This window comes from Saccostrea echinata, unplaced genomic scaffold (assembly GCF_033153115.1).
Source record: "Saccostrea echinata isolate AGI-Se365-2 ecotype Australia unplaced genomic scaffold, CSIRO_AGI_Sech_v1 ptg000028l, whole genome shotgun sequence".
NCBI classification, from domain to species: domain Eukaryota; kingdom Metazoa; phylum Mollusca; class Bivalvia; order Ostreida; family Ostreidae; genus Saccostrea; species Saccostrea echinata.
In genome coordinates, this window is record NW_026889777.1 from 11,364,439 (window position 1) to 11,425,386 (window position 60,948).

Consider the following 60,948-nt stretch of genomic DNA (forward strand, 5'->3'; position numbering starts at 1 on the left):
ACTTTATCTACTCCTGAACATCAAGCAGTCAAACTATTGTTCATGAGCTCTTTACCAAAACTGTCAAATCCATGGCCCAGGGTCAGGGGTTCTGGATTTAGGGTGAGCTCTATTGATAGTTTAGTGAAATTACAAAAATCCTTAAAAAGGATATTAAACAAAGAAATTAAATGCATAGTTATGATGAGCAAAGGTTCATCTAAAATTGTGAATATCAAGGCCCCTGGGTCATGGGTTCTGGTGTAAGGGGGGGCTCTATTGATTATATTGTGAAAATGCATTATTTCTTAAATATCTTCTTTGCTCCTGAGTATTTGGTAAAAATACCACATGCACGGTTATGATGAGCAAGGCTGTCTTGTCCGAAATTGTGAATATCATGGCCCCTATATCAAGGGTTCTGGTGTTAGGTTGGGTCTCTATTGATTGCACAGTGAAAATGCTTAATTTCTTTGAAAAATCTTCTTTTTTGCTTCTGTGTATTTTAAAGACATATTAAGTGCATGGTTAAGATGAGCAGGGGAGCCTCTTCCAAAATGTTGAATTTCATGGCCCCTGGGAAAGAGGTTCTGGAGTTGTGGGAGGGGACAGTTGATTATATAGTGAAGATGCATAAATTCTTTGAAAATCTTCTTATCTGCTCCTGTGTATTAAGCAAACAAACTAAATGCATACACTGTAAAAAATGTGTTTAGGATCTAAACACTTTTCTAAACACTATTTATGTAGACAGATTTTTAACATGTTTAAATCCTAAACACATTTAAATTCTAAACATGTTTTGAAATGTGTTTAATTTCTAAACATGTCATAAGGCTCATGTTTAGGACTTAAACATGTTGAGAATTACACATGTTTAGGGTTTAAACATGTTAAATACACAATCAATATTAAGGAACATATAATAAAAATAACGATCATATTATATGATCCTTGTGATATATAAATTTGTCCAGTGTCATTATCATGGTTATATAAATCACTAAGAATTTCAGAGATATTATATTTTATTATTGAGAAGTTTGATTTGAAAATTTAAGCTAAAAAAAATTGGTACAAATAGTCATGCATTCCATTTACTAACATGTACAAAACATTCATATTTTTTGGACACAATTTCTTTGAAACAGGTATATTTCAATAATAAAACTCATCTGTAAAAAAGAGCTACTGGTAGGTATATGTACTTTTAGAAAGAATAATGTCCAATATTGCCAAATTGACAAACATGTACGAAGATCCATATGGTATGTTACAAAGTCACTGAAAGGGTGTTTCAGTCATCAAATTCCTTTGTAAATTTGAGATAATTGAAACTTTTCGCAAATTTGTTCTCTTTGTCTCCTAAAATATAAAATTGTACAAAACCAAGAATTTGAAAATATTTGGGGTACGATAAGTCCCAAGCATAATAGCAGAACAATAGCTCTGTTAGAGCTTTCTTAAGATCAGGAGAGCATAAAATCTCTAATCCCCCTCCAATTATGAAACAGTTCATGATGTTGTTCCTCTCATCTTGAATAACCATCAACCTTGGTGGATCATCTCTCTTTGTTTTCAGTGACATGTCGTTTTTCTATTGAAAAAATAAAATACAATTCAATAAATTTTAAAATCTTCAAAATGTTTCAATCTTAAATTACATGAACTTGGGTAACAGTCTTATTTAAATACAAAAGAATTGTTAGATAATCAAGGGGTAAGCTGAATAAGATCTTTAATATGGTCTTTCACACACACACACACACCCTCACAAACATATATATGCATACATATAAATATATTTACCTTACACACAGTAATTAAAGGCTGTTTGGTCCCCTTCTTTTGTTGGCACTTAATCTTTTCTTCAAGGTTTTGAAGAAGGTCTAATATGTCAACCTCTCTATCGTTTTCCCTGTCGTCTGCCTTCAGTAAAGAAAATGATTCAATTTCTAAATCTGATATATGATGTTGAAACATTTCAAAAAATATATATGTATTACATGTTTATAGTGAACATCAAAGAATTTCTGAATGAAGCAGAAAGAAAATACATTTCATCATAATACATGACAATGTCTACCTCATCACTAGATCGCCCCAATAAATCATCCAGTTTCTGCAAAACATCAAGCCAACGATCTGCATAGTTCTGAAGGTCTGGTTTCATCATTTTGAACTCTTTTTCAATCTAAAAAAATCAGCATTCATTTTACTTGAAAAAGTTACAATTGATAAAGTAGTTTTCATATATGACATTTAATTTTAATAACAAATACTTACAAACTCCACAATACCCAAGAAAGGATACTTTTTGATCAGGTCCCCACAATTCCCGTTGTGTTTCCTTTCTATAAAGGTTCTCCTTGCATGAAATGTTGCTCGTTGAGCTTTTGCCACCAATGCCCGATCAATCAATTTCACTGGTTTCTTAAATTCTTGCAACAGTTTCTTTTCAGCCTCATCCACATTCATATCCTCTATAAAATACATGTTAACCATACCATTTAATATTGATGACAATGTGAAAAAAAGAGTTCAACAGTATAAATTTAATATTTTTTGTTTAGACATAAGTATTAAAATTCATACCATCCAACACTGTAGCTGGAACTCTCTTCATCTTTTTAGCATCAGTCACAGGAGGGGCCTTGCTCCTTGCATTCCACCTCCACCTAATATTTCTAACCTTTTGTGATAATTTCTGATTGAAAAAGGTCTACAAAGAAAATTAACAATTCTTTTTTATATCAAATGTAATCATACAGGAATTTAAAAACAAGGTGATTCTAGGCACATGTGTAAGTGTAATTTCATGAACTACAAACCCAGGGTTCTTTTAGTGACTTATGTCCGATGCATGGGTATTTAGTAGTCATCAGCCGTCCGAAGTCTGCATATAGTCCTCTAGACTCAAAATTGCCGACAGAAAGTACATGATAGGCTGTTTCCTCAATGAATTTGTCCCATTCTTTCATGATTTCTCCAGAATCAAGCAGAGAGACTATCACTGGTGAATAAGCTGGGACATACATCTCCACTGGTTGTGGTTCCTGACAATCACTCTTTGCCTTAAGATTTGAATGCTGGAAAATGTATAAAATGCATTAAAATATACGATGTTAATTTTAAAAACAAAAACAAAATAATACGACAATTTTTACTATGTTTACAGTACATGTTGTAATGATACAGGTACAAATAAAATTTCAGAAAAAAAAAAACTCACCGAAGTTTTGGAGGTTCCTGGTTCATCTAAGGGTATTTCATGATTAACGATTTGCCTTGGTGTTTCTTCATCAGTGGACAATTTTTGGTCTTCCTTAGTTTTACATGTACTTTGTATTTCTTTGACAAGAACTGTTATTTTTCTCGCTGGCCCAACTTTGGTTGGCAGCATTGCAAAGACATCTTTTTCCTCCATATGCAAGAGACTAAATCCATCAACTTCATTATCTGGAATTTAACAATGTACCTGGTTGAACATATTCAATCCCAGCAAAAGTCAACATTTGCAAGCATGATGAATATAGTTCCGTTTATGCTATGCATAATCTGTGGCCACTTGTACTTTAGGTCTTGAGTACATATGCAGACTGTTTCATTCTCACTAACTACTTTGCATGCAAAAGCATTTACACTTCTGTCATAAAACAAAATTTCAAGTCTAGAACACTCCAAGTATTTTTTGTTGTTAAAAATAAACATATGTTTAATAATTAAAAATGCTATGTCTCCTTCTGCATAATCTTCAATAAGCACACTTCCAGGTCGATATGTAATTCCTTTTATTTCAATTTGGTTTGATTGTAACACTTGCTGAGCTTCGAATTCTGGATTATGAATAAGAAGAGTGTTTCTGACTGTGTCTGAAAGCTGCTGTACATGCCATTCGACTCCATATGAAACTGAATCCCCAGTGTACAAGTACACCTCTGTCTTTCCATTTGATCCACACTGTTGCAAACACATCCATCGCTGATGATGAAGGGCAACTGATAATGGTAATTCTTTGAAGTTTTTCCACTTTTTATTCTTGAATAAACCATGCTTTGCTTCCATTCTCATACACCAGTGGTTTCTGGCTGGACCAAATTTCAATATCTGATCTGGAAAATGTATCAAATAATGAAGTTTTGGTGTAAACAGGACTTCAGGGTAGAGTTTTCTGAAGCTATAGTTGTGAGAATATATCAGTTGCCTAAGAGACATGATAGTGTTACTTGATGCAACTGGAGATATCACTAATAAAGTTATCTTCAAAAGTCGAATAAAATTTTTCCAATTTTCATCATCATCTTCAATTTCATTTCCTATCATAAATGGAAGAAGAGTCATAAAGTTTTTGGTTTCCACAGCAGACATAGGAAAATTTTTTTTTATATCAAGTGCTTTCTTTTCAAGTACTTGCGGTTTATCAGCTCCCTCTTCCACAGTATAAGAAAAGTTTTTTATCTTCCTATTTAAATCTCCTAAGGTAAAATATTTCTTCTTCTCTATAAATGAAGTAAGTAAAAGTTGCAATTCAAGTTTTACAATGCCTTCTAGAAGCACATGCATTGGGTCTTGTAAAATGCACTTTGTAACCTCAAATTCTGGAATATCTAGCAACTCACTTCGTCTGCTTACTCCATACTTCTTTGACCAGTACTGCAGAGTTTTTCCTTTTAATTCTTCAAGTATTCCACAACGGTCTCTATGTTCTTCTTCATTTCGTAATTTTGAGACCCTGTCTGAAAAACTGTAGTCTATATTTTCAAGTGATACTTCACACACTCTGCAAGGCTTTTCTGCATTTCCTACACCTTCTTTAAATCCTCCCAAGTACTGGGCAGCAGGTGTATCTCCAATAACACAGTATAATGTTCCATATACAGTTTGAATTTCACCATTAATAGTAAGGACTTTTCCTCTGTGGAGTTCCTGCATTGAATGAATAAAGTCTTCAAACAAGGCCTTCATTCCATATTTTTTCAGGTGAGTGGCTTTAGCTATTGCTAACAACTGAGTAGCTGCTGATTTATAGCGAAATTCAGGTGTGATATTTAATAAGGTCCAATAAAATATTGAAAGTTTATGTTTTTTCTTATGAGAGCCTATGGGGTTCACTATCTCAAAATCATCATAATATATGCAAAAGAGCAAAGCATTTCTGTGATCTTGGAAATATTGTTTTTGATAATATGATCCATCATAAAAGTCATTTATTTCAAAAGTGTTTTCTGTTTCTTTATTTAGTTCGTCTTTGATCTCTGGCATTTTTAGTAATTCAGCAAGTTGTTGAAACAATGGAATATAATAGCCATAATGCTCTTTTTCTACAAAACGGTATTTTTGTTTCAACCTTTTTTGGATAAATTCACTACCAAGTTTGACTGGTACAGGCTTAATATATCCTAATTTATCTCGAAAATACCTTTCTCTTAAGTGTTGGGTCTCCAAACCACAAAAGGATGCATCTCTGAATATTTGATTAAAATCCAATTGAAGGAAAATATTTTCAGGAATATTCTTTGACAACTCTAATTTTATCATATTGCTTTGCTCATTCAACATAAGTTTTGTCGAAGTTATTATATCTTCAATAGCTCTTTGAGATAAATTATGATCTGCAATCATTTTCAAAAGAAATTGAGCTTCTGATCTTTTTCTGTCTTGTTCAGGGGTTAATTCTTCATTACTTATATCTTCACATGTAAAAGACATCTCTTCAGTTGTTGCTTCTTCATCACTTTCAATTTCACTGAGTACATCAGAAGAATGTTTTCTGTATAAGTGTTGAGAGAAACTTCTAATTTTGTTAAATGAAGAACCACATCCTGGTTTACTACAGTGAACTTTAAATTTTGGCTCATTCTTATGACGTCGGACTAGGTGTTGCAGAATTTCTTCTTTTGTTTTTCCAAAATATGGACACATGCTGCAGTTGTACATGTATGTGGCACTCATTTTCCCCTGTTATGTGTATCCAGTCTGCATGCACATGCAAAATGCTAACCTACAAAGATTTTAGTAACTTTGTTAAATTAGAACTACTTCTAATTGACAGGAAATTTCATATGCAGATAAATTAACGATTACATGCAATTTAAAAAAAAATGATTGTTTACATACCTTTCAATATCTGACTTGTTTCTCTGCTTACACCTGCTTGAATTAGCCATTGATAAACTTCATCAATTGAGGATTTGTCTGTCAAAGCCATGCCTAAAAAAGACAGTGTCTTTGGGAAATATTCATATTATATATATATATATATGAATTTAGTGATAAAGTACAACATGAAAAAAAATGACTCAAAGATGAGATTAATGATAGAATAAATAATTAAATATTAATAATACAGAATTTTAAAAATGTGAAAGAATACCTTACTGAAATTAAAATATAAATCAAAGGGGCACCAGTTTGATTTGCTTTTAGAATAATTAAACTGAAAATTCATTATTATAATAAACATGAATGGTAAACATACTTGTACAAATATTATTTTCTTTTAATGAGGTCACAAAATTTACTGTGTCATGAAGCAAAGAAGACACATCCTCTTGATCCAAATTTCTGAGTTCTTTAAATGTCTGGACTAAATTTACTGCAAGATTATCTCTCTCCTCATCTGAATAGTCAACTATATTTGTATTTTCTTGATCTAATTGTGGAATGACATTATTTCTCTGTGCTCTTGGAAGAGGCTTAGTAACTTTGTGATTTTTAATAAAATCATGAATTTCTGAATGAAAATCCTGAACTTTTTGCACAAGTCCTTGGGTCTTCCCATCAAACTGTTAAAAAAATAATGAGGAAAAAATATTTTAATAGCTCCACGACCAGTTAGTAAAATCAGTATATTTCACTACATAGCTAGAATTACCTACCATAGCTTTATTTAGCTACTTCAATGCATTTTTTTTTTTTTTTTTTACAATTTTGCTTTTTATTTAAAAAAGACAAAAAATTCAGGTACTGTATACAATTACTAGTATTTAAACTCAGAATGAAAAAAAAAAAACAATCCAAAGTAGAGATATATAGTTTAAACATTGCTGCATCTCAACACTTTTTAGCAAAATAGTTATTTCTATTGCTTGAGCAATTGTCCACCACACTGAGTCATGGATATAAGTATGATTGCATCACAATGTGCTGAACAATTGCCAATCAATTATCATGTTAAGCAGAACTGGTCTTCTTTTTTATTTCATATGTCATTTCATTCAAGAAATAACTGTTTGGTCACAAATTAACCATTGTATTTAGTCAAAAAACTTTTAAAACTTTGATTGCAATTGCACAGAAAAAGACACATCTTCAAGAGTGATTTTTCATGATTTGTTTACAGATGAGTTCAACGTTAAAAATATTATCAATGATCAACATGATCAATGTGTAATTTTCTGTACATCCTGAGAAATATGCCAATTCAACAAATAATTTTGAATTAGTAGCTAAATGAAGCTACTTCAGGGAGGTAAATATAGCAATATACGTATTTAAACCATGTAGCTAAATCAGTAAATATAGTGATTGTACCAGACCTGTTTAAGTATGTTTGTAAACCTCGGAATCATCATACAAGCGATAGCTGTCCTATTTGATCGTGCAAGCCTCCTTCAAGGGGGGTTATACAGTTATCAATATTATATTTCTATTATTAACAAAGTGATTGAGGCGAAATCTTTGCCAAAATCGTCCCCCAATTCCAATCTCATGAATCTGCGAAGACATGATGTTGACATAATTTAAATTCTAACAATACCGAACCCGACTGATATTGGAACTCGAGCACGATTACAATTAAAATACCGAATCAATTTAAAAGTGAATACTCCGTCAATAATACAGTTTATGAATAGGCGATCCAAATGCATTCAAATTTTAAAAATAAAAATCTGACATAGCCACATATTTGGGGACTGGAACGCACTCATAAAACAGATACACAGATCGAAAACATGCTTAAACATCAAACAAATCAGCCTTAAAATTCAAATTTAAACATTTCTTGAGTTTTAACAGGCAATAAAGCAACAACAAAAACGATAAAAAAATATCTGTGATATACATGACTTAGTTTCCTTTACCTCCATTCACCACAGTCTTTGTATTACCACTGGCTGTTTGGTTCTTTGTGTTCATCTGGCGGGAATGAAAGAGCGCGCTATGGAAAAACACTATAACGGAAGTGACGAATATCTAAACGTGTTTAGTTTGTAAACGCGTTTAGAAAGTAATGCTTAGGTTACATTATGATGGAAGTGACGAAAATCTAAACACGTTTGGTTTTTAAACATGTTTTAAAAATGGTGTTTAAGGTTTCAACGCATAACTAAACACGTTAAGCCTGCAACATGTTCACCATACGTTTAAACTCTAAGCGCATTTTTTACAGTGTAGTTGTGATGAGTAAGCGTGCCTCATCTAAAATTTTGAATTTCATGGCCCCTAGGTCAGAGGTTCTCGTGTTACACTGGGGCTCTTATAACTAAATAAAGAAAATTCATAACTTTTGGAAAATCTTTGCATAAATCACTTAATGATAATGGATCCCCTTCCAAAGTGGCGGCCATTTTGGCAATTTTAAATCCCCGTAGACTTTGAATTTACCGCCGCGTCAATACACTGGTTGACCTCGAGGGTTCGTATAAATGCAGAAAGTTTGAAAAAATAATAAATCTACCGATCAAGCCTAGGTTGAAGGCCAAGGTATTTATATATTTTGATATATTTTGTGAAAAGTGGTGACATTCCGGTCGTGGGACAGGCTACAGTAAGGTTATTCTTGACAAAACCATTGGCAATATGGTTATATTTGCAATTAAACTAAAGGAATTAAAGGTCATATCTCACATTTCAATGTCACATCTCATATCTCAGGGTCACTGTCATATCTCAAAAATCAAGGTCACTGACATATCTTTACAAGGAGCACACGATGGCTGTTATCGGTCGGCAGGGGATGCTCACTCCTCCATGACACCTGATCCCAGCTCTAAATTTTGAGGTCCGTGTTTGCTGTTCTCCAAATTTGTATCGGTTCATTGGGCTTTCGATATTGAATACCGTTCGTTATCTTCATATTTCATTTTAAATCTCTAGGTCACTGTCACATCTCAACCTCATGGGCATTGTCACATCTCAATCTCAAAGTCACTACTATGTCTCTAATGTCCATCTTCCCAAGTCAAGAGTATCTGATCCACTCCGCTCCACATAAACTTTAATGTGGAGCGGAGTGTATCAGAAACCATTGACTTGGGAAGATGCAAATGTCAAGATCATCGGGACAAGACTTGTAGAAATCACGATTCAAATCTTTAATCGATAAACCGTCGATTTCTATCCTTAGTTGATCACATATTGTTTTCCAATATCATGTCTGAAGGTCAAATAGTAAGTTATGGCCAAGAGTATAATCTGAGAAGGTGAGATATCCATTTATTTTATTACAAGGGAAAAAGTATATCTATTCCAGAATTTAGTCTGGGCAAGTGAATATGAAAGTCAGAGTCGATTTATAAGCACTAGTATAATTCATATATAAAAAAAGAGAAGCTTGAATGAACAAGTGTACATGTAGTATACATGTACCAAAGAAGTGATTGACCTGAGCACGTGTACTCAATATATAATCTCTAGGATTTCGTAAAATGGGGACGTACTCCAGTCACTGACTCTGGTGGGTTCATTCTTAGGTGATGCTTCATCGTTAATAATCATATAAACATAATAAGCACCTCATTTTATATCGTCGCCATGTGATCTTGTAAGGTAGGAATAAGGTGAATGGTGGACTTTGTCTAAGTAACCACACTGATACTAGAGCTATTGAGATTCTGACGAGCTGTCAATTTAATAATGGTAATTCATCTGGTTCACTTAACATGGTCCGTACTTTTTAGATTTTTTTTCTTTTACTGAAACAAAATAATTCTAATTCAAGCTATAGATGATAAACAGTATATGTTAAAATATAACGTACACATTAGAACATTTCCATTCATTAATTTCATGTTTGAAATAAAAAAACCTAAAATGATCGCACGTACCAACGTACGTATGACAGAATTCACTAGATGACTACGCTCTTGTGTTAAATATATAAAACTTTTTTACACTCTTTTCGTATCCAACTTAATTTCTGTAAAGGATCAAGCATTGTTTTGACCCTATAGTTATTTATGTAGTTGTTCATGTCGCTGTACTACATTCAATTTGACGTTATTTGCATTTTCCTGATGAGCTCTCATGTTTTTAAATTTGTAATCATCTTTTTAGGTCATTATTTAAACACTGAATTGTCTACGTATTTTTCCGTTTGCCCGATCATGACATTATTCACATGGCAGGTGTGACCGTCTACTGGGGGATACTTACTCCTCCATGGCACCTGAACCCACCTCTTGTGTTTTTTAGAGGTCCGTGTTAGCTCTGTCCCAATTTGTATTGTTACAATGGAGTTTTGAGCTTGATTACTGTTCGTTGTCTCTATATTTCATTCACCATAGCTTTGCCCTAGAAGAAGAAAAAAAAAACTTGTCAGAAAAAGTTTTTTTTCTATCGAAACAGGCACGAAATAACGGACTGTAATTTTAAGAAAATTGCCAAATATTTATTTAATCTAAAATTTTATTTTAAATAAACATATGCCACTTTTAAAAATAGATTTCTTGTAAGTACATGTAGTTTTAACTTAAATGAAATCGAGTGATTTCTCATCTCCGCTAGCCAAGGGTTTTTGATCCGCTACTCTCCTCACAAACCCTTGGCATACGGTGCAGTCAAAAGTTGGGATTGTTTACGACATCTCCCAACATAGGCACAAATTGCGTCATCGACAAAAATAAAAGGCGCATTTGAAAATTTAAGTTTTTAAAGAATAATTAACAAGAAGATATCGAGCAATGTTTATTGCGTGGACCCTGAGGTCCACGCAGATAATATATAAACGGGGTTAAACCGGATGCCATGGGCTTACGTCAGGCTACGCATGCGCGAGAATGCTAGAGAGTTCGCCTCTAAGACAACTTGCCCTTAGAACAATTCGACCTTTTTGAATTAGAATGTGCCAATCATTGTCAAACCTCGCTCTAAAATCTGTACATCTTATAAATGTATTCTTTGGCGTAACCAACGTCCGGATTCCTCTTTTATACATATATCCGTATATTCAAACTAAAGTCTATGGTACAAGCATTTTAAATAAGTAGGAAGAGCTTAATATATAGATAGCTTAACAGCTTGAACATGTTTAATTAAAAACTTAATTCAACTACTAGGGTTTAAGAGATAGTCTTTGCCATGTTTACTGGCATTAGTTTTGTGCATCAAGGTTCGCAAAATAATTTGATAGACAGCAATCCAAATATAGCTTAATAAAGTCCTGTAGCAACGTTTTTCCATGTGGGGAAGAGGGAGAAACATAAAAACAAGCTAATTCAGAGAATTTGTGTTCCCCGCTTAGGGAAAAAAGAAGAGCAGATAGAAACTGTAATGTTAAATTAGAATCTAGTGTAGTATAGTTTTTCCTGAATCCCGCTTGATTTTCTTTCAATAAATCAACTTCATTTGCATAATTTTCCAATCTGCTATTTAGAATACATGTGAAGACTTTTCCTAGGCAGCTAAGTAATGTTATAGGACGATAATTATCAGGCTTTGTGGGATCGCCTTTGTTTTTATATATCGGCTTAATAATACCAATCAACCATTCTTCTGGAACGAGTCCACTTTCATATATCATGTTAAACAATTTTAAATAGACTGGCATAAATATAGATAATGTTGATGAAATATGTTCATTCAGAATACTATCAAATCCACTTTTTATTTTTTTGACAGCTTGTCTAGATCTTATTTCATCTTCACGGATTGCAGGGTTTAAAATCTCATCGGCTATATCATGAATCTCATATGCGACAGGTGTTGAATTATCATAAAAGGAAGTTTGCTGTTCACGTTCACTTTCATTGACGTCTTTCAGAAATGTGTACATATCATTAATATTAACAGCACATTTTTTTTCTTTATCAGAAGCATTTAAAATTTTCCAATAATCTTTCGAGTTTGTTGATCGTAATTTTTTTAGTTTATCTGATAGATCATTTCTATATTTTTGTATACATTTATCCATCGTCTTTTTATATTCTGTACTCGTTACAGTAAGATTCAGTTTATTTTCTGCTGAGTTGTGTCTATTGTGCATTCTTTTTGCTAAATGAAATTTTTTCCTAGCCGTTCTACAGTCTTTATTAAACGATTTTTTTTTTTTTTTTTTTTTGGTCTTATTGTTTAGTGTTTTTTTTCTTTTGCAATCCAAATGTTTCTTTAGCTACATTTGTAAAAACCTTACTTATATCATTTGCTACTTTAGAAATGTCAGCTCCGCTAATTGTGTCAATACGGGCAGATAATTCCTTCAAAAAATCTTCAATAGCCTCTACGCTTGACAATGCGATTTTACTACAATACTGATCTGCTTTGTCTGGACACCACAATTTTACACTTGACTGATTCTCACTTACGCATATATTTTCAGACCGTGTATCAAGACTGGAAATTGTAAAAGATAACGGCTTGTGTACATCAGAGAATAAATCACTCAAGCTCAATAAAATGGTGCAAATGATGTCGCTGGGGGTTAAGCGTAAAAAAATAATGAAATGTCAAAGAAAGTACTTTTTGAATGAATGCATGAATATGTAACCTTTAAGGCAAAAATACAAAAATGGAGTGAACAAATCATATTGAGATATTTTATTTGGCATATAGTGATTTTTTGAAACACGTTACTGTCGCCAACATCGAATAATTCCACTTAAATGGCTACTTTTTGTACAAATAACAGTTCAGTCTTAAATTAGATAGCATATGTCTTCAAAACATTTATTTGTAAAATGCTTTTAATAAATTATTGAGCATAATCACAAATATATTACCAAACTTTGATTTGATATCCCCATGTCGCCAGAAACAAAATAAAAACGGACTGTGACATTAAATATAGTATGAGTATTCGGTTTTGTATGCCTGTAAGATTGGAATACGTTTTATTTTGAAGGAAACTTCTTGAAAATTAAAAATAAATGGTACAAAGCCTTGTATATGTTACCAATTTTTTGAAATTACATTCTATCTTCGTATTTTACATGCGTATGGATAGGCATGAAACATTCGTTGTATTAGTTTAACAGATGACATAGAATGATATCATAGTTAAACATGTGATACTTTTTCTTCTATCCAACAACAGTATTCCATGCTCTAACCAATGAAAATGAAAATGAACAATGTCTTATTGTTAGCGTACTATTTAAGAGAAAATGATTAAATGAAATAACCGTTACCGAAACATTCGTTACCAAACCTCTTAAAAAAGAATGATTTATGAGTTCAAACATCTTAATTCTGCACATATACGTGGTCAAATATTTTGCGCCGTATTCAAATTTTGACACCCGGAGTACGGTACTGCCTTTTTATGACTTTTTTTCTTAAGTCTAGACAGTGTTGGTGAGTTTGTTTTCTAGAATGCAATAACAATGAATCAAATGGAATGAATTAGTATGTAACTGTTAATATTTATATAACGACCGACAACAACTACGCAACCAGTTTCAATCTACACCTGAATGTCCTAGATATTAGTCTTTTTAACAAATCATATATGAAAATTGCAACAATATTTACAGATTTTCTTTCATGACAAATTGTTCGAATGTAAACTTTATTGATTGATTTGTATCATTTTAAGCTTAAGTTGCATAAATTTTATTATAAACTGATTCTAGAGACGCATTATTGAACACACACATTAATTCTGTAGAAAAACATTAATTAAAATTATTTTGAAAGACATTTTTAGTTTGAATCAGATGATATTGATTAAACAAAGGCTTGAGTTTCTATTCTGAATCTACATCGGGGTTTTTTGTTTCTCTCTTATAATTTTGATACTGTTAAACTCGCATTTTATGTTAAGTAACGTACGTTTCAGCATTTTATTTTTGTTGAACTATGGCATTGACCCAAGCAGAAATACGAAGGAAGTTTCCATTGATGGTTAAATGATTTCAAGCTAAAAGTCATCATAAAAATTGTTATTTTCATTATTTTAGGTTCTGTTAAAACCTCTATACAGACAATTTTACACATATCTCTTATCCGTTTGTACATATAGTACAGTTCAAGGAAAATATGACACGATGATATATATAGTTCAAATCATAATTTCTTTTGACATTTTCAATACCATGGCACAAGTAGAGCAGAAATTACATCTCATGAATTGGTCCATTTTGTTGGAATTAATCTTAAAAACAGTAAATATTACTTCTCATGAAACATTCGTTACATACGAACGTTGTTGCATTTGAAAGTGTAAATAAGAACAAGATCTCAATTCATGAACAACATTTTATTGAACGTTTCTATAAATGGATCTTCTATTTATTTAGATTCCCCATTTGCGCTGGGCAGTTTTGATTTTTCTTGAGGCATATTTGAAATATAAAATTTTAGAGATACATGTATGTCAAATTCATTTGAAGAAAAAAATATAATTCAACAATTTGACTGCATCAATTCATAAAATACATTATGACAGTTGACCTTTTTTGTCTTATCACGAAAGTAAATAGACTGATTTGCTTTTGACATTGAGGATTTATCACAATCTATATATATGTTTATTCACCAATCAAGGGCCCTCAGGGGGCATATACAATTATTTCAGAATGATTACATATAAATAATATTAAAGTATATTGTAATATGAAAGAATATAAATCATATCTATCATGAGGGTACAAATGAAAGATGTACAATACTACGAGTACGATACTCATGAAAATGCAAGATTTGCAACATAATCACAATAGTCTGAAACTGGATCAAAAATATTGAGTATAGGAAGAAAACTGAAGGAAGATAAAGAAATTGACAATAATAGCAGTATGCTTAAATACATGTATATAGTGTGGCTTGAATACAGAGGGCACCAGGGGACGATGCCTCTGCATAGTCAATCTTATTGACACACCTGTACCCTAAGTATTCAAGACACTTGAAGACAATCTATATTATTTCATCCTAAAATCTTAAAGGAAAACTATTATATGATATACATGTACGTAACGCTGGTTTCTCAGCAAAAAATGATTAACAATACACCTTTATTTCAAATTGACGTAATTTCTTAACCAATGAACTTAACTTGAAAAATCTTTGGAAATACAAACTTGATATGTTGATCTATCCGAAAATGTTATTAGCAGATTGATAATCAAAAGTCGATTTTTGAAGAAAAAATATCTTGAATTGCACCAGTTTATTGAGTTTGGGTGAAATTACAAAAATCGTGTATATCAAAATCTTGTATAACTTCTAAAACATTTACACTAGCTAAGACATAATCAACAGTACTAGAATTTTTACATGTTTTTGTCGCTTCCTAGACGACTATTAACTATACAAATATCATTGTTTTTACAGAAATCTGCTAGTTTATATCCAAAATTATTATTATTCGAGTCTTGAACAATTCTTTGTAGAGGTATTGAATATTTCTCAAAAATAACAGTTCGTGCTTCAATTCCATTGTGAGTAGAATCATCACATATGTTTTCTTTTGACAAAAAACTATCAGAGATAAAATAATCAGGTAGCTGGCCAGATCTTGCATTGAAATCCCCCATTAAACAAACAAACCTATTATCATTTGCTAAAGTAATCAATTCTTGTTCTATTTCTAAAAAACAATCATTAGAAGAGGATTTACTTCCTTCGGGGGGGGGGGGGGGCTATAACAAACCCCGAATAGTACATCCTCACTTGTGTTAAAAAGAACTTTGTTGATTCTAAACCATAAAACATATTTACAATCAGTTTTGATAATTTGTACATATTCAACAATACTGTCCCTAATTGCGACTAGGATTCCACCAGATCTAGTTTTTCTAAACTTATGTCGATTTTTAACGTATGTAACATATCCAGGTATACATATATTGTCCGTGTCATCGGTTTTGGTCTCAGTGAATCCGATTACGTCGTATTTTAATATGCTATCTGTAAACTCGTTGTAATTAGGTCGCGTTTTTGTGCCGCACACATTGAGAGACAGGAATTTAAGAGCACTGTTCGTCTGTTCTCCTGCGTATCCCTACTTGTCTCGGGTGGAAACTGCTCGTTCACGTACACTTCGCTTCCCTTGAGTCTTTTTGCTGCATTCATTAGTATATGTAGTCCCTGTCCTTGAAAAATGAAAATTTGGCAACTATTTTTCTCGGGAACTCACTGAATTCATTAAACTTGCCCAATCTGTGAACTCTTTCGAAATCTAGTGGATATTCCAGTCTGTACTTTCTTCTTAGGAAGTCTTGCAGCACTTGTTCAGTGTTCTCCCATGCACGTTCTTGTATTCCTGTGAATACTAAATTATCACGCATTGACCGCGCCTTGAGGTCAATTACAGATTCTAGAAGACTGGTACTGATTTCCTTAGCATCCCTTAGATCTGACTCGGCAGACTTTTGAGCATGTTTACAGTGTTCAATATCTTTTCTGTCACTGATTATCATGTTTTTATTACATTTTGTCTCTTCCCTCACCGAGTCAAACAAATTTCCCAGGGAATTTACGTTTGATTCCAGATTTTGCAAATCTTTTTTAGTACTTTTCATTTCCTCTTCTACTTGTGAGGTGACACTTCATGGAATTAAGAGTACCCTGTATTTCATCTAATGAACACATTTTGTTTTCAATAGTAGTTAGTCTTGAATCAAGGGCGTTGTTCTTAATTTCAATATTTGAGAGTTTAGAGTTCATTTGAGTTAGAAGAGCATGTATGGATGAGAGTGTTATCTGACTCTCTGCGGGGTGCCTGTTTTGTTGTTCATGCTCTTGTTCATAGACAATCGCCCGAGTTTCCTCAAGTAGTTTTGTTGTTTCAGATACTGACATGTTTGTTATAAATTTGCACAGCCAATACACAGTCAATACACGAAACACACAAGGAACTAGGAACGACATTCACCTATTCCACATGGGTTAAATATATTGCAGTATAAACTGCGTGTATAGCACAATGGGCATGTTGGAAATACCAACTTTAAAGTTGGAAAAGCAAAGATTAAAGTTGGAATTACCAACTTTAAAGTTGGAAAAACCAACTTTAAAGTTGGAATTACCAATTTTAATGTTGGAAAAGCCAACTTTCATGTTGGAATTACCAACTTTAAAGTTGGAAAAGCAAAGATTAAAGTTGGAATTTCCAACTTAAAAAAAAATATTACGTGGCACTTATACGCTTCCGTACTCAACAGGAAAAGGGTCCCCAATTAGAAAAAAAAGCTAAGGGGTGGAGGGAGGGGGATATAATAATTCATATTATGACATACTTTATATTAAATACACGTATTCAATTGAAGCAACACGTCGATTTTACAATGATCGTTGAAACTGCTTTAATTTTTTTATTTTATTTTAAAAGGTACATTGTATTCTGTATATATAATCTACATGTATTGTTTCTAATAGATCAGTTACGCACAAACACATACGCTTTTGGATTGGTTTAGGATGAAAACGATAAGAATTTCATTGTAGAATTTGAGGAACTTTAGATACTTCTTTGTAAAGTTCGACTTAAATTTAGTCTTACAAGCAATAGCTCATGCACAATTTAAATCTCATTTTTTCGGTACATTGCAACCTCCCCCCCCCCCCACACACACACACATTTCTTGTACCTTAATAGTCACTTCACAATATGCCAAGTTTTATTATTATTATTATTTTTTTATCTCTAACTTGCAAGCATAAAGTGTTTCGAATTCGTTCTACATGTTCCATTATGGCGAAGTAAAGACTTGATCCTTACGTTGCCATGAATTCGAATCAACTAGCATGCGGACGAGAGACTGGTTCTCCGGATAAGACTATACATGTATGTAAAGTTATAAACCGAGAATGCATGGCCGTAGGACCAATAATATTGCCGATATATAGAATACTATACAAAATGTAGCTACTATATGCTTACAAGTGTCCCCCTCAATAATAACGTCTGATGACCTCTTTTTGGCTTGTCAAGGAATTTTTGGTAGTTGATAGTGCCCCCCTCCCCCAACTATAAAAGGAATGGTTGTGCTACTTCATAGTGAAATTGCTTCCTACGGGACTAGAATTTGCTTGCACGAGATTCCTCACTGCTCAATAGCCAGCATGGATCCCCCCAAATAACTAATAAAATATAAAGAGTCGTTATTTTCTCAAAAATATGTGATTTCTCCGTTAATTCTATATGTATGTCATTCTGTGCATTTTTTTTTTATTTACTTTTGTTAAGGTTTAAAAATTGGCCATATACGGTATAATAAAAATTTATACACCTGAAGCGTGGATCACCCCCCCCCCCCCAACTAACCAATAAAATATAAGGAGTCTTTATTTTCTCGAAAATATGACTTCTCCGTCAATTCTATCTGTATGCATTTAATTAACTGGTGATGTCTCGATCCCCACTTGAAAAAAAAAAATTGGAAGGGATGACATCATGTAAAGCAAACAACAAATTGCGGCAACAGTCCCATGATTGACCATATCGTAGTCTGTACACTTGGGCTGTCCTTTTTGAAATAATTTGGTCTCAGATGTCGTTTATCAAATGTGCTATTGTCTAACCATTGCATCAATATCAATTTATCTGACCCATTAAATTGCTGGCATATTTGTTCTTGTCTGTTTGCTTAATTAATAGTGCTATTTTCGAAATCTGAAGTCCTGCAACACGATGATTTCTAATTTGAATGTAGAACCTGTACTTCTTTTGATATTTTAATGCAGCTGAGAGGTAACGAGCAGATGATGACAATAATTATTATTGTCGTCTGATAAAAATGTCAAATCACTGCTAATCAATCGATTTGGTTACGTTGCTATGGACAACGGTGAAAACACCTGGCTGTCAATATTTTTCTGGCCAATCGATTATCACACTGGCATTCGCCTTGGTGCTGTGTTTCCGGAAATAGAAACAATTGACTTATCGAGTGACAGACACAGGTAAATTTTATCAAGCGTGAAAAGCCAACAAGTGTTTTGATATTTAAATGAGGTTGAGGATATCTTAAAGACGTTGGGATTTAAAACATTTTGGAAGAGGGAGATTTTAAATTTTGTGTTTAGGGAGAAAGAAATTGAAGCACGAGGAGTTACGCACGTGGTTAAACAGGTTTGTCTGAGTTACACAGGTAAACTATGACTAGACTGTTTACTTTTCTGGAGAGACGATAAGGAGTAAATATTATAGATTCACTGACGTTATTAGACCAATTTTCATTTTTCTGTTAATTTATTAAAAAAAAAAAAGACAAAAAAGAAAGACAAAATTTATGACGAAATATTACCACACGAAGGTGAAAGGACTGAGGTTGGGCAACATGCATTGTATTCTTTTAGTTTTGTTACATAGTGAAAGACGTACCAAGACACTCCCCTTTAGGGATTTAAGTTCATGGTTTAGGTTCATATTGTACACTTATTGAAATCACAGATCATTTGCAATATAATCATGATAAAGGATAGGATAATTTAAATTGACTGTGTAAATGAGTACCTCATGAAGAAAGTAGCTGCTAAGTGTAGCTCTCCAAAAAAAAATTGATGGATTGGAGAGCTGCAGTGCAACCCATTGAAAAAAAATGTATATTTACTGTGCACAAAAAGTTGCACTCCGTTCTTGCAGGTGATTTATTTCTCCAACAAAATTAATTGTTACTGCAACTGCACAAAATCTAAGGGCTGACCACAGGTGCTCGAGGACAGGACCCCCTGGCCTGTTCGACTTTTTTGTCATGAATTATATATGGATGACTCATTTATGATGTAGTCTCTATATAGTCAATTCGGAAAATTGACTTAAACAAACATTTTATAAAAATTACTACCCTACCCTATATATATAAATTAACAAGGTTGCCAACTTCGTCTGCAAACCGAGAGGGACTGCCGAGGATTTTTTGTTGAATTGTCTCTTAATTCTACACAAAGCCCTAAAATCAACAACTCATTTCGTAGGTTAAATATTCTTTTCATTAACCACCAACTCTCATAAAGGTTTAGGCACTTCAACAGTCGTTTCAGCCAATTTTCCACAAGGATGTTAGCGTTTTTAAACTGATCAAAGCTTATTCAACGGAAGTGATGAGGATACAACTTTCTACTCAAATACACAGTTTTGCAGAAAGTCTGAAACACTGTTTTGAAATAAGCATTTGAAGAAATTTGGTTGAGGTACACTTTAAAAATTTATTTTAAATGTATTGGAAGCATAGAGTTCTAAACCACTAATGTAAATGAAATGTTTCTAATTATTTTTCAACTACCTGATTTGCAGGTTTCGTTTTGAGAGTTATGCCCCTTTTAAAAATGCAATTTATTTAAATACCTTCTTTTCTCTAGATATTTCGCATAAAATCTAGAAAATGTTAGAAAAAATATTTATTTGAGTAAAAATTCGTACAAAAAAACAAGAATGTGTCCAGTGTTTATACCTTGCACTCATATTTGGTTATATGGAGGAAATGGGTAATAGTCCTCTCCTCATTACTTCCATTGAATAAGCTTTGACGAAGATGGCAACCTTGTTGATTTATAGCTCTACTGGTCAGAGACCAGAAGAGCTTATGCGATAGTAAGGTGTCCGTCGTCCGTCTGTCTGTCTGTCTATCCGTCCGTCTGTAAACAATTTTTCAAAACGCTACTCCTCCTACAGTTTTGGTCTGATTTCAATATAATTTGGCACATAAGTAGACTACACTAAGATACATAATTCTGTGTATCGGTTTTAGATTTCAATGAACGGTGTTGCCATGGTTACTAAAAATAGAAATTTCTGTGAAAAACATTCAAAACACTACTCCTCCTACAGTTTTGGTCTGATTTCAGTATAACTTGGCACACAAGTAGACTACACTAAGATACATAATTCTGTATATCGGTTTTTGATTTCAATGAATGATGTTGCCATGGTTACTAAAAATAGAAATTTCTGTGAAAAACTTTCAAAAGGCTACTCCTCCTACAGTTTTGGTCTGATTTCAGTATAACTTGGCACACAAGTAAAATACACTAAGATACATAATTCTATATATCGGTTTTTGATTTCAGTGAATGGTGTTGCCATGGTTACTAAAAATAGAAATTTCTGTGATAAACTTTCAAAATGCTACACCTCCTACAGTTTTGATCTGATTTCATTATAACTTGGCACACAAATAGACTATACTAAGATACATAATTCTGTATATCGGTTTTTGATTTCAATGAACGGAGTTGCCATGGTTACTAAAAATAGAAATTTCCTTGAAATACATTCAAAATGCTACTCCTCCTACATTTTTGATCTCATTTCATTATAACTTGGCATACAAGTAGACTATACAAAGATACATAATTCTGTATATCGGTTTTTGATTTCGATGAACGATGTTGCCATGGTTACTAAAACTAGAAATTTCCTTGAAATACTTTCAAAATGACTACTCCTCCTACAGTTTTGGTCTGATTTTAGTATAACTTGACATACAAGTAGACTACACTAAGATACATAATTCTCTATACCAGTTTTGGATTTTGATGAGAGGTTTTGCCATGGTTACTAAAAATAGAAATTTTTTGAAAAACTTTCAAAATGTACTCCTCCTACATGTTTTGTCTGATTTCATTGTAACTTGGCATACAAGTAGACTACACTAAGATACATAATTGTCATTATTGCTTTTTGATTTTGTTGAATGATGTTGCCATGGTTACTTAAATCGGAATTTCTGTAAAATTATTTTAAAAGACTACTCCTCCTACAGTTTTATTCTGATTGCAATAAATCTTGCCACAAAAACAGACTAAACCAAGGATCATTATTCTATTTATTGCTATTGCAAAGTTTCAAGTCCAAGTGCTACTTTTATCTTCCTTTATAAATACAACCAGTAGAGCTACAGTCTCGTCAGAGACTTCTGGTTATATAGAGAGTGGGGTAGATTTTATAAAATGTTTGTTTTAGGTAATTTTTCGAATTGTTGGTATAGATTATATCACAAATATGTCCATGAAAGATAATTTATGAGAGAAAAGTCGAAAAGGCCCGGGGGTCTATACCGATGGGGGGGGGGGGGGGGGGGGTTCCTGTCCTCAAGCACCTGTGGGGCTGACTTCATTTGTCACAAGCAGCGTACGCCAAATGGACAAGCGTAGAACAGCTAAAAGGCAAATGAAGTAAACCAGTGAAAATGAAAATTAATTTTACGCAATAATGATCAATTACTGTGGATTTATCACTTTTATAACTTTATGTCTTAGAGGGAAAAGGTTGAATAATTCAAAATTCAATGTATTTAAAGAAAAATCATGGACCTCATGCAGAATTTTTGGAAAATAACAACAAGAACAAGATTTTAATGTATATGAATGGACATTTGTTTCAGAAAGCAAACAATTAAAGAACATGCCGATTTGCTAAAAACTATCAGAATTTTAACACATTTTAAAAATCTTTCCGCCATATCTCTAATACTGGCAAATTCCTGGTCTTTTCAAATCGGCGAGATCGGTGTACACTGGCGAAATGAAATAACAAACTTAGTTACCGTATAAGGTCAGATGGTGTATTCAGCGTACGCTCAGATTTGACAAATTTACATTTGCACAAAGCAGCTAGTATAAAATTAGGCAACATTTTTGCTGGCTGAAATTTCAGGCCCAGGAGGGTTATTAACAATGGTTATAAGGAATGTTAATTTTGTTGTGGAAATAGTAAAAAAAATGTCAGGAACACATGGTAAGTAACATTTTGGATTGGCAATTTGAAAACACTGAGTAATAAACTGAGAAACACTCGCTCAGCAGCGCATTTTTTTGTGCGCAGTAAATATACACTTTTCAATGGGTGGCACTGTACATTATTTAAGCTCTCTGGTTGGCCATCCTTATTTTTCAGATCAGTGAGCTACAGATCTTAAGCTATGAAGAAAGTAATTAGGCATAGACCCATGACAAGGAGATGTAACCCCAAAAACGTATAAAAAAATATGGGAGTAATCTCATGTAAAAGGTGAAGATGCTGAACAGTGATCAGTCCATAAATCCAGTAAACAAAAAGAATCATGAACTAGGCCAAAAAAAAGAACCCTAAAAACCAGGGGTGGGATCAGGTGCTTAGGCATAGTCAGCATCCCCTGTTGATTGACTGATCAGGTAGATGGTCAGTACCATGTTAAGTCAACTTTAGTAGAAAAGCAATGACCTAACAAATGGTTGAAACATGTCAGACAAAATACAATTCAGCGATGGGTTATTTTTACAAACAAGGTCATTATAATGACCACAGAATTTATGAAAAGTTGACTTAAAAGAGGTTGTTGAAATCTTAGTAACCTCAACTTCTTTGAGTAGCTTCTGTTTAAAAATTGATCATCTTCTGAGCATTCTCTTGCATATCGAATCAGTTGGAAGACAGTTGAAATAATGAAACAGGTGCATTTAGAATTATTATATAAATCAAGAAGGATAGATGGATAGGAGGAGGGATCCCCTAAAATATACACTGAACACAACGGTCCTCTTTCCTCCCTTTTTAATACATGTTCTCCCTCAGTTTGAAAAGAAAAACACTAGAGACAGGCAATTTATTTATCATGTGCTTGGCTCTAAAATAGTGTAATTTTACCATTATTTGATATGATGTGAAGATTCATTTATTTGTTATAGATGTAAGTGTGATAACCTACTGTGCTTGAATAAGCTTTAAATTTCTGACTGCATGTGCCATTCTTCAAGGTTTTTTTTTAATACCTTTCCATTCATCTATCTTGTACAATTAACTAAAATTCATTTGCCAATATTAAGCCAAGGGTTTTTGATTAGATTTGTACTTAGAATAAAATTCTGATTAGAACAAAGGCCTTATTGGCTTGCAAAGATGTTCACAAACTAGCTTATGCTTGAATTCTAGCTTTAACATTAAAAATCACTATGCAATCATGGAAAATGGTGAATAATAGTAGTAACTCAATTAAGGACACTGGAAAATTATACTCTCCCAGATATACCCCAATATTTACATTTTTTAATTTCTTTGAGATAAAACTTAACAAACAATGACAAAAAGTAGAAATACTTGATTTCTACATAATCCTACTGGTTCATCAATACTCGTGATTTAATGAAATAAAGTGTGGGGTGGGAGACAGAGAGAAAGAAAGGCAGGTGGGGTTTAGAGCACGTAATTTTACAGAATCAAGAGCATGTCTGTGCAAATTATCACGCAGGCCATTTGCTTGATCACATCATAAAACCATAATATTAGACATATGCATGAGAGTTATATTGATGCATATATTTACAACGTGAGAGATGATGATTTTTTGTTATTATCCCAATGGTTACTTAGCCCCAGGATCATGAAAGAAACTTTGACTTAAGAATGAATAAGACAAATTTTTTCCTCCAAAATTCAAATATCTTTCTTAAGTGCCTCTCTCAGTGAAGAAGTGATATCTGTTTACTGTTTAGTTAATATAAACAACTTTATAATTTACCAAGCCATATAATTTGATGAAAAATGGAAAAATGTCATTTAATTTAATTTACAGTTCAAAATAATTTTGAAAAGTTTTACAAAAACGTAAAGTTTTGTTACAGAGTACATGTATAAAGTTTCTTGGAACATTTTTAAGAGTATATTTTTCTATTTTACATGTAAATAAATAAATTACAAGATACATGTAATATAGCACATTGGTGCTGGAAAATGTTTAATTTTTATAACCTTTCATCACAACATACAGATTTTGACTGAAGCTTAAGATGTTTCATGATCCCGGGACCTGATTTCTTAAAATCTGTTTGCAAGGAGAGAGCTTTTGGCAAAAATTATTTTTATAGAAAAAAAAATATGTTTGTTTGGTAGAAAGGACATATATATATTTACAACATAGACAATTAGGCATAAACCAGCCTTAGACATTGTAGTAAGAAACCAAGTTTGTTGAAATCATTTTAAAGATGGACTCTCCATCATTTAACCGTCACGGTAGCTCAGTCGGTAGAGTGCTCCCTCCATGATCGGAAGGTCATGAGTTCAAATCATGGCCACAAACTGACCTAAGTTGATAAAAATAGGTAGCAACTGTTACTTTGCCAAGTGCTCGGCACATTGAAGTGAAAGTTGCGGGTCCTTCGTATGTGACCTTAAAAACCAAGGCCCCATGTCATGACAGGCGTTTGCATGATAAAGATCCCTCACTGCTCAATAGCACTGAGTGCCAAGTAAAGGTCTAAATTTGAAGCCCTTTTCCGGTATATGGGGACGTCTCTATATGAGAGAAAAATTCTCAAATGAGACGTAAAACAACATACAATCAATCAATCATTAATTTTGGTTAAATATAGTAAGTCTTCTGAGATATAAGGTTCACTAACCCTCTGATAAGAGAGATAACTCTTACTGGGAATAATTACTAAATTATTATTCAGATCGAGATTCCCTTGGTGATCATGAAAAGGGGACTTATTTTAAATTTCACACTGCAAGGTAGTGTACGTGCTGAAATTGTTCACATTTTAATCATAATTAAGATTTCTTTTGGAAAATCATCTTCATCACTGCAAAATTGTTATTACGTGAGCGAGATCATAATGAACATTGGGATAATGAACCTTAACAATGAAATCAATGTCAAAAAATTTTCCAGACAAAGGAAACACTGATTCAGTTATAATGTATATAACTATGTTAATTGGTAGAGGAACACGTTGAATGTCCTTTCGCTATCAAATGTGTTTTACACATATCAAATTTGAAATAATTTAATACATGTCTGTATGAGGAAAAATCAATTTTCTCCTGTGCCGTTTATATAATCAATCACGTTGATGCCCAAGAGACATTACAGATGTGCATAACAAAAATTATTGGGGACAAAGAGCTCTATATAATAGGTTCACTTAAACAATAAAATACTTTCTTTGAGCGCAAGCAGGTTATGTTAATTAGTTCCCTACCGGTGAAACTGGAGGGGACTATACGTTTCCTCTGCATCTGTCCGTCCGTCTGTCTGTCTAACCTGTCCATTCATTTGTCTCTCTTTCAGTCTGTCCCACTTGGTTTTCCGCACTTTTTTCCAAAACGCTTGTGGTTATTGAGCTGATTTTTGGTATTTGAGTGTATCTTGATCAGTAACAGATCAAGTTTGCATTTCGTTTTGCTTCGAATTACGACCTTTTCAATTTTTAAGGGTTTTCGGCAATTTTTTTTCTAAACGCTTGGAGATACTGAGCTGATTTTAGGTATGTGACTTTACCTTGATTAGTTATAGATCAAGTTTGCATTTCGTTCCACTTCAATGATTTTCGACAGAACTACGGCATTTTCAATTTTGAATGGGAACCAGATTACACTTGCCAGTAGGGGACTAGTATTGCTAATGCAATACTCTCAGAATGCTTGTTAGGGCCCCGCTGTGCGGGTGCCCTATAGTGATCAGTCTCTCGTCCTTCCGTCCGTCAGAGATCTCTTGTACCAAAGCATATCTTCTCTCTCCTTGGTCCAATCTGACTCATACTTCACCCACAGAGTGTCCTTGGGTAAAGGGTGTGCAGTGACCTTGAACTATGTTTCCAGGTCTAAGGTTAAGGTCATAGCAGAATTATACGAAAAATCCTTGTACGGAGCATATCTTCTCTCCCCTTGGTCCAATGTGGCTCATACTTCACTCACAGAGTGCCACTGGTCAATGGATGTGCAGTGACCTTGAATGATGGTATGCTCTGCATTGTTTACTGATGATAAACAACTGTGGATTTCATAAGAAACAAAGAGATAATATTCAGTGGATATAAAATATTTCTAGCATCAAAATAAAGTAAAAATTTAGTGCTTTCCTTTCCCTTTAACAGTTTCTTTTGAGAATTCAGGTGTTGCAAAACAGACTTTATGAAATTGTTCTTGAATTCTTCTTGAATTTCGCAGAAAACAGACATATTTGGTAGCTTCCACAAAGAATTAAAATATGAGCACACCCCTGGATCCAAAAAATAAAACGTTGAATCTCCAAAACAGACCTTTAAGTAATTGCATATTTTGGTTGAGCTTTATTTTAAAGAAAACTCTAAAACCTAATGCCATTCTTGACGGAATTTTCAGGATATGGGAAAAATGGCCTAGCTATTTCGTGACTTCTTAATGCATTGATTAGAAAATTACATCATGTTCAATAGATACACAGCTACCAAGCATCTAAGAGATAAATAATGTCAACAATAAATGAGCAGTTTTGATTTTTTCAGAAATTTAAATTCTGAAATATTACGAGGGCTGTTCGGAAATTATTGAGACATTGTGTATATTCTTCTTTCTTATGAACGTTTTTCGTTGAAAATTTGCATATACGTTTGACAAACACTTAAGAATTAATAACAGCAAGAAATATTTTACAAATATTTTATTTCTTCTTTTCAATGTTATATATATGTGTCAATGGTAGGGGTACCCGGCGCAGTCACAAAATCAGATATTGAAAATATATAATACCAACGTTCAAACTCCCGATGGACCCATAGTAAGAGCGGAAATAATTCAATTGATGTATATAATTTTTCAATTTAATTTTGACTTCATTTTGTGCAAGTTTGGTAGAGTTTCAATCAGAAATACGGAGATCATAAAAAAAAATTAAGTGCGGTATAGAAATCTGATAACATCGACAAAATGGATTTTGACATCAAGGCGGCGCAAGGAGCATACCTAAAATTTTGTGTAGTGCTGAGGAACTCTTTTCCAGTCTTAAGGACCCGCTAAAACAATAACAATGAGAAAAACATGTCTAAGGGTTTGTTTGTTTTTTTTTTTCATTGGCATATATTTTTTTCTTACAAGTAATTAAACCAGAGTAAAAGCAATTAAATGCTCCAAAGCACCATTATTACGGACTAAATAACGTTGACCCGCGTTGCATATATCGGTACTGCATGATGCTAGTAAGTCAACCTGTATATGACACTGCATGTATTTTTGACATTGGGGTGGCAACTTTACACATTTTATTTTTTTTTTTTTTAAATTAGTTTAAGAAAAGAGACAGTTTGAATTTTGGAATGTTATATATAATATCAGAGAAAGAAGAGTAAACGCTTCCCGATCGATTCACATGCAAAAACATCCCCGGCTAATGTGACGTTAAAATGGTGTAGCGATGCTGCTCCAGGTCGATAGACATATGCATGTTTATAATTTCACCGGAATTTATCTATTTATCCTATAAATTAGAAATTTTGCACAATTGTAATATTTGTTCTATATAAAATGTTGACGAATTTTCATGAAATTATCTCTGTTCTTTATGAAGTAAAGGTAAATGTCTCAATAATTTCCGAACAGCCCTCGTATTACATAATATTATATATGTAATTTTTTACAGCTCTTTTTGTAGAATTTCATATGCCATATTTGGTGAATTATAGTACAAAACAAATACCTTTTAAAATTGAACATGAAATATAAACATATGATAAATGAATGATTGGAAGACTTTGATATTTAATTTTTTTGGTTGCATTTTCAAGGTGATGCAGAGAAGTATTAAAATTGAAGGCTTTTGTGTAAAAAAAAAAAAAAATCACTGATAAGAATCAATTACTCAGATCTGATCCATACACTGCAGTGTGATAATGTAGAAATTTTGCAATCTTTTTTTCAGATGCAAAAGGAGACACCTTAATTGGGATGAATACATGAAAAAAAAAACTCATAATAATCTTCATGATGACTGTGACAAAAGATGAGACAGAATTGTAATCAGAGCCACAGAGCCAAATAATGAAATATTCCATGCTGAGTGATTGGAATTGTGCTGTAGAATTTTTTGGTGTTAAGATAATCATGACGACTTTTCTACCTGTTGACCATATGGCTTAGTGTTTAAGAGAGAAATGGGAATTTCAGCAGGCCAGAGATTTGCTCTTTGAGAAGGTAAGTTCAGTTTTATATGTGTCCCTAGATGTAGACTGCTTAGGTACATGTAATTTTTTTTTTAACATTTTACAAAAAAGTAAAAAATCATTTCTAAAAAATGTTTATTATTTCTTGTAATAATGAGATTATTAAAATGTAAGCAGCAAAGGATAAAAATGTGAGACCAGGTCAGGATTCAAACCTGAGTCCCCTGAATCACTATTCAGGTGCTCTACCATTACTGAGCTATCTGACCACCAGCACTCAGACCTGCCTGACCACCACATTCTCCCTCCTGAAAAGTCTTTGCCCCCAAAGACACCAACCCAAGCTCTACCCGGACAGGACTTTCACTTGTTACTTCCAGGGCATGGCATAAAATGTAATGGGAAAGGATGGAGGAATATGATAGTGAGTTTGTTCGCCGGTGGCCAGATAGCTCACTTGGTAGAGCAACTGATTAGTGATTCAGGGGGCATTTCAAATCTTGGTCTGGTCCATCATATTTTTCTACAAAAGTTTATGTTACAATGAAATTTAGCTGCAGTTCTGTAACTCAAAAAAAAAAAAAGCAGGGTTTACATCCCTGATTTTTTTTATGCCCCACCATTAACATGGCCAGGACGTAAAGTGTTTGTCATGTCCATCTTCCATCCTCCATCAGTACTTCCATCACACTTTGCATTCACTTCACTTTTCAAAAAATTTGTTTTAGCTAAGTTTTAAGATATTTTTATCATACTTCATTTGCTTGTACATACTGATGAGAGTTATTCAAGTGAAAAAAAACAACATTTTTTTGGACCTTGACCTTTTCTTTGGAGACCTTGACCTCACTTTTCTTTAATTTGTGTTTGGCTAAGTTTCAAAGACACTATATATTAAAATAGGATATTTTTATCAAACATTGCATGCTGATACATAATGGTGAGAACTATTCAACTTCTTCAACATTTTTTGACCTCCTTTTTAAATATCAATGAGATGCTAGAGAGATGCATGTTTAGCACACAGGGCGGTACTTAAAAAAAGATCATTACGTTATGAGACATAAATTATGCTTGCATGCTTTCGTGCACTGATGTACACTTATATGCCTTCTTCATTCTTACATTATTTTCTTATTAAATGATAACAATGCGGGTACTGTATGACATCTCAACTACTCAACTATGACGACACAGTGTATGACACGTACTGTGTTACCAAATGACAGAGGCAAAGGGAAAATCAAAGAAAATGTAATAAACTGAAAATTCAACTTTTTGTAGTTGGATATGGAATTTATTTGCTTCCCAACTGTGTTAGTTGTGTAATTTTGAACTTTTCAAACAACCCCACGAGACACTGCGGGACATATCAAGCCTGTATTGACATCGAGCACTATTGCTTTGTTTAACCGCTTTTATGGAAAATTGCGACAGGATTCTTGATTTCATGGATTGAACAATGCCCTTGATGGTATCACGCAATATATACATGTATATACTCAATATTAAAGATAATACCTGATTTCTCTCCAGCTTGTTAAATCAAAATAAATATAATTGATTTTTTTCGCAGGAAATATATGTTTATACAGAAGCAGAATATTTGTGATGTTAAACTTTTTTCTTCCTTCAGATTTCTTCATTGATGTAACAAGTGAATTTTGGATATGGTGGAATATTCTGTATATAGTAAGGTTGAATTGAAAACATAATGGGTTAAATAATTAATGCCCGAACCCAGAATATAGAATAAAGCAGTGGATATATACTTATGACTTTTCTTAATTTATCCACAAAATAACAGTCAATCTATGTTACCAAGTTTGGAACAACAAAAGCCAAAAATTTGTTCTAGTTTTTGATTAAAAAAAAATTGGAAACTTAAGTCAACTAGTTCCAAAAATCACAATGGCTGGGAATTCAGAACTCACTGGAAATCAAGGAAACGGTGAAAATAAAGTGAAACCTGCTGGAGGAATTCACATCCGGAATGTAAAAGTTGCTCCATTAGACCCATCCCAACAGACAACTTCTGGGCCCGCCCACAAGTCGGCATGGGATAAAGTGAAAGTCAGATACAAGGAGGGTAAGGGGGCATCAACAGAAACCAGAATAGAGCACTTACAAAACGAACAACAAAAAATATCAAAGTGCTTAGATATTTCCTCAGTGTCAGAAGTGCTGAGGTCCAAAAAATTCACAGACCCCAAGCTGGAGAGACTCTACCAGAGGTATTTCTTCAAACTTAACCAGAACAATTTGACAATCCTGATGGGAGTTTTGAGTGTTGTGAGTGTCCTTTTAATTATTTTTTATTACATCAGTGGTGCTACTCTTCCAGCGAGGGGGATCAACTTGGGTATCATTTTCTTTGCTTTGGTTGTGCTACAAGTCGTATGTAACAAAGGGTCTTTTGACCAGCAACAAATGGTGATTGTTTCGTACATCATTCTAGCGCTTATTTGTGGGATTACGATTTTGATAACTCTTGATAGTGACCCTCGGACAGTGAGCGATGGAGTTTGGTGTACAGTTATTTTTATATACCTCATATACACCATGCTTCCGATAAGAATGCGAATGTCTGTTATTTCCGGATTTCTTGTAGCGTTGATTCATTTGGGATGCACTTTAGGTCGAAATATAGGTGATTCCTTTATATGGAAACAGGTAAGTTGCAATTTTCTGTTTCATATGAAAATTTTTCATGTTACTATTTACTGTAGATCACTAAATTTTCACAACACCATATTTTCGTGAGATAGTCAATGTCTTTTTATTAGCGAGACAAAATTTTCGCAAATTGTGGTTATTGCTCTATATAATCATAAGGATTACTATTATACACGAGAATGAAATTTTCACAAGCACACTATCTCGCGTAATTACGCGAAAAAGTTCACGCGAATAAATGGTGATTTACAGTACTTGTATGTGTTTTCTGGGTTCTCTGTTATTTTCACTTTTCTCTCGCTATTTCAGCTGCTGAGTAACATCCTTATATTTGTTTCTGTAAATGTTGCTGGAATTTTTACCCACTACCCAACAGAGCAAGCGCAAAGGCAAGCGTTCTTAGAGACCAGGCGCTGCATTGAGGCCCGATTGACCACACAAAGAGAGAACCAAGAACAGGTATGTACAGGTTGTACCAAGAAAAGGTATGTACAGGTTAAATTGTACCAAGAAAAGGTATGTACAGGTTAAATTGTACCAAGAAAAGTATGTACAGGTTGCACCAGGAATTACTATGTACAGTATTACTAAGAAAAGGTATGTGCAGTTAGCACGAAGAGCAGGTATGTACAGGTAGCACCAGGAAGTAGTATATATCAGTTCAGGTAGAATTCAGACAGGTATGTAAAGGCAGCACCTGCAACTAGTATATTAAAACTCAGAGCAGGTATGTTCAGGTAGCAACAGGAACAGGTATACACAGGGGAAAAAACAACAACAGGAATATACCTGTAGAAACAAACCCAAAACATTTCACTTCATGGTTTATGAGAGTAGATCGAACCAAGAACATGCAGGTACAGTTATAATTAGTACAGGAACAAGAATATATTTTTGTTCTCTTAGGAAGAGCATGAAGCCTTCTAACAACACAATGTTTTTCATTCCTCTTCTGTTTTTGTTCGAGTTTATTAAATGCTGGTACACAAATAAACTGAACCAAGGATCATAGTTACTATTTGTTGGTGTTGCCATGGCTATACTATGTTTCAAATTCAGGTGTTGCCTTTTCCTTTATTACATACCTGGTATGCTCTAGTGATCCAGTAGAGCTACAGTTTCATTAGAGATATTTCTGATTTGTTTGATCAATTGGATATGATATGGTATTTATTTATTTTATCTCTTTCTGTAGGAGAGACTTTTATTATCAGTGTTACCAAGGCATGTTGCCATGGAGATGAAAGCAGACATCGCTGGAAACACGAAAGATACCATGTTTCATAAAATTTACATACAGAGGCATGAGAATGTAAGGTAGGAATTATTATAGAAAGGGATCAGTAAAATCATAAAACATTGAGCATTATTGTTAGCTGACTGACTCATACTCTCTCTCACGTCGCTCCTGTAAGAGATGGGGATGCCAATCTAGTAGGGAATCTGGGGAATTAAACTGTCAAATAAGTGTCTTGTATATATCAGGAAAGATTTGAATGTGCATGCTGCACAAAACATTTTCTGGGTTTGGAAAGAGAATATTTGTCTAATAAGTCCAAGGACATTTTGGTTTCTAACCTCTATCTCTTCCTAAGCCTTTATATATAGTATATTTGGTAATAAATTCTTATGAATGATGAAAGGCAGCACCTCCACAGATAGTTTGAAGTGCAAATTTGTCAATAATTCAGTTCGAAGAAGAAATGAAAATCATCCAATATTTGAATAGCTATTAACTTTTGCAGTTGAATAATATTTGTTCATCAGGTTTGCAGACGGTGAAATTGATATAGCTTCTATGACCACTATTTGGAGCACTTTACTTTGTTGCTAGAAAGGTCTTCCATATCATTCAGAGTTCAGATTTCTGTGCAATCAAGTTGACTCCTTGGAGTCAAGGATATCAGGTTGTCAACACCACCCTATCAGTTTAAATAGAAATACTAGTAGCTAAGCAACCATCAGAATACATTTTAGCAAGTGTGTTAGCCTAAGGGTACATTATATGCTAGATAAATTAAACAGTAAGTTTCAGTTTAGGTTTTTTACCTTTCAAAATAAAAGATGTTTGTCACTGAAATTCAGGGCTGATCTTGGGCTGAAATGACTCCTAATAAAAATAAACCTGTATTTTCCCATAATGTGTTTGAAGTTTCTTTAGATTCCATGTTTCTCAATAAAAGCCAAAAATCACTTCTCTGGCATTATCCTCAGAAAAGCAGGGTGAAACAAGAGTAAAAAGAGTAGTGTCATTAAAAATATATGTTGAAAAAACCATTAGTGCAGGAAAATTTATGTTGTAATATACAGATATATGGTAGAAGCTTTCAATGTAACATGCAGATTTGAGCTCAAACAATTCTCCAGATTCCCCTTCTTCATTATTCCATGGGTTTGGAATTTGGTTGAAGCCAAAAAAAGGTGTTTTTTTTTTAATATCACCGGCCAGGCCTGCATTTTTACAAGATGACAGGCATTATGGAATTTAGAAAAAACAGGAGGTCAGAATTAATTGACACAAAAATTGTTTATGACTATAATGTTGATTTAAGGAAGTTTTACTTTCATAACCATCACAAAGGAAGCTTGTGATCTGACAGAGGTGGTATATAACAATTTTTAAATAATTCAAGTCCAACAAATTCAAGCTAGGTCATAGGACTTCGCAATATTATTTTAGCTCACCTAAGCTGAGAGCTCTAGTAAGCATTTCTGATCAAATTTTGTTCAGCATCCTTCTGTTTTCAACTTCTGCTCAAGAACCATTTAGCCAATTTAAACCAAACTTGCCACAAAAAATCCTTGGGTGAAGGGATTTGTTCAAATGTCCACACCTCTTTCATCAGGAGATAATTAAGAATTTGTAGAAATTTAATGGCATATCTTTTAAAAAAATCTGCTGTTCAAGAACCAGAGGACCAGAAAAGATGAAACTTGTGTGAAAGTTTCATTACGTAGTTTCATTACGTAGTATAGATTGAAGTTTAATTGTTCAATTTATAATCCCGGCCCTATAGGAAGGGGCCACAGTGGGCGATGAAAGTTTACAAAGGAATCTTTTAAACTCTTCTTCTCAATAACAGTAAAACCATGATTAATCATATATGAATTTCAAAGCATCTGTAGGTAGTTTATATTCAAGTTTTGTTCTAGTCATGACCTTCAGGGGTATGGTGCCCAGGCCGCAATTTGCAAACGAAGTTTTCATTAGAAATATATATTTGGAAATATTTAAAAAATTTTCTACTCAAGATAAGCAAAGCCATTATTAGTCTTATTTATATTGAAGCATCCTCAAGTAGTGAAGATTCAATTTTGTTCAAATCATCATCCCCTCTTCTCAAGAATGGCACTAATGAATAGCATACTAGGCATATTTATATGGAAGCATCCTCAGGTAGTGTAGATTCAAATTTGCTCAAATTATGGACCCTGGGATAGGGTGGGACCACAATGGGTGATCACAGTATTACATAGGAATATATAAGAAGAAATTTTGCTGATGAAGAACATCAGGGCCATAATGTCTGAGGTGAGCATTGTGGCCCTTGGGCTTTTTGTTTGTTCTAAATTTTAGCTATTTTCAAGTTGGTCTTTGCAGTCGAATTGCCATGGAGGGATACAGTTGTATTAAGTCAGGATGACTTTAGTTTTTCCTTCAATTCTCTTGTAATAGTTCTAATAGAATTCTAGTAATTGTTCAATATTTATAATTAATACAGAAATAATTCTCAATAGATTGAGTTAATGGTATTAACAAAGCTAGATGCCTTGAAGTGCAGCTATATCCAGATTGGTGCTTAATCAAATGTGAATACACTTTTGTGTTGGTACCTGTTGTTCTATAGAGTAATTGAAATAATACAAAGTCACTGTATAATTATAGTCTCAAAGCATACAGAGTTGTCGTAAAATTATAGTCTCAAAGCAATTGATATTCACAGTATTACAAAATTTGAATCCCATTCATGCCACATTAAGCTAGCCTCATCCTTTATGTGAATCTCTATTATCAATCAGCAGACATTAATTAATAATTTAAACCATCATCTGGTGACAGATATATAATCCTATTCATGTTAAAATATGAAGTTATCAAATACTATATGTTTAGTGTCTTTGACATTTGACTTTATTTATGACTTCTGAGGAACAGATTCAATGTGCCATTATCCAGTGACAGAAATTCCATTTTTATTAATAAAGAAAGTTATTAAATTCATCTGTCTTCATATCAATGACTTCATTCCTTTTGACAGTTTGGCTTCTTTGTTTTTGATATATCATATTTGCTGACAATGTACCATCTTTTGGTGTCAGAAATTCCATGACTTTATTGATTTTAACAGTTTGATTTGTATGTATTTGTAGTATCTTGTTTGCTGACATGTGCGGGTTCACCCAACTGTCCTCTCAGTGTACTGCCCAGGAGCTTGTGCAACTGCTCAATGAACTGTTTGCCCGATTTGACCGCTTGGCCGCAGACAACCACTGCCTGAGGATTAAGATCCTGGGAGACTGTTATTACTGTGTTAGTGGACTTCCTGAGCCCCGCCCTGACCACGCCCAGTGCTGTGTGGAGATGGGACTGGACATGATTGATGCCATCTCGTATGTACTATATATATATATATATATATATATATATCACTATATCATTCGAATTTCAAGATCTGTAAAATTAGGTTGACATATGAAAGTGATAAGGAAACCTGTTATCTGTTATTCATGCTCTATAGACAATATTGAACTTCAAATTGATCCTGACAACAAGTGTGTTCTGGAAGGTTATCCACATTAAAAAAATACAACAAATTTAGAAGCACAGTTCCGGACCTTTGAATATTTGGTATCAACACTTGAAAATTTAGGAATTATGTTAAATAGTGTAGTGTATAGTCCCATTGGATACCATCTTCACTTGCCAAGTCACTCAGAGTACCTGATATATGTTACTCTCCTCACAACACCTTGGTCTTTATCTAACATGTCAGTGAAATCTTTGTTATCTGGTTGAAAAATAAATTTCTGACAAATATCCATCAAAGTTATCATCCCTGTAAATTTATGGGAAAGGGTGACCTCAAAATACACTAACATGGCCAATTCTACAGTATATTAAATTAAGCTGCTACCAAATGTCAATCTTCACATATTTCCTAGTCTGTTTAATAAGATTTTCCAGGTTAGATTGATGCAAATGCAGCATTAAGTCAAGAAAGAGTATTGAATGGCACTGGGAAATTAATCTGCTTGATTATGTACACAGCTGATTAGTGAATCTCGGTTAATTTATAGATTAATTTGACCTTGATTTCATTCTCAGGTTAGTGAGGAATGTGACAGGGGTGGAGGTCAATATGAGGGTGGGAATTCACAGTGGGCGTGTCCATTGTGGGGTCATAGGTCTCAGGAAGTGGCAGTTTGATGTCTGGTCCAATGATGTGACTCTAGCCAACAACATGGAGGCAGGTGGCGTTCCAGGGTATGTATCAGAACATTAAAATCTCACAGGTATTTTTAAAGGTGTTTGAAAATATAAAGACTTCAACACCTAAAGTCAAGTTGCAGGTGCCCAACATACCCAAATCACAGTTTGTGTGTTTTATGTCATACATTTTTTTTTGTACATAAACTTAGGAATGGTTTCAATGTTAGACCCACAAACTTAATTAGTATTCGCCCTAAATTGAGGATTGGCAGAAGTAATTGATAAGATAGATTGAATTTTTTTTGGCACTTGGGCATGGGTCATCTCAAAAGTTAGCAGCTATGATTATTACACATTCATACTTTTTAAATGGTCTTCTAGAGGGAGAAAGTGATCGATTTTCACAGAGGGGTATGTAAATATTATACATAATATCCTGTAGGACTGTTGTGCAATATTTATCCTTTCAGGAGAGTTCACATTACCAAGGAAACCTTACACTGTCTCCATGGAGAATACGATGTAGAACCAGGAAGTGGAGCAGATAGAAACGCCTTCATTAAGGAGAACAAGATCGAGACATTTCTAATCGTCGCTGATCCACATAAAACCAGGGTAATGGCAGCTTATAGATATAAAAAAAAAGATCAGAGAAATAAAAAGATCCAAGTTTCATGCCAAAGATGCATTTTTTTTTTCTTTTAAATTTTTATGAATCCTTCTTAAGAACAATGCTTTTATGGTGATTATTTGGCATCTTTGATCAAAATTTTGCTACATGAAAGGAATAAGACTAGTCTAGGTGATGAATATGTTTGTTCTTGCAGGAAAAACCCAAGACACTGCCAAACATGAGAAGTAGAAACTCTTTAGCCATTCATGGAACATCCAAAGATATGAAACTCATGGGGTACAATAACGATAGGAATGCCAACATACATAACAAGTGGGTGAAGCATTCAGACATCTAAATATCATTTTAGATTACAATATTTCCTTTGCAATCTTCCAGGTAGGACTTTGAAATGAATTTCACCATGCAGTTTCTTGATATTTGTTAAAAAAAATTGATGTAGAGGAAATTTTTCATTGTTCTAAGTACAAGAGGGTCATTCCATTCATAGGTAATATTAAGGTTTCTAATTAATAAAACCCGATCAATAATAATCTCTTTGTACAAGTCTACAACTGTGTATTTGTCCTCTTTTAAGGCTGGGATTTGGAGACAACATGGAAACCAAGGATCCAGATGAGGAGGTCAATGAATATCTCGGCCGAGCCATCGATGCTCGAAGCATCGACCGACTCCGATCAGAACATGTCAAAGTTTTTCCGCTCAAATTCTTGAAGCCTGATCTAGAAGAAAAGGTAAATCGATCTCCACTGATTTTTTTATCTTATTTTATGTATTCATTAAATTTTAACTTAATGTTTTCTTTTCTTTTACATTTTGGTACTTTTTCCATCTTTGCTTTGACTTAAAGATGAAACCTTATTTATACCACGTTATCAGATATATCAGGTGGAAGGTAATATCAGTTATAAGACAAAATAACCTGGATCACTTTTTGTTACAGGAAATGTAAAATTATTTATTGTCTTCCATCCTGGCTATTGAATTTTTTTAATGCAGTGGTGCCTCATTAATCTGTTCACCTTCGCCCAAACTAAATTGTCTTGACAAATGAATCGTCAAGATAAGTGAATCGCCTTTTTGAATAATCCTGGTATCAAATGCGAGGGAAAAAACAACTTTAAATACCTCTGTTTATGATTTTATTTTTATAGTTTTTAAAGAAAAAATATATTTGCAAATAAGATTTACATGATTAAATAAAATATGGATACTCAGTTTTACATCTTTTTCTTGACACAGGCAGAAACTTTAACTCATCTTTTTTTTGGAAAGTGACTGGAAGAAATGACCAAAGTTTGGTCTGCCACTGTTTTTTATGCCATATTTCAACATTTTTAAGATCACGAGAGAATGTTCAGGACCATCAAAATATTTGTGCTGTCTGCATGCATTTATTACTATAGACCACTAATAACTGACAGCTCACAGCTATCTCGGACTTGTGTAATCAGTGCAAACATTGATTGTCACTATTCAACAAAGACACAACCATCTTCATATCAATAATTTATTATCATTTCTAACACATTTTAAGAATTTTCATTTTCTAATAATTTAATTTAGTTTTATCTTTAAGTCTACTTTAGAAAATTTATTAACCAAATTTTTTTAAAATTAATTTGATTAACCTTCACCTTTGTTTTAGTTTAATTCATCAAGCACCTGTTATTTACTAACCAGCACCTTTTGACCTTTTTCAGTTTCACAGAGTCCGTGATACCATGTTTGTATCACATCTGGCTTGTAATCTTATCTTGCTCATCTTAATATGTGCCATTCAACTTGTCATTATTCCTCAGTAAGTATCTATCATTTGATTGGTCAAAGGGGTTGAGACATAGAACCAATCAAACTAAGGTATAAACACAATGTTATTATGATGAACCAGTCAAATCAAGGGATAAATAAATTGATTGGTCATAGGGGTTGAGTTATAGAACCAATCAAAATAAGGTACATATACACCTGTATGATTATGATGAACCACTCAAAATAAAGTATAAATACAATATTATTATAATGAACCAATCAAATGATTTATGAGTTGGACATTTTTAAGATTTAATTCAATATTAATTATCATAATTGCTAATATTTATTGTAGAGTTGAAATATTTAAGTAGGATAAATTTTGCTATCTCACAAGATTTTTCAATGAATACGTTGAATTTATAATTTCAACCAGGAATTATATCTCAAACAAAATCCCTTTCATATGCAGTATAATATCTGAAAGAGCTGTGAAATATATTAACATCCAATGACTTTTGGGTGTAAATTGCAAAAAATCCTTCTACTTGGATCAGGCCAATATTAATCAATTATTTAGAAGAGCAACTTGGGAGCTTAAAATAATTCCTCTTCCCCTTAAGCTATGATAATGTTTAATGGCAGTACTCAAATCCAGCTTTAAGTGCAAATAATCCATAGATTTTTAGCTCACCTGAGCTGAAAGCTCAAGTGAGCTTTTCTGATCACCTGTTGTCCATCGTCCATCCATCTGTCTGTCTGTCAATCTGTAAACCTTTCTTCTCAAGAACCACTGGGCCAATTTTGACCAAAATTAATAAAAAGCATCCTTGGATGAAGGGGAGTTTAAATTCGTAAAGTAAAGGGCCAAACCCCCTTCCAAGGGGAGATAATCAGGAAAAGACGAAATTAAAAAATCTTCTCAAGAACCACTGGGTCAGAAAAGCTGAAACTTAGGTGGAAGCATCCTGGGGTAGTGTAGATTCTAAATTGTTCAAATCATGACCCCTGGGGTAGGGCGGGGCCACAATGGGGAATCCAAGTTTTACATTGAAATATGTAGAAAATATCTTTAAAAATCTTCTTCTAAAGAACCACTGGGCCAGAAAAGCTGAAACTTATGTGGAAGCATCCTGGGGTAGTGTAGATTCTAAATTGTTCAAATCATGACCCCCGGGGATAGATCGGGGCCATAAAAGGGAATCCAAGTTTTACATTGAAATATGTAGAAAATATCTTTAAAAATCTTCTCAAGAACCACTGGGCCAGAAAAGCTAAAACTTAAGTGGAAGCATCCTTGGGTAGTGTAGATTTTAAATTGTTAAAATCATGACCCCCAGGGTTAGGATGGGGCCACAATAGGGAATCCAAGTTTTACATTGAAATATGTAGAAAATATCTTTAAAAATCTTCTTCTAAAGAACCACTGGGCCAGAAAAGCTGAAACTTATGTGGAAGCATCCTTGGATAGTGTAGATTCTAAATTGTACAAATCATGACCCCTTGGGGTAGGCAGGGGCCACAATAGATATTAAAAGGGGGAAAAAGTTACTCAGGTGAGTGTTGTGGCCCATTCATATTATCTAATGGATGAAGGGTCAATGGAACCTGGATTTTATGTATTCTAATTATGGTCTACTCATAGGGAATTCCTCCTGCTTTGAAATTTGAGCATTCCTTTTAGAATAATTGGTAAAACATTCAGAAGATAAAGATGCATGATTGCTCATTTTATTTTAAGGTTCAGAAACCCTCCGTTCACTCATATAAAATGTTGCTTTAATACTTTTATGATTTTCCAAAACAAATGTACCTTTTAAGTACAATGCAAATAAATTTAGCATACTTTGTAGGGCAAAATTGAACAAAAAAGACATACATATCAAGTTGACAAATTTATAAAGACATGATACACATTTATCTCATAAAGAGTTATCTCTCTTACCAAAGTATCAATGAACCTTAATGCAAAGATGTTAAAATGAACATGCACATTGACAAACACTTTTTTTTATCCATTTCAGTTCCATTATAATGATCATTCTCTTTCCATTCACTGTCACCATTAGCACATTTCTAGTCCTCTTGGTGTTCTGTGAAAAATTTACGGTAAGCCATTCTTTTATATTATTGTAAAATTCATATGAAAATATATCGGATTTTAGATCACATAATATTGTTACAGTATAAGATTTTTGGAATGATCATCATATTAAATATTTTTGTGACTCGGGTGAGCACTGAGGCATATAGGTAGGATTGTCCCTACGAATTGAAATAGTTGGGCATGTTAAAAAAGTAGAAGGGGATTTGGGGTTCCTCCCCTAACAGGTGTTTGAGGGGGAATACCAGAATAACCAGGTGATATTGTCAGTAAGGGCAGGGATATTCCTTGCCCCCCCCCCCCCCCCCCCCCCCCCAGGTCTTAGAGACAACCCTTATATAGGCCATATGTCACAGAAGCTTCATTTAATGTACATGTAATTTTTCTTTCAAACTAATAGTCCTTAGAGCAAGATGTAGAAGAAAATTTGATAATCATATACATTATATGATATAGAGACTTTGTTCATTAAACAGTGTACACCTAGGGTATTACAGAGAGTCGCCACCACGATTGCCATCCATAAGTGGTTGAACGAGCTTGTTTATGTACTAGCTGTCATGTGCCTGTATGTTAGTGCCTTCACTTCTATGGTGAGTAACTTTGATCAATTAATTTATCATCATATACTGTAAACCAACTGTTATTTGCATCATCTTTTATTCACAATTTGTCAGTTTGAAATCATTTCGGGACGATTAATTTTCGCAACTGAGGAAACATTCTCTATGAATAAGAAGCAAAATAAATGGTTCGCGGTGATTAATATTCGCGAGTTAAAGTAGGTCATGAAACTCACGAATATTTCTCGCACGCAAATAAAAGTTGGTTTACAGTATCAATCTCCATGTAGCATTCAGTTTAACTGCTGATTTCACTTTTATTCTGTGATGGAGTAATCCAGCTACACTGTGGTTTTCTGAATCCATATCGTACCACTCTCTGAAACTAATTACATGCAGGGAAACTCGTTTATAAAGAAGTCTCAGGGAATTTGAATTTCCCTTCGATCCTTATAATCAAGATTTTTTATATCCACAAAAGAAACAAAGTGGGATTTTTTGGGGTTTGTAAGTTTCCTTATAGCCAAGATTTCCTTATAAGCAAGTTCTGTATAATCAAGTTTTACTATATTAAGTACATAGCTTTTTTTCTTGTATGTCTATCAGTAATTTAATTTTGTTTGTGTTCTAGCCTCTGATTGGTTAATATCCAAAAAGGAACATAAATTATTTCTGTATAACCTGGTTTGATATGGGGACACACCCCCCTGACAACCAACTGAATCATCTGTATCCATACAATCCTCTCATTTCCAGTCCTCGGGATTCATGGAAAATTCAAGATTTCATAAATGTACCTTTAACTTCAAACAATAATTCGATCTTACCATATGTAAACAAACAACAAGGCTTCTAGGCCTATGCATCAGTTTTTACCTCCCCTCGCTTCCCATCACTTCCGTTACTTCCGTTACTATGGTTGTATTATTGAGCGGCAAATTTGAACTAATAAAAAGCAACGAAATTTTACACCCTTAGTTATTTAATGATTTTAAAATTAAATTATAAGGAATGACTAATTTTGGCCAAATTATTCGAGTATAACCTGGTTTGGGTCAGTTTACTCTGTTTTATAATCCGCTTCGCGGATTATGAAGCGTAAACTGACCCAAAACAGGTTATACTCAAATAATTTGGCCAAGAATTAGAGTCATTCCTAAAATAATTCTGATATAATTGATCCCAAAAGTTCTTTTTGTCAAATTGTACGATATATGAATTTATTAATGTACATTTCTTCAGCAAATTTATCAATATAATTAACAGTTACTTGATTCCGAGGGGCCAAAAAGAGTCTCATTTGATCTTGTGATTCAATTGCCTGTCAACTCGACTTGATACAGCTCTTCAGATCAAGTTACTGATGTACTAATATATATAAAATTGATAAGTTTGTACTACCAACCCAACCCATGTTTCTCTCTCTCAAAGTACATTTAATTAGTGTCCACTGCAGAGCAAGTGATAAATAATATTATATGTCCATTAATATTACAGACAGGGATATTAAGTCTTGGAGCATCAATATGTTAATGGTCAGATTGTCTTAATTTTATTTTTCAGATGTTAATGTTCAATCCTGGAATGGAATATATATGGTTCACATGTACCATAATTCTATCCAATGGGAATGTTTTCTGTATGTCATTAGTTTCTGACTTATCGGGCACAATCATACAGGGTTATAAATACCATTAATTAATTTTATACATTTAGAATATTTTAATTAGTACAATTATTCATAAGTAAAATTTTATACATTTAGAATATTTTTAATTAGTTCAATTATTCATAAGTAAATTGTACATGCATGCATATATTTGCATATTTACTCACAGAAGTTGTTTTTTTCCCTTCTTTTCAGGTCATGTAAGACACAGATGATTTAGTTTCTTGTCTACAGAATCATAGACATAAATGACAGAGATCCGCAACTGTTCGAAATCTCGCATGATCTTGCATTCCCTATTGTTTAATACTTCTTTTCAAATCTTTAAGTCACATAAAACTTTAAAATTATCAGGAATAACAGAGTAAAAAATTTTGATTTATGTTTACAAATTATTCAGGATGTTGTATTTTTGTTAGTTTCTTTATCTAAAACAATAACAAAGGAGAAATATGAAATTGCAATAGGTGACTTGTGGTTGGCCATATCGCTACCATTTTGCCGACTTTCTGTCATTGACCTCTTTATTTTTCCTAATTTGCTTTTAAAATCAATAAAACTTTACAAATCACACACAAAATATAACAGAATTAATATTAATTTAACTTTAGGTAGAAATACAAGACTAATAGAGTTATTGTTAGGATAATACCAGGATCATCACATATTTTAGTACTTAACAAACGTGATAATGGCAGAGTTGCGAATCTCTGTTATTTAATTATGTCTCTGACAGAATATATCTGTAATATTTTAATACTTTCAGAATTTTTTTTCGTCCTTTTTTTCAGGTCATGTTAGATACAAGTGATTTAGTATCTTGTCTACAGAATCTTTACAATGTAGAAAACATCAACATTTCACTGATTATTCTTGCCAACATATCTATGGGAGTAGAAGTGAATGTTTGTCACCCTACTGTAGCTACCTCACATTTCCCAGAAGTAAGTAGATTCATTTCAAATAGGCCATCTTTAAAAATTGTTTGTTTGCCCTCTCCCAACCAACTAAAAACTGGCCTGACTCAAACTTTTAAACCTCCAGGAAACAATATTTTTTTTTAATTTATCCATCCTGAAGTTTTCTCACCTATTAATAACTATTTAAACTTCATTTTCGTAAGTGGTTTTTTTTTTATTACAATTTTTTTTTCCCAATCCCGAGTTGGGATAGGGCAAGCATACAAACATTTTTTTTAAGATGCCTTTGGATTAAAATACTGTATGTGTACATAAATTGGCGTGTTCAAAAGAACTATATACGGTATGGGCGTATTCCTGCCCCCATAATAGTCAAATTTTGAAAATCTCTTGAAATGAGAAAAAGTGCATACATTGTATAAAATAATCCAAATTAAGACAATATATTATGAAATTGGAAAAATTAGTTGGCTTTTCTTGTCTCTGTGACGTCACAAACTATTTGGATTTCCGTTATTTTTAAAAAAAGAGGCCAAAATGCACAGAGTTTGTTCAATTTTGACTATAGTATTTATAGAGCGCAAGCTTGCTCATGTACCATATTCACATATTTCATTGATATTATCATTCTACACATTATATCAAAAGATCTAGTCTGAGCAGACTTGCGCTCGATAATTTCCAATCAAAATACCGACGTAAAATACACTATTTTCTCTCAAAATCATTGCAATTTGGAATTTACGTCATTTTATTGACGTCATATCTAACTAATGATGTCATAGTTGATAAAAATATTTAATGCTTTGAAGTCTACAAATATCCACCTGGTTTAGAACATAATTAAAGATTTCTCCATCAAAGTTTTATTTTGGGGGCAGATACTGGCCACTACAGAATATAGTCCTTTAGCGCAATCACTGGGTATGGAGTTGTTGGCAAAATCATGAATTAGCGCTATACATGTCCATGCCGTATATTGTATTTATAAATGATTTCTTAGCGGTATTTATGAATTTGCACATTGTTGTCTGCGTCAAAACCACTAAAATATGAAGCCCGCTTTTTAGCTCACCTGAGCCGAAGGCTCAAGTGAGCTTTTCTGATCACATTTTGTCTGTAGTCCGTCTGTCCGTCTGTCCGTCTGTCCGTCCGTCTGTCTGTAAACTTTTCACATTTTCGACTTCTTCTCAAGAACCACTGGGCCAATTTCAACCAAACTTGCCACAAAGTATCCTTGGGTGAAGGGGATTCAAGTTTGTTCAAATGAAGGGCCACGCCCTCTTTCAAGGGGAGATAATAAAGAATTAGTGAAAAATTGATAGCATCTTTTAAAAATCTTCTTCTCAAGAACCACAAAGCCAGGGAAGATGAAACTCATGTGGAAGCATCCTCAGGTAGTGTAGATTCAAGTTTGTTCAAATCATGACCCCCGGGGGTAGGGCGGGGCCACAATGGAGGATCAAAGTTTTACATAGAAATATATGGGGAAAAACCTTTAAAAATCTTCTTCTCAAGAACAGCAAAGCCATGATGAGTCATATTTATATGGAAGCATCCTCAGGTAGTGTAGATTCAAGTTTGTTCAAATCATGACCCCCGGGGGTAGGGCGGGGCCACAATGGAGGATCAAAGTTTTACATAGAAATATATGGGAAAAACCTTTAAAAATCTTCTTCTCAAGAACAGCAAAGCCATGATGAGTCATATTTAAATGGAATCATCCTCAGGTAGTGTAAATTCAAGTTTGTTCAAATCATGACCCCCGGGGGTAGGGCGGGGCCACAATGGAGGATCAACGTTTTACATAGAAATATATGGGAAAAACCTTTAAAAATCTTCTTCTCAAGAACAGCAAAGCCATGATGAGTCATATTTATATGGAAGCATCCTCAGGTAGTGTAGATTCAAGTTTGTTCAAATCATGACCCCCGGGGGTAGGGCGGGGCCACAATGGAGGATCAAAGTTTTACATAGAAATATATGGGGAAAAACCTTTAAAAATCTTCTTCTCAAGAACAGCAAAGCCATGATGAGTCATATTTATATGGAAGCATCCTCAGGTAGTGTAGATTCAAGTTTGTTCAAATCATGACCCCCGGGGGTAGGGCGGGGCCACAATGGAGGATCAAAGTTTTACATAGAAATATATGGGAAAAACCTTTAAAAATCTTCTTCTCAAGAACAGCAAAGCCATGATGAGTCATATTTAAATGGAATCATCCTCAGGTAGTGTAAATTCAAGTTTGTTCAAATCATGACCCCCGGGGGTAGGGCGGGGCCACAATGGAGGATCAACGTTTTACATAGAAATATATGGGAAAAACCTTTAAAAATCTTCTCCTCAAGAACAGCAAAGCCATGATGAGTCATATTTATATGGAAGCATCCTCAGGTAGTGTAGATTCAAGTTTGTTCAAATCATGACCCCCGGGGGTAGGGCGGGGCTACAATGGAGGATCAAAGTTTTACATAGAAATATATGGGAAAAATCTTTAAAAATCTTCTCCTCAAGAACAGCAAAGCCATGATGAGTCATATTTATATGGAAGCATCCTCAGGTAGTGTAGATTCAAGTTTGTTCAAATCATGACCCCTGGGGGTAGGGCGGGGCCCCAAAGGAGGATCAAAGTTTTACATAGAAATATATGGGAAAAACCTTTAAAAATCTTCTTCTCAAGAACAACAAAGCCATGATTGGTCATATTTATATGGAAGCATCCTCAGGTAGTGTAGATTCAAGTTTGTTCAAATCATGACCCCCGGGGGTAGGACGGGGCCACAATGGAGGATCAACGTTTTACATAGAAATATATAGGAAAAATCTTTAAAAATCTTCTTCTTAATAACAGCAAAGCCCTAATTGATCATATTGATATGGAAGCATCCTAAGGTAGTATAGATTTAAGTGTGTCCAAATCATGACCCCCGGGGGTAGGGTGGGGCCCCAAAGGAGGATAAAAGTTTTACATAGAGATATATAGGGAAAATCTTTAAAAATCTTCTTCTCAAGAACAGCAAAGCCCTGATTGATCATATTTATGTGGAAGTATACTCAGGTAGTGTAGATTCAAGTTTGTTCAAATGTTGCCCCCCTGGGGTTGGGTGGGGCCACAATGGAGGATCAAAGTCTGAAATAGAAATAGAAATATATAGGAAGATTTCTTCTGATGAAGAACTGCAAAGCCATGATTAGTCATTTTGATATGGAAGCATCATCAGGTAGTGTAAATTCAATTTTGTTCAAATGATGACCCCCGAGGGTAGGGTGGGGCCCAATAGGGGGATAGAAAATTTTACATAAGAACACATAGAAAAAATATTTCTTCTCAAGAACAGAAAAGCTATGTTTAGTCATATTGATATGGAAGCATCTTCAGGTAGTGTAGATTCAAGTTTGTTCAAATGATGACCCCCGAGAGTAGGACGGGGCCACAATGGAGGATCGAATGTAACATAAGAACATATAGAAAAAATATTTCTTCTCAAGAACAGAAAAGCTATGTTTAGTCATATTGATATGGAAGCATCCTCAGGTAGTGTAGATTCCAGTTTGTTCAAATGATGACCCCTGGGATAGGGAGGAGCCACAAGGGGGGATCAAATTTTTACAAAGGAATATATCAGAAAATTTTTTTAAAATCTTCTCAAGTACAACAAAGCCATTTGTTATTTTGACATGGAAGCATCATCAGGTAGTTTAAAATTCAAGCCCCCCCCCCCCCCCCCCGGAATCTTTTCAATACTGAACTGATTTGTGCTTTTGCCTATCCACTGTGCTCAGGTGAGCGATGTGGCCCATGGGCCTCTTGTTTAAGTACACATACAATACTTAGATAAAAATTGTAAGTATTGATCATTTATGGTGACTAATTGCAAGAAACCAAAATTTGATGACAAAATTTAAGCTAAAATACACTGATCTTGAATTTTTAATATCCCCTCACAATGAAGTCCATTCCCAATTATCTAACTGCAAGCCCTAGCTACCTGGACCAAAGAGCAAGAGCCACTTAGGGCCTTTTTTGGCCTTGTGAAAATTCAAAACTTTATAGTTTTGTTAACAAGGCAATAAATAAATGCTTGAGCACTTGGTGAATGAATATCTACTGAAAATGGCGTAATTTTCTTTCTAGTCAATGCATTATGACGTCATGATTTGCGTCATTATTCACGTATCCTGAATATTTCTTCAAAAATGGACAAAATATGATGCCATTTTTCAATATTTCATATATAGCACAACCTCCGATCCAAAATGTGTAAATATATTATAAAAGTACTTTTAATGAAGATTATAAAACATTTATATTTTAATTTTTGGATCGAGGGGTGTGCTCATATTTTAATTCTTTGCTGAAGGTTCTCAAAAACACCTGTTTTCTGCAAAATTCAATGACATTGCAATTTCACACAACATGTTTTTCAATGCCTGGACTCTTCAAAGGAAATTCTGTTGTATAAACTGAAAGCACTAAGTCTCTACTTTATATTAATGTTGAATATGGTACACGGGGTATTAGTCAATAAATTGGGATATCTACAGGGCCATTTTATGCATAAAGCGAACCTATAGCTCTTTGCATAAAAGTTGTATGTACCCTGGGTAGGGATGCACTCTGCTTGATTATTAGTTTAGTGGGCTTTGCCTTTCTCAAAGGTAACATTCAATGAGGTGAGATCTGTAATCTTTGATTACCTATGTTTATGTAACAGAATTATCATGACTTTTTTTGTCTTGTTATACTGATAGACATATATTATATGTAACAGGTATTTGACCTGTCTGTACTCCATGAATAAAAAAGGTTCTAACACATCTGGACATTATATATGTAACGGGTATTTGACCTGTCTGTACTCCATGAATAAAAAAGGTTATGACAGTTTATATTCATGAATGGTATGCCAAGCAAACCATATTGTAAGTTAGATGTCAACATAGGGAGATTCCTCCATGTGTTAATCTGAAACCTATACATGTGTGATGGACAATTAGCACCTTTGACCTATTAGGGATTTTCTTATCCTTTGATTCCAGGGGCCGGGGCCGTCAAGTTTGGGAAAAATAGCGATATTTGGTTGAAATTGGGAAAGATATTTTCATACAAATAAATGGGAAAAACAAGCAAAGTCAAATATTTAATCATTTTTAAAAATTATTTATAGTATGAAGCTGTCTATAATAAACCAGCTGTAGTGAATATGATGTAATAGTGGCTGTTGAAGTTCAGAACCTTAAAAATGGTAAAGCCACAGGATATGATAACATTGTAAATTAATGAACATATTTATACAACTTTAATGTTGTCATCTTTTTTAGCTTTATGTAAAAAGTTCTTTAAAAATATTGATAGTGGGTTTGTTCCAGATGAGTAGATAATCGGTATTGTTTGATCCATATATAAGAATAAGGTGACCCAACCCAGCCTGAAAATTACCGTCCTAGGCAAACTGGAGAGACTGACATGATGCACGTTTAATAACGATCCCGACTTAAATTTTAAACATCGATCCCGCTCTAAAAAGTACACATGCAAACATCCAAAGTATTTCAAATACCTTAATTCTTGGAACTCCTCGGATGGCTCATTCATCACACAAAGAGAACATAAGCACCTTTTTGTCATTCTTGAATATTTTTTTATTTTAATAATTTACAACTGACTTTTTTTCATATTGGGAATTTTAAGGTAAAATTTTGGGAAAAACATGCACATTTCAGCATTGGGAAATCCGAATGGGGCCGAATTTCGGCCCCAGAGAGACCCTAAAAAAATCCCTGCCTATAATCAAGGAAGGTTAATTATGAAATTAGACTGGTACTCCTAGTTTGTGACATTTTACCAGAAATGAGGTGAATGTCTAAATCATAATACAATGGTATTAGTATTAATTCATTAATTTTTTAAATAACAGTATTAGTTATAATTTTTTTTTTTTAACATTAGATAGTTATATACATGTAGCTACATACTTATCCTATCTGTGCCACATGGGAGATCCAAGAGACCAAAAATTCTCATGTTATATTGTCACAGTTGACTGTGAATTCTAAAGTAATTACCACAAATTAATATTTATTTAATAATCCTCATTAATTTGTAAAAAATAAAATAAAATAGTTCATTTTCTTCAATATACAGTCAAATTAGTTTAATGATTTTATATTTTAAGTCTTAATCTAGAGGTGAAGTATATAGGATTTATTTCTTTATCATATGACTCATAATTATTTATCATATATTAACAAACAATCACTACTTTTTCCTCTTCCTTTGATTTCATCATCAGGCTTATCATGTAAACTATGAAAAGTTGTATTTTAAAATTAATATAGTACTGTGAAATGTGAAACCACAATTTCTGCAGTTTGCAAATGGTTGAACATATCAAAGTTTGTGTGTTTAAATTATTTTAATCCTATGGACATTTTACATAAAATAAAGAAACTTTAACAGATTATGAATGACAGTGTGAGTCAGATATCGGATTTGAATGTCTGCTTATTATAAACTGATGTCCACATTACTTTATTGCAGTATTTTAGTTTTTGTGTGGTACTGTCCATGGTGTCCTGTGCTGTATTCGTCCACAATAGCAGCTTGATAAAGATGGTGCTGTTAAGTGTAATGTCCATTGTTTACCTGATTGTGGTAGAAATCTTCTTCATCACAGTGTTTGACAACAGGGATGTTCTAGTCCGAGCCAATGTTGGGTAAGTCAAGGTTCTGTTTAGCTCACCTGAGCCTTGTATCAGGTGAGCTGTTCTCAATTGTCCATCTGTCTGTTTCTTTAGCTCACCTGAGCCATGTCTCAGGTCAGCTGTTCTCAATTGTCCATCTATATGTTTCCTTAGCTCACCTGAGCCATATCTCAGGTGAGGTGTTCTCATTTGTCCATCTGTCTGTTGTTTATTTGTGTGGAATGTAGACTGCCACGATAAGGACCATTGTCCCTCTGCTCACTAATATAAAATATTGCTTTATTGCTTATCATTTATGACAGAAATGACTGTATAACTTGAAGGAATAATACCGTACTATTAAGAAATTTCTTGTGGGTGGAATTATTGACAATTTGACCCTTTAAAGGTATCAAATTCATTTCTGCTTATTTAAATTCTTGGGTTGCAATAATCATGCATAGTTATATCAGGCTTAAAACTATCTTGATGTCAGCCCCACTTGCCATGTTTGAGAATAAAAGATGTTGCATTTACATAATATCTGAATTAATATTATATGAAAAATATTTTGCAACTGCAAATTTTGTTCATTTTCTTAAAAATTCCACAAAAATTGGTCAACCACAGTAGTCATATGTACTATAATTATACAATTCTTGTTTTTTTTGCAGGAGAACCTTAAATGAGGAAGGTTCCTCCATTGACTTGAAGTGGGAGACCATTGTTCTGTTTATTGTGTTGACAATTATCCTGTCCATTCATGCTCAACAAGTGGAATCAACTGCCCGATTAGACTTTCTGTGGAAAATTCAGGTAAAATAGAAAAATTCTCAATGAACAGCAATCTGCCTGAAAAATGGATTAAAATATGTCAAGGTTTACAATTGTAATCAGATAAAAATTTCAACCCCTTTAGCAGCATTGTTTTTCATCTTTTAAAAGAATCAATTATTATAATGTATAAATAAATAATCTAAGTAAAGAATAATTTATACATGTCATACTACATTTCACAGGCAACTGAGGAAAAGGAAGAGATGGAGAGTTTACGAGCTTATAACCTGCGACTACTAGCTAATATTCTACCCCTTAATGTGGCAGAACATTTCCTTAAAACTCAGTTCAAAAAGGATGAGGCAAGTGTTTGATTGCACATTTTTACCTCTTCCATTAGATTTTACCGTTCACAGTAGCTCAGTCGGTAGAGCGCTTGCTTCGTGATCGGGAGGTCGTGAGTTCGAATCTCGGCCGCGACTGACCTAAGTCGATAAAAAATGGGTAGCAACTGTTCCTTCGCCATGCGCTTGGCACTTTGAAGTGAAAGTTGCGGGTCCTTCGGATGAGACCTTAAAAACCGAGGCCCCGTGTCATGGCAGGCGTTGGCACGATAAAGATCCCTCACTGCTCAATGGCCCTGAGTGCAGAGTAAAGGTCAAAATTTGAAGCCCTTCACCGGTATATGGTGACGTCTCTATATTAGTGAAAAATTCTCGAATGGGACGTAAAACAACATACAATCAATCAATCAATCCATTAGATTTTACACCTCTTCAAATGATGGATCTGCCATTTTCAGCTCACCTGAGCCAAAGGCTCAAGTGAGCTTTTCTGATTGAAATTTGTCCATTGTCCGTTATCGTCGTTGTCGCCATTGTAAACTTTTCACATTTTCATCTTCTTCTCAAGAACCACTGGGCCAATTTCAACCAAACTTGCCATGAAGTATCCTTGCGTAAAGGGAATTCAAGTTTGTTCAAATGAAGGGCCACACCTTCCAAGGGGAGATAATTACAAATTCATGAAAAATTAATGGCATCATTTAAAATTTATGTGGAAGCATCCTCAGGTAGTGTAGATTCAAGTTTGTTCAATTCATGACCCCTGGGGGTAGGGTGGGGCCATAGTGGGCAATCAAAATTTTACATAGGAATACATAGGGGAATTTTTTAAAAATCTTCTTCTCAAGAACAGCAAAGCCATGATTGGTCATATTTATATGGAAACATCCTCGGGTAGTGTAGATTTAAGTTTGTCCAAATCATGACCCCCAGGGTTAGGGCGGGCCACAATGGAGGATCAAAGTTTTACATAGGAATACATAGAGAAAATCTTTTAAAAAAAATTCTCAAGAACAACAAAGCAAATTATGGTCAAATTTTTCTCAAGTTTGATTCTGAAATTTGATGAAATTAGAAAAACCTATGACCATTCTGTTCACCTGAGTGGAAGGCTCAAGTGAGCATTTCTAATTAAAATTTCTGTATTGTTTGTATTTGTTGTCCTTATTGTAGTCCTCATTGGTGTTGTAAACTTTTCACAATTTCATCTTCTTTTCCAGAACCACTGGGCAAATTTCAACCAAACTTATTACCGAGCATCTTCAGATAAAGGGGATTCAAGTGTGTTTAAGAGAAGGGCCATGCCTTCTTTCAAGGGGAGATAATTAAGAATTGTGTAAATTTAATGGCATCTTCTAAAAATCTTCTTTGCAAGAACCAATGGACCAGTAAAGATGAAACGTATATTAAAGCTTGATTATATACATATTGTAGATTCAAGTTTGATCAATTCATGACCCCAGGGGTAGGGAGGGACTACAATAGGAGATCAAAGTTTTATATAGGAATTTGTGAGACATCTTTAAAATTCCTTGTCTTAGAAATAAGAAACTTATTATAACTCTTACTACATGCGTGGATCTAGAGGGGGGGTTGGGGGGGGGTCCGGACCCCCCCCCCCCCCCCCCCCCCCCCGGGAATTTGCAGAGTTATTAAATATATATACTGAAGCAAATAAAAAATGACTTTGGACCCCACTATCACTAAATAGGTATTTTTCACGTTTGGGAAATGGATTTATCCTTTTTTTTTTTGACTGGGGTGGACCCCCCTGGAAAAAATTTCTTGATCCATGCCTGTATTGATATGAAAGATTCAAGTTTGTTTAGGTCAGGGCCCTCAGGAATAGGTTGAGGCCACAATAGGGTATCAGAGTTTTAAAAAGAGAGTATATAAGAAAAAAATTTCAAGAGTAGCAACACCATGCTAAATAATATTGAAAAGTAATGCATATACCTAAGTTTTGTGGAATCCTTTTTTTTAATGAGCCCTGAGGTAAGGATTAGACTAAAATCAGAAATTCTAATTTACATAATGCATGTGTAGAGGGAAAAAAATCTTCTCCAGAATGTCTACTCATCATGTTGATTGTATTGATTCAGAAGCATTCCAATGTTGTGTGGATTCAATTTTAAATTAAATTATCATGATAGATCTCTTAGGACTAGATTTTGTCCACAAAACAGAGTAAAAAAAGGAATTGCAGTAAAAAAAAATTTAAATCTGCTGAGGAATGGATTTTAAGGCCAAAGTGACTCAGGTGAGCATTGTGGCCCATGAGCCTCTAGGAAGAATACACAATGCCGTATTTTTAGTGAGGATATGTATATATGTATTAGGTTTGATGGAGAGAGAGATTTCATAAAATTCTTTTTTTTTTGGCAAATATTTTCAAGTATTTAAGCTTTTTCTATGCTTTAAACAACATATTGCTTATGCATGCAAAGAGAATTGTGAATTTAACCACATGTGTCCATCTAAAGTACTGAAATATATATAGATTCCAACTCAGATTTCCTTAAACACACTATTGAATAAAACTTGCTATGTGAGTGACCCTTTGCAAACTCACAGTATGTAGTGGTTTAAGGATGATTAACTTTTCTGTTTAAATATATTTATTGAAATACTGAGTATGTAGTTTTAGAAATTAACGTATTAACTAACTTATCTTGTATATCTATTAAAATTTAGATTAAGTTTTAAATGTCAGCTGTGTTCATTGAAGCTTCTGCTGTGTACTGTGAAATCACTAATTTTCATGGGGGCTCAAAATGTAAATTTTAAAGGACAAGTGCACTTAAGCAATGCTTAATGGGCCCTTTTCAGTGCCGTATTACTTTAGAATATATTACCAAATTGTTCTTTTTTGGTAATAGTTAAACACAAGTGGATATTTCTAATTAAAATAACGTTAAAACATCACCTAAATCAGCTCGGATTTGAAACAAATGAAGATTTTTAAATGCCTATAGATATCCCAAATCTGGAAATGTCGTACCGAACCAATTTGAGTTTCGTTTATTTAAATCAAGGGGAGGAGACATTTAAATCAGACACTTGAACAATCTGATGGTGGATCATTGACGGGCGCGTTTGCTGAATGATACTGCTTGCGCTATTTTACCAGAGAAAAATATTGAATAAAGTTGCATAGATGCCTGTATAGCCATAGTGATCAAACTAAGAAATTTGCACGCTTGCATTTGAAATAATACAATAAGTATTAACATTAGTTCCTTTAAATTTTAAAATGAAAAAAGTGTATTTAGGTGGTTTTCAATACTGGTAGCATTGTCTTGCATGAATGTTAAAAATGTTCGATACTTTTATGTATGATGACATTTTAACGACACTAAACTCTCCTAACCCTCCCGTGTTCCTAAAACCAAATACATACAAACTTCTCAATGTGGCACGACTTCGATATAATGATACCAAACGTGAATTTACAGTGAGCACTTTTGTTTACATGGGTAGAACTCAGGTGACTACCGGTATTTTAAATAATTTATTCCCCGGGTGGGTTCAACATAGGTCATACAGGTAAATAGCTTTCGCTTGCTATAGGAAAAACATTGAACTTTTCATACATTTTTAATATTTCAAGTACAAACCTAATCTTGTACAAATTTCCTACTTTCACACAAGTTTTATAAATGTATAATGTGCTTTTTGTCCAGGGTTGGCAAAAAACTGGGAAATACTCATATTTTCCAGGACGGTGGGAAATACTGGTAATTACCGGGAATTACTGGTATTTCCCGGGAAATACAGGGAAATAAGAAATAGCTACATATTTCATTCATATTGACATGTAGTACACCTTACTGGCTAAGATATCTACCTGGTATCACAGTCCCTTATTTGAAAAATTCCAAGTAATTCATTTTATATAATTATAAAACAGTATATTCATATACCAGTCATGAGTGTCATTTGTTATGCCCCACCATGAATATGGCCGGGGCATATAGTGTTTGTCATGTCCGTCTTCCGTCCTTCTGTCCTTCCGTCCTTCTGTCCTTCCGTCCTTCCGTCTGTCCTTCCGTCACACTTTGCGTTTAGCTCTGTTCAAAGCTCAGTTTCAAAGAAACTATCCAAGATATTTTTATCTTCATATGCTGATAGATATTGATGAGAGCTATGCAACTGCATCAACTTTTTTTGATCTTGACCTTTCTTTTGACCTTGACCTCACTTTTCTTAAATTAGTGTTTAGCTCAGTTTTAAAGATACCATTCAAGATAGTGTTATCAAACTTCAAATGCTGATACATACTGATGAGAACTATTCAACTGCATCAACATGTTTTGACCTTGACCTTTCCTTTGACCTTGACCTCACTTTTCTTAAATTAGTGTTTAACTCAGTTTTAAAGATACCATTCAAGATAGTGTAATCAAACTTCATATGTTGATACATACTGATGTAAGCTATTCAACAGTATCAACATTTTTTGACCTTGACCTTTCTTTTGACCTTGACCTCACTTTTCTTAAATTAGTGTTTAGCTCAGTTTAGAAGATACCATTCAAGATAGTGTTATCAAACATCAAATGCTGATACATACTGATGAGAACTATTCAACTGCATCAACAATTTTTGACCTTGACCTTTCCTTTGACCTTGACCTCACTTTTCTTAAATTAGTGTCAAACTTCATATGCTGATACATACTGATGAGAGCTATTCAACTGCATCAATATTTTTTAACCTTGACCTTTCTTTTGACCTTGACCTCACTTTTTTTAAATTAGTGTTTAGCTCAGTTTTTAAGAAACCATTCAAAATATTTTTATCAAACTTCATATGCTGATACATACTGATGTAAGCTATTCAACTGCATCAATATTTTTTCACCTTGACCTTTCCTTTGACCTTGACCTCACTTTTCTCAATTTGTGTTAAAATATTGCATTACTAATAAACCCTCGGCAGGGCATTCATGTCCTATGGACATATTTCTAGTTTTATGCTTGAGTCAGATAAAGGTCCATGAAAGGAACCCAAACATCCCAATAGATTTTTTTTTATGTAACTAAGGATCTAAGAAAATTCTTAAGTGTAGAGTATGGTATAAATATCAAAGCTAAGAAGAAGCCTTTCGGTTCCTCTCAGGTAATTATATCTCAAAACAGGAGCACAAAACTGTCCCAAGCAATTTGTTAAAACAACATGATTGATTGTAATAACTATGGTGTTAATAGAAGGATCAAAACGAGTCTGTTTTGTTCTTGGATTTATAATTGATAAGCTTAATAATTTTACAAAACTGAAAAGAAACTTGAATTGGAAAACTTCAGTTTTATACAGCCAGGGAAATGTTTCAGAATGCTTATGGGTATGGAACTGGAGTAGTGATACACTTTGAATATGTTAAATTGCAATTTAAGACATATTCAATATTGTTCATTTTCTATTTTTGTGTTTATTTTATTTTTGAATTTTGTATAAGATTGAGTGAATTAAGGCAATAAAAAACTTTTAAATTTTTAAATCCCAGTTTAGAGAAAATTTGTAGCATTTCCCAGGATGGGAAATACCGGTATTTACCACTGGTAATTCCCACCACTGGTATTTCCCGACCAACCCTGTTTTTGTCATTTGCACAAGTTTGTACAACGTTAGGCTGACAGTAAACAAAGGCTTTGAAATGAATGCCCTACCCCGATTTACTATAGAAAAACACAAATGTCGGCTGACCCCTACCACATTGTATGGCTTTGCTCTTTATATATTCATGAATTTCAGCGATAAAATTTGTTGAGAATCTTATGGTTTAGATATCAATTAATTATCTGAGATGAAAAATTATGCTTTATTTGATTCTTCATTTTTTCACATTTTACCGGAGCCCTTAAGTGCACTCGTTCTTTTAATTTTAATTTAAAATTCAATTTTATATGACAACTAGACACTTCAACCGCGAAATTTAATCCCCAGAACCCATTCTTCATCAAACCACGAAAATTTGACCCCTCGAATATATGTGATTTCACAGTTTTCAGACTTGAAAATGTTAACAAACATCTTACACTGTAGGAGATGTATTATCAGGACTGCGACAATGCCTGTATCATGTTCGCATCAATCTCCAATTTCTCCGAATTCTACATGGAACTGGAAGCTAATAATGAGGGAGTCGAGTGCCTTCGTTTGCTGAATGAAATCATTGCTGATTATGATGAGGTAGATATCCTTTAAATTACTTGAAGTATATAATCTAATAATATATTAAAATCATAAAAATATGTGATAATCAATTTGAAGCTTAATTATCAGAGCTTTTGTTTTAGTCTTTGTAAGCAACAACTTAAAGTTGAGTTTATCTTACCCTTAACGTCTAGATATATGAAAATTTAATAGGGCTCATAATTAAATGATACTGTTCTGGAATTCATTACATCATTGCAACTAAAATACTACGCTTATATCAAGTAGATTCTGAATAATGTGTACAGCATATAAATTATATAATGTGTATATATTCCAATAGATGTTTACAGTGTATAAATTATTTTATGAATATTTTGTTCCTTTGGAAACAGATTCTTGGACAGGAGAGATTCCGATGTATAGAAAAGATCAAAACCATAGGATATACCTACATGGGAGCTTCAGGTCTGACCCCTGAGACAAACTACTCGGACATGAGTCATGTGGTAGCCATGGCAGAGTTTGCCTTCTCCATTAAAGATCTGCTTCAAAATGTCAACCAACACTCATTTAATAACTTTAAGATGAGAGTAGGTGAGTTGTATTGCACTAAGGACTACTGAGTTTTTATCTTTTTTCATTGAACCCAAATTCTTTTGTTATTTTTGTGGTTGAGTGAAATTATGAAATTAAGTGATAAATGAACAACAAATTTGACTAATTATGGAATAGGATGAGTTACATATAGCTGTCCATGGATTAACATAATTATCAAAGAAACTTTTCATTGGCCAAATCGCCATGAATATTGGTGTAACCACAGTATTTAATCTGTCAGAATTATCTATTCAAGAGTCAATTCAAAGGAATTAAAAGCATTTTCTTCAAATTAGGTTCAGAATCTTAAAGGCAAGTAGAAAACAAAATTATATACCTAAAATGGGTCAGACTTTGGCTTTCCTTAAAACATATATGAAATATGAATTCTTCCACACTCCACACAGTAACAGTGTGAACAGAGGAAAAGAGAGAGAATTAGAATTAAATATGAACTATCTATCTTCTGCAGGTATGAATGTGGGTCCTGTAGTGGCGGGGGTCATTGGAGCACGGAAACCTCATTATGATATCTGGGGCAACAGTGTGAACGTGGCCAGCAGGATGGACAGTACAGGAGTACCAGATTATATACAGGTGGGTACCATCTTATGTACACTTGTCATTTGACCATAAATATGTTGGACAGACAGTGTAACTATGCACGTGTTTTGAATGATTTAAAGTTGTTTCTCAATGTTATTTGATGAACAGATGCATTTTGCAACTCAATGTAGTGTTATATATAATATACAATGTACATGTTTATCTTTGTGTATTTCTCATCAAAAGCGAACAGTTTAGCAAATATTAAGTGTATAATTTGATAATGTGCAAATGTAAACTTTCATCAACATGTATATAAAGAACCATTGAGTCGCCCTTTCTCGAATTCATGACTTCATTGAGAGGGCAAATCTTATAAAAATAAACACTGTTCGATCACGTCAAAGACGCATTGACTTGTAACATCCAGTTGCCTTTGATGTAAGCTGGGAAAGTTAAAATTGTATAACAATACTGATACTTTATTTTGTAGGTGACCAGTGAGGTCTATAACATTCTATCTGTCAAAGGTTACACCCTTCAGTGTAGAGGAATGGTCAAGGTCAAAGGTAAAGGGGACATGCTGACCTACTTTTTGACAGGGCGACCTCAACCACCACTAACTTCAATTCAGGAAACTGTTTCACAGACTAAATTAAACAATGAAAGGTCATAGGGTTAACAGAATATGTTTTAGTGTAAAAATTCATTCATTCATTTCTCTACAAGAAAACGGGGACAAAGAATTCCAGCGGAGTGATGATGGTGAATCAACTTGTTCAAATTACCATGGTGATGCTATACATATAGCATAGGAATAAATATTTTCATACTGAGAGGTGATAGCCAATTGCAACTCAAGTTTAATATTGAGGGAAGACATATAATTAAGCTACAGGTTAGACCATTTTAAGAGGGAGGGGTGGGAAGCAGACATTCTGAGCATATGAAAGTTGATCTTTTTTATGTGATGGATGTGGTAACTGCATCCAGATATCTGCATGATGAAACCACAGCAAGTGAACATAATCTGTAATATGTTATTGTCCTGTTTAAGTGTCCTTTGTTGCTTTAAGTTTTATTTAAACGCCACAGTTACATGCACTTCATTCAT

General features: G+C 33.8%; 2 protein-coding genes across 2 annotated transcripts; one reads left to right on the top strand and one right to left on the bottom strand.

The window, feature by feature from the left end:
- Positions 1 to 1,117: 1,117 nt before the first annotated feature.
- Positions 1,118 to 9,154, bottom strand: LOC133193869 (uncharacterized). Its single transcript, XM_061329784.1, has 10 exons — positions 9,098 to 9,154; positions 6,458 to 6,764; positions 6,097 to 6,189; positions 3,212 to 3,438; positions 2,811 to 3,068; positions 2,575 to 2,701; positions 2,266 to 2,462; positions 2,066 to 2,173; positions 1,789 to 1,908; positions 1,118 to 1,576 (listed from the first exon to the last, which is right to left on the bottom strand). Exons 1-10 carry the CDS (start codon positions 9,152 to 9,154, stop codon positions 1,277 to 1,279), a joined length of 1,794 nt encoding a protein of 597 aa, XP_061185768.1. The 3' UTR covers positions 1,118 to 1,276.
- A 21,734-nt stretch (positions 9,155 to 30,888) lies between these two features.
- LOC133193870 (adenylate cyclase type 5-like) lies at positions 30,889 to 60,581 on the top strand. Its single transcript, XM_061329785.1, has 19 exons — positions 30,889 to 31,650; positions 31,963 to 32,112; positions 32,849 to 32,970; positions 36,025 to 36,264; positions 36,980 to 37,138; positions 37,555 to 37,699; positions 37,912 to 38,030; positions 38,296 to 38,452; positions 39,422 to 39,519; positions 41,495 to 41,579; positions 42,051 to 42,167; positions 44,598 to 44,750; positions 51,269 to 51,444; positions 52,086 to 52,227; positions 52,431 to 52,550; positions 58,578 to 58,724; positions 59,084 to 59,285; positions 59,761 to 59,885; positions 60,328 to 60,581. The coding sequence occupies exons 1-19, from the start codon at positions 30,889 to 30,891 to the stop codon at positions 60,508 to 60,510; spliced, it is 3,402 nt and encodes a 1,133-aa protein (XP_061185769.1). The 3' UTR covers positions 60,511 to 60,581.
- Positions 60,582 to 60,948: the final 367 nt, after the last annotated feature.

What these genes read in the sequence shown, in the direction of transcription:
- LOC133193869 (XM_061329784.1), bottom strand. Translation starts at nt 9,154, where the DNA reads ATGGACATTAGAGACATAGTAGTGACTTTGAGATTGAGATGTGACAAT. An exon ending in AGAAAATAATATTTGTACAA is followed by an intron (nt 6,190 to 6,457) that starts GTATGTTTACCA and finishes TGTCTTTTTTAG; the next exon opens with GCATGGCTTTGACAGACAAA. An exon ending in TCCAGCTACAGTGTTGGATG is followed by an intron (nt 2,463 to 2,574) that starts GTATGAATTTTA and finishes TGTATTTTATAG; the next exon opens with AGGATATGAATGTGGATGAG.
- LOC133193870 (XM_061329785.1), top strand. Translation starts at nt 30,889, where the DNA reads ATGGCTGGGAATTCAGAACTCACTGGAAATCAAGGAAACGGTGAAAAT. An exon ending in CAGAGGCATGAGAATGTAAG is followed by an intron (nt 32,971 to 36,024) that starts GTAGGAATTATT and finishes ATGTATTTGTAG; the next exon opens with TATCTTGTTTGCTGACATGT. An exon ending in CAACTTGTCATTATTCCTCA is followed by an intron (nt 39,520 to 41,494) that starts GTAAGTATCTAT and finishes TATCCATTTCAG; the next exon opens with TTCCATTATAATGATCATTC.